The sequence below is a fragment of the Nymphaea colorata genome, chromosome 8, assembly GCF_008831285.2.
Source record: "Nymphaea colorata isolate Beijing-Zhang1983 chromosome 8, ASM883128v2, whole genome shotgun sequence".
NCBI lineage: Eukaryota > Viridiplantae > Streptophyta > Magnoliopsida > Nymphaeales > Nymphaeaceae > Nymphaea > Nymphaea colorata.
The window spans coordinates 9,306,269-9,378,357 of record NC_045145.1 but is presented as its reverse complement, the minus strand read 5'-3'; the positions used below and the strand labels follow the sequence as shown (position 1 = coordinate 9,378,357).

The window sequence follows — 72,089 nt, the reverse complement described above, 5'->3', positions numbered from 1 at the left end:
TTAAATGGTGCATGTATATATATATTCCAATGAATGATTTTTCAAGCATTGAGGTTTGAAATGACCAGCATATCTATGGTCCATCAAAGCAAAAGCCTTTGCTATGGAAACGAAAGATAAAAATGGAAAAGTAAAAACTAGTGAAATGTCTATTTCTTTATAAAATATGCTAAAATGCCTCCCATTTCTCTTTGATCCATGGGGTGGTGCAGGCAATTCCATCTAGGCCCATGTCAAACAAAAAGGAATTAATATTATTATTCTCTTGAATATTGATCGGGATGATGGCTCTTAGGTAAATCTTCAAAATTCAACTAATTTATTCCACTAATTTTGTGTCAGTGGCATATAGGTAATTGACATAGGCATAGGCTGCACACAAGCCAAGTCAACTCGAGCTAGGTCAGCTTGGGCTTGGCTCGAACTCGATCGAGCTCTATAGAACATGCTTGAACTCGACTCACTTAACTCATTTTTGTTAACCTGACTTGTTTCTTTTAACTCATTTACCTCATCAACTCGTTTAACTTGTTCATTCATTAACTAATTCAACTATGATAAACCGGTTTTATATAGTCAAGTCAAATTGAGTCGAGTTTAAATGAATCAAGTTCTTACAACTCGAACTTGACTTTAAACTCTAGTTTGACTAATTTAAATCGAGTTCTTTTTGGTGAGTTTGAGTCGAACCCGAGTTGGCTCAACCCATTGTGCAGCTCTACATATGCATTCCTACCTTTATCATAACTGACAAATCCCAGCTAGAGATGTGCATAGTTAGAACAACTTCACTTCTCCTCCTCTTTAAACCATATTTAACTACTCAGCATAGTCAAGGACTTGCACACGAGGATTCTATGTCATTGGAAAATACTTGCATTACGTTGTACTGCTGGCTCGTTTACTTAATTTTCACCTTTCTAAGTGTACTTGCATGGTTTAGTATTTGAGAAAAAAGATAGTCTGAATACATTGGTCACTTAAGTAAAAGACAGGAGTGATGGATTTGCCCATCGTCAATGGAGCAGAGTTGGAAGAACTAATCAAACTAAAATTGCCTGTCTAAAATTTCATGTTGGATTCAACCTAAGCGCAACAGCAATCTCGACAAGGCCCCAACATTAAGAAGTCTATCTACATTACATGTTAAATAAGGCTTTTAGGTATAAGAACCCAATTATGTCATTAGTATTTGAGAAAAAACTGAATGAGTCTCTATTTATCATTAGGTTTTGTAAGAAAATTATAGTTCATGACTTGCACTGATTTGTTCCGGTTTGTTGTAAACCTCAACAGTTCTATCTAGCAATTGAACTTCTTATTTTACATTCTTCTATTCCAATCTTAGGTGTATAATCGATGAGAGCAACAATTGGACTAATAAGGGTACGTATGTTTAATTTAGGTCAAGCAGTTGACAGTAATGATGAAACATGTGTAGGTCATATATATATTGGCAGTAGTAGAAAATTTTAGGTTTATTTACATCATATTAACAAAATAGATTGCACATAAAATGCCCTTTCAATGAAGAAGAAAAATAAGGCCCCAAAAAGAAAATCCAATTGACACCAAATACTAAAAACATAAGAATAATAACTTGATATGTGCTGCAGAAAATATTTTACCCTAGCTAATAAATATTTCTTCATGAGCATCATGTCATTTGAAAAGGCCGAGGGCCACAATGACCAAGCCAGATTAAATTCAAGGGCATTGACCCACCCTCGATCCAAAATTACCAAGCACCACCATCCCCCTCCCCCAACATGACACAGTGGGCCCAACATCCTCCAGGTCATGTAAGAGGAAGTGACATGTGGCCCCATAGGACCAAGGTTAGTGGATTGATGCTGCCGGACCGATACTGCATTATACTTAAGGACACCTCAAGATGGCAACAACTTTGCTTTCAAGAAATGAGCAGTAGTTAAGCAGTTTAATGGCTTTGGACTAAACCCTATTAGGTGAGTTCAATATGTTTCATAACATTATATCTCGCTTCATTTCTTCATGGTTTTATAACCCTAAACTTTCTCATCTTGTGAAAACTATAAATATCATAATCTTATTAGTCAAACATAAGCATGGTTAGAGTTATTCATAAAAGACCAATGGAGCCACACTATTTGAAATGACAAAAGAGTAGACCGAGATGTACAATACAGTCATAGTTCTAAGTATATGTAGCTTGCAATTGAGCAATCACACATTTACATTAAAAACCAGAACAAAATAAAAACTCAACAAAGAGTTTAGACCAAGTTAGTTACTCTTCTCATGTTAGCAAGTCTGACATCCCCTCCTTATTGAATTTATGTTCTTTAGTGTTATATATAAAAAAAATTTAGTACGAATCCCCCTAATTAGGGTAATGCCCTTATAACTAGGTTAATTTTATCTTAAATCAACACCAACAAGATGAAATATCGTTTGTAACCCACTTAAGGGGATCTGAATCCAACTGTTTGTAGGTAATTTATTTTATGAGTTCAAAGTTTGGTATTGATGTGGTTCAGATCCAAACCAATAAGGCAAAATATATTTGTGTAAAAAGGGGAAATTTCTTATTAGTCAATTACACACATTATCTGGTTGGAATGGGTTTATCATTATCTATCAATGACGGTTCATTAAAAATAAACTAGCTTTTAGATCATGAGATAGTACAAGGAATGCATGACTTTCGTCATATTAATTAGCATCCTAGTTGTTTAAAAATGTCTTAACCTTATGCACCAAAGTCACCTTAACTAACACTTTTGGTGTCTTAGGTAAGTATCATAGACAACTATATTTCTCAAATTTTAGCTCCTTAAGAGGGCATTTGTTAAGAAAAATAGTGTTCAGGGAAACATGTTTTTTGCAATATGTAGTTTAAAAATATCATATTTTTGTTTCAAGAAACATGAGGTGCCCTGGTTATTGCATCTAAATCCGTCAACCAAATGTGAGATATAATTGCTCTATATTTTTTGAAATAAGAATGTGATGTTTTTTAAAACATGTGAGTGAATGAACATGTGTTTGAAGAGGACCTGTTTACATTGAGCAAAATGTCTTGCTCCTTAAAGTAGTGCTGGCAGAAATGATATATAAGACAAGGGATCTTGATAACTCACAATGGAATGGGGCATTCCATGTAATTTCCATACATTCCTTGAAATACATGTGTTATATCCTTGGTTGAGAAGGAATGTGCCAATGCTATAAAATAAGTATACTTGGATTGTATGTCCACAACTACAAATATAATTGATTTACCCTTAGGTTACGGAAAGCCCTCTAGTGAAAGTTGTATTCAAATCTTTCCAAATCCACACAAAATTGGAAGGGGTTGCAGTAATCTAGTATGACTAAGCGCCTCATATTTGTGCCTTTGACATACTGTGCAAGCATTGACGTATTTTTTTCACTTTACATTCCAAACCAATAAAATATGTAGTAGAGCAATTAGTAAGTGCCCTCCATTTTAGCCATTTTTGCACCATAAAAAGGGGAAAATAGTTACAAAATGAGATCATATTTGAGGAGAACGACAATGATACAGTTACATCCATCTATCAATGTATTCTAAATTGAAGAAAACTCTTCAATTTTCTAAATTTTTGGTGAACTTTATTGCATTTCTTCCAATTCCAACCATATGTCTACTACTACTTCAATCATAGGATGGACCTATAGAAAGTCAGCTTGGTCATCTTCTTCTCCCTCAAACTTCCAAAATAATCCATCATCTATGACACTTTATGCTCTTCTTTTATGTCTAACATCAAATTCTTATCCATTAGATAACTAACTCATTTTTGTTGTATTGGGTTTAATGCCTTCTATCGTATGTGATATTTTAAACTAATGTGATCAGTTTGCAAAAAGTTTTCTTCACACCAGATTGTAATTTCATTTTTGGATTGCTAAGACCATAATTATTAGTTTCATAAGCAAATTATCTATTACAATTTTCCCCCATAGTCTGATTAAATGAAGTGATTGGATGACTATTATGGTTCAAATATGCTTCCACTCCTACCTATCTCAGTTTCAATCTAAAATAGTTAACTGAAGTCAGGAAATGTCAACACGAGAACACTAATTATGGTTGTATTGAGTAGGCTAAAAGTTTTTTCACTATCTTCACCTGATTCTTATTTAACAAATGTGTTAATGGCATTGTAATCCTGCAAAAGTACTCACAAACCATTCATAATACCTTGAAAGCCTTAAGTACGCTTGTAATTTATATACGTTTTCTTGGAAAAACTCATCCTTTCTGTTTTATCATCTTTCATCTCTATATCATTATTTATTATTGTATGCCCTAATATAATACGTGGATTGTTGAATAACACTTCAAAGCCTTTATGTACCTTTGTTCGTCTAAGTTGTAAATTAGAATATTGTCAAAGAGAATGAGTACAAATTTGTGTAAATATAAATGAAATAGTTCATTTATCGAGGCATGAAATGTTGTTGAAGCATTTGTTAGCCTCAAAAGTATGACTTTAAGTTCATAAGGTGACTGAAATATCATCTTAGGTATATCTTCAAACAATATTCTAATTTAGTGATATCCTCCTCTCAAATCAAGTTTAGAGAAGATTGATGCACCAGATAGTTCATTAAATAGCTCTTCGATTACAGAAATGAGATAATAGTTATTAACTGTTATGACTTTTAGAGGTTTGTCATCAACGCAAAATCAGCAAGTTTCATACTTCTTGTCTAGCAATGCAAAGGAAGAGTATGAGCTTCAACTAGGTTGAATCACTCGTTCACATAACATCTCTCGAACTAATTTCTCTAGTTCACCCTTTTGAATGAATCTATTCATGTATTTCTTCAAGTTAATAGATCTAGAAATGGCTCAATCTCAATTTGATGGCCAAACTATTGTGCTAGGTGAAGTCCCTTTGGAGAATTAAAAAACATCAACAAATTCATTTAAAATATGTTGAAATACATCTAATTGAACCTTTGTTAAATTTGTATAGCCAACGGATTTCTTGCACTAATTCTCACAAGTGAAAAGCAAAGGGCTTTTGAATAGCCCTTATTTTTCTATTCTGACATGTTTTTTATATTACATTAGTTTCTTAATGTTTAACATGTATATTTCCTTTCTGCTCTCCCACCTTAATCTCATTTTCATCTTTACAAAGTTCCAATTTGTACTTAGCAATTGCTTCAACCAATATGCACCTAATACAAGGTTGATCTATCCATGGCCAGTGTATGCAACTCCATCAAAAACTTTTATCATTGCAATTTTAAGACCTTTTGAGGGTACCTCCTTCTAAAAACAACAAATTATCATACCAACCATCATTCTAAATTTTGATTATTCAACCACTATACTACCACAAACTTTTATTGCTTTCTCTTATATAAAATTGTGAGTAGACCTGGTATCCATTAGTACATTGACCTTGTGCCTTTTAATTCTGCCCTTAATTCTCATTATCTGGGGCATATTGTCCCCTACCAAAGCATGAAAGAAAATCTCTAGAAGCAATTCTTTAGTAGTGTTATGTTACTTGTCATATTCTTCCTCTTTTATGTGCTCATCTGCTCCTCCTTCCACCTCATCCACTAGACACATGCAATTTCTTATACATTTCCCAACATCTATCTTTCATCACATTAGATATACGATCTCTTTCTTTTTTTCTTAATTTGTTCATGTGTTAACCTTTCAAGTAAAAGTTGTTCCACTTTTAGATTCTTCATTGATGTTGCAGACATTTCTCTAGTGCCCTTGTTAGTTGATGTAAGCTTATAGGGAGGGCCCTTAGCATTCGTTTGTTCTTTAAAATGCAATCATGATCCTCTTTCTCTTCTTTTCTATCACATGCCTAACTCCAAAGTTTCCATGAAGTTTGCAATTGTTCAGTTTGATTCATATTTCATCACATAGTCCTCTAATGAATGCTTTGATTGGAGCCTCAATTGGCCAAACACAAACTATGTTACTTGTTTATTTGAATTTTTCCTGGTATTTTGCTACCACTTCTTTTTGCTTGAATCTTTTGTAATTCTACATTAAAATGAAGATAGAGATGGACTAATCCTATTTGCGAGACCTACATATGGTGGCACTTCCAAGTATATCACTGCATATATCACTCTATGCTCCATAAAAAATGTGAGGCACTCAAAGTCTTAGTCATGTCAAAATACCAACCTACGTTGGTCTTTCCGTACAAACGTAGGGATCCTTTTTTGGCATTTCATTATAGCTTATATTTTTGTTGTTTTGTTGTTGATATCATCCTTTGTTGAAGAGCATTTGGTTCTCTTGAAGTACTTGAAGATATCATACAATGGGTCATCTATCATTTACTATTACCTCCATCCACAGCCATGATCATCTGATTTCCTATTGACATATTACTCTCAAGTCTACAACATTATACCACATGGCAAATCATATCTCTCAATAGAGCTACAAGCATTTGTAGTTCTATCAACATGGGCTGAAACGACTAAGCGCTAGACTCTGAAACTAAACCGCCCCTGAGCCTTGCGAGCCCAGGGTGGGGACCTCGTGCGGGGAACCGCCCGCACTTCGGTGTTGGGTCAAGGGCTGGTCTACGTGACCAGCCATTTGCCTAAGGTTCGAATCCTTAGGTGCCTCAAGGGTCTCAGACTGGTGCACTACAAAGAGCCTTTGGTGAAGATCTTCAAAGTTCTTTTCAATGCATTCCATGTGACCGATCATCACACATTGATTTAGCTCTGCTTGTTCATTGAAATTCTCCAACACCTATAGTGCTTCATGTGATTCTTGAGCATTCTAGTCTCTTGGGTGAGATCCTCATGTTTGGCTCATCAGAAGTATGCTCTGATACCAATGGTGGTTCCTCTTCTGGTCACTACCACTAAAAAAAACATATTTTTACTAATGAGATGAAAATAAACTGCCAGTAAAAATTGATTTCACCAACAGACTGATGTGTGTGATAGTAAAGAAAGTTTTTATCGCCGATAGGAAAATGTCATAAAAAAATATTGTTTACTGATAGTTAGTTATTGTGTGTTAGTACATATTTATGACAGAGTGTTTGTTTGTTAGTAATAATTATATTCAATATTGATGTTCGACGAAGAACCATCAGTGTTACTATCTTGACCAATGTCGTGATCTGCCATCAATAATCATGTTTCTTGGTATGAAGAGATTTAATGACGTCTCTTTGAGGCGATTAGTATTAACTTTAGTATCTACTGATGGTTTTTTTTCTAGCCTTCAGAATTTACTCTAATATTATTGATGCAATTCCTTATCCGTTAATAATAGTTTGGATATAACTAATGGCATCCTTAAGCCGTCAATGTAGGTTTGACTTTATTAATGAGTTGTTTGCATATCTATGTATAAAAACATATTTATCTGGCAAGAAGATTAACTTAAACCTGCAATGAAAGCTTTATAATTCATCAAACAGGCTTCTGGGGGCCTTCTTCTATTGTTGGTCCTCTCTTATTGAAAATATCTCCTTTTCTAATATCTACAAATAGGAACTAGAATTTTGAACGCCCTACTGTTCATTTTGTGGAACAATTTTTCATAGATTGTAGCAAATTGTAGTCTCATTCTAGTTGTTTTCCTAAAACTGGCCTAAGTAGCATGTTTCATTGTTATTATTTTTTCAAAAGGAAGTGGTCCAATTGAATATGGGTCTGATCAACGATTGTAGAGGTGTGAATGAATGGTACTGGTGGTTGGACTGTTAAAAGTTAGGTTTGAGTGAATGATATCAGACTTAGCCTAGAATGTGCAAATGGGGTTGCAATATGCAAGGTTGAACACAATTTAGAGTGTTTTTTATCCATTGTTCATGTTTAATTAGAAGTTGTTGAAGCTTGTTACCTCTCAATTTCTCTATGGCTCTCTTGCCACCAACTTTTGAAAACTAGCTCGATCTATAATCATATTCACTTGCTTGTTGAACCCTATAATTCACTATCAAAAAAAATGGATGTCATTAATTTCACTAGTTCATACATCGGCTTCAGCTAGGTCTATAAGTGAAATGATTAATTTGCCTATTCTATAGAGAAATAATTAAGTTGCCTATTATCCAAAAAAAGGAAAAATTACTTCTATGCTTATAACTACTTGTCTATTACTTGGTATCTTGTGCATTTGTGTTTGACTATTTGGATCGAAGGTCTTATAATAAGAAAGATCGAAGTTGGATCATGAAGGAAAGAAATAGTGTAGAATATTTAAATGGTGTGGACAGTTTCATTGGTTTTGCACATGTTAATAATGTTATTGTCAATTGAAGAAAGAGACTTTCATGTGTGAAATGCAACAATTTTAAGTCTCGAAAGGTACTTCGAGCATTAGATCATATTTCCTATCATGGATTCATTTAGTCATATGTTTAGTAGCATTATCATGGAGAATCGATTTTACCACCTGTGATGGAAGTTAATCAACCAAGGGACGTACAATTTGAAAACATGCATGAAATGCTAGACAATGTTTTTCACATGCATGAAGATGTTCCAGCTTCAGCTAGGCCTATTAACCATGTATTGAAGAAGATGAAGACAATGACATGTATGAAAGATTGAGTAGAGATGCAGAAGAAGAACTTTATCCAGGCTATAATAGATACACAAAAATGAGATGTTTAGTCTCCTTGTTTCATATGAAGATTTAAGTGGTGAAGCAACAAGTGCTTCAGTGTGTTACTTGATCTATTGCACAAAGCTTCCCCTAATGGACTGCAGTTACCAAGGACCATGTACAATGTGAAAAAAGATCATTACATACTTGAAGATTCATAATAAAATGATAGATATGTCTAAATAACTGCATGTTATACAAAAATGTGTAGCTATCATCGATAAAGGTTAATATTTAATGATAGTAGAAAACCTTCAGTATTAACAGTATTTATCTATCATTAATACTGACACTATTACTGACAAAAATTAATCGTCAATATAAATTGAAGTTTTTACCGATGGAAGTGGTTGTAAGTAAAAGTTTATTCTTTACTTGCGGTTCCTGCTCGTCGATGAAATGGAAATACTCTAGTGGTATATGATGCTTGTCACTGACATCATTAGTGATACCATCTTTACTGATAAAGTCTTAATTTTGTCACTGAATGTTTTACTAGCGGTTGGAGTACTATTGTGACTTCTTTTTTGTGTCAATAGATATACAGCTTTTTGTAGTGTATCTTCACCATTGAACATCTCAGTTGAGACTGACAATTTGACCTACCAACTGCTTACACACTGATAAACATAGGTTAAGGGAAAAGGCGTTCAACATCATTATTAATTCACCATTTTCTAGGGTTTACTTCGACCTGCTATACATGTATAGAAGTGATTATAAAACTTGTCTAACAAGCTTACTGACCTGACCCAATAAAACAAGATCAAGACTAATAGACCGACCCCTCAACATTTTACCACTATGATCACTGCCAAAGAGTTGTCCATTGAATGGCAAGCAGCATTTTATTTGAAGTATTAGGTCCCACAGTGTCCCATCGACTCTAATGCTGTGGAGCAAGCGTTCGATTGACATACTATTGCTTGTCCCTACTACCCTCTCTCTCTCGCGTGCGTACCTGCACACAAACAATGCAGCATTCAATTTTATTAGAGGAATAAAGATCTTGGTATCTTTTCACTAGTGCAAAATAAGCCCCCTGTACAAGTACTTCCTTTAAAAAAAATGTTAAACTATGTTTCAGAATTAAGACAAAAATATGGTCCCAGCATAAGAACGATTTTCTTTCACTTTCTGACGTTTCAGTTCGTCGACTGCACATACTCACCACAGCAGACAATGATTAGCAGGAAAAGACAAAAGACAAAGAGGGGAAAAGCAGGCGAAAGTGGAACTACCAAAAAAAGCTAAGAGCGCATAGAAAAGAAGATGGACTCATCACCACCACAAAGGACTCCAACCTTGGTTTCTTTGCTTATTTATTCGCTTCATGATAGAACTTTCTCTCTCCTCAATTATTTACTGAACCATCACATGAACCAATCACCCTTGATGAGACCTGAGATTCGGAGCAGGAATCATTAGAATATGTATTGTAACAATTCATCTTGCTATTGTTAATATGAGAGAAATAGCTCTCTCTCTCTCTCGCGGTACTTCTTTATCAATTGATTGGCAGTCTGCACCTCCTCCGAGGGCAACATGATCTCTGTCTAACTGGTTTATTGTCCAGCAGCAGCAGTATCAATGCATTGGGCTCCAAAGCATCTTAAAATTAAGAAAATGGGACCTCGATAACTTACAGCACTAGCCTACCCTTCCAAAAGGCTGATGCAATGGCCTGCCGCTGCCCACGCTACCACCAATGCATAAAGTGGATAACATCCTTTTCCATTTATCTGAAAGGGAAGTTTCAAAGGACGCTCAAAGCTTTGGGTCATCTTTAACTAAAGTTTTTTAAATGGGCCATCCTACCATTTTGCCCTTCAAAAAAACCAAAATTTTGGATTGATTGGCGTTCCACTTATTAAACACTTTGTAAGCACTCAAAATTGGACCCAACTTTCTTTACACTATTACAAAAAATGTATCTAAATACATTCAAATGTAATTAAAAGTACTTAATTAGTCCAGTATGGTTCAATATGCACTAATATAGTGCTAGCATATTAATTGAAAAGTGCCAAATATAATTTGGCACTTCCTTCTAGCTCAATTTTATGAAAAGCATTTAAATCGAATGACTTCAACAATTGCAGCTTAAGTTTTCGACAAAACTTTCAAGTGTGCCCTCGCTTGAGGAGATACAGTCTCTTATCTCTTTGTGTCCGGCACGACTTCACGTGTCTTTGGTCACATTTGAATTTAACATTTTTATTTAGACTCGGAGGAATAGGACGTGGCCTAAGTTCAACCTACTCTACCCGGCTAGCCCACCACACAGGTCTATATCCTCGACATTTTGGAAAAGAAAAGTTTCTCCAAAGCGGCGGCCATATTTCCCCTAAATTTAGGAAGCAGGTCTTGGCAACTTTTTTAATTTCTTGATTGATGCCTAACTTCTATTGACAATTTTTATTCAAAGGTTTTCTTTTGGTTTAGGGCCTGGAAATGAACTCCTGAGAAAACTTCGGGTAAACGCAAAAATTGAAAAAAACAAAATATATATTTATTTATTTATTTTTCTAAAATGCTAAAAATCGGCTTCTCCTTAGAAAAAAAAAATGTAGAATGAAGGGCTCTCTGTTAATCACCCAATATGCGTTGTCTCTACTTCTTTTAACTGTTATTTCTTACATTAAAAGCCAGTACGCCAATTTAACTGTAATTATGACTAACATTTTTTAAAAAAAATTGAATAAATATTTTTCAATTAAAAGGACAATACCTTAGGTTGCTTTTGATTTCCATAGATCTCAGATCCGCAGTGATCTCAGATCGCTGTAGATTTGAAATCTGCAGTTTTCAAATACTCTCCCCTTCCCAATCTGATTTCAAATCCACACTTTTAGCATCAAAGTGTGAATTTGAAATCCATGTTGGAGGTAAAAGCTGAAATCCAGACTACAATACAGTTGTGGATTTCAGCTATCACAGATTTGATATTCTCTTGGATGTAAGATTTGTGGGGAATCAAACGCGCCCTGTAGAAGTAGGTTCATGTTCCTTTATTGTCTAAAAAGGCGCTGCTCCAGACAAACACTGGAAAGAAATCATTCCATGGATTTGGATCTACCTGGGAAGGGTGCGATCAAAATCCATGGAACAATTATTTGTCCATTACCCTTCATGTTGAAGCAGCATACCATCTCTCGTCTTCCCTTCTTTGAGAGAAGATGCTGTTGGAAATGAGTGGATCTTGAAGAGCCAATTTGAGTTTGTGAATAATACCTTTCGGCTGGACGGCAGCCTTCTCAAATTTTTATGTATCTTTTATTTATTTTTTTCCAAACATTCAATACACATTGGATAGACATCCACGATAACAAAATCTAGGTAAAGCAAACATGCTTTGTTCCTGCAATGGGGATGCCCTTGATTCCAGGATTAAAATCCAAGGATTTTGATGTCAGGATTTTAATCTTGATGCTGCCAAACGCTACCTTATAGAAGGTATAAATTTTCTCAAATTACAAAATTATATAATTTACAGAAATTTGTAGATATATCAGGCCTTTAGGTGCTTAATCTTGATGATTCCAAGATGAATTATTGAGAAAAAAAATGAGGAAGAAAAATGGTTAACCAATGCCATATGACTAAAATACTTTATCTTCTTTTCTTTTTCTCTCTTTTTTCTTTCAAGAGATAGAACAGCCAAGATGGTTACTTGTGTGTCTAGCACTTAGAGATGTTTTGGCCCACATTCCACGTTCGGTCTTACCACCTGCTATGTGCTCACCACATAAACTAGCAGTACTAGAAATTTGAAGCGCTGAGACGCTTTTGGAATTCTGTTCAAACAGAAAGTGCTACAATTGAAATATTTCCTCGAGAACTTAAAGATCCTTAAACGGAACACCTATAAGAGCCTAAACTTAGGTGGCACCCCTTGATTTGGGTGTGAAGACGGCGAAAATTTGGATTCCACCTACGGCTGGACCGACATCAGAAGCGTGCGTTGGTAAACATGTTGGCTTTAATAAGCTGCCCAAACTGATTAGATATGGGTGAGATCCAAAATCAAATCCAAACACTAACATCAAATGCAAATTCAAATCCAGATCTTAGTCGGTAGAAAAGAAAACTAAGTCTCATGAATCGTCGCATATATATTTTAATATCAATTCAATCAAAGATAGGTTAAGAACGTAGTTTTTTGACGTTTGAACCTTATTTTAAGTCTGCCCAACTCAAAAATTGATCCTAGCACAATGTAACATTAATTTGTATTTGTTAAGTCCAAATCTGATATGAATACGCTTTCACTAATGGTGATCGGAACCCGAGAATGAATGGGAGAATGCACAAAAAAGACAAGGGCAACTTGATTTAGCTGCTTTGCCTCTTCACAAGAACAAAATAACCAAACAACTTTTTATTTTTCATCTTCCTATTTCATCTCTAACGTATTAAGGGCCCGAATATATAACCAGATTGGCACGACCACATAACCAAATTTCCACTATTCATATCTGATTGTGATTTATCAAATGTTTACATATTTTGATTTGAACTCATTTTCAAACATGAACGAAGAAAATTTATGCATATTTGAATATGAATTCACACATTTGAATCAGATTAAAATCTGATTTTTAAATTCACTGCAGAATACACATCCAACTTTAAAACCAAATCAAAACTGCATTACTGTGTATTAAGAGTCGAGTTTGAAATTGTACATAGTAATACTGGATATATGATATTTATTTTAAACTAAATTACATCAAATCTGGACTTAATTAGATATTTATTTGAATCAGAATGCCATGGATTGTCATTTCTTAAATTTGAATCTGATCAGATTTTCAATAAGTATTAAAATTTCTTCCATATCTGACATCTTTTATGGTTGAATATTAGATTCAAATATGTTGACATCCATAATTGCCCCAATGCATTCTACATAAAAGCCAATAATCCATTTATTAATGGCTGCTGATTAATTGTTAGAAACATGATTTCATTGCCCTTGTCTAAAATCCTTAAGATTTAAGATTGGACCTCGATCTTAAATTAAATGTTTTATCAATTCAAAAAGATAAAATAAAAATTTTAAATATAAGCATTGGGAGTTTGATAAAAACATATATGGTACCATAAATCTTTTGCCGCATCGAATTTCAAATCTAAATAAATATAAATAACGGAGCGAGCGCTTGAATAACAAAGCCGAATCAAGATATGTTTTGAGAGATCATTTGTTTAACAGTAGCATGAATTTAAAAATCTATGCTGTATGTTAAAAAATATGAATTTAAGATCGGATGGAGAAGAATTTAATCTTAAATCTATGGATCACAACACCACGGATCTGACGTAAGGTTGGGTAGAAGGGGTCTGACCTTAAATTCACGAATTAGAGCACGATCTGAAATCCGCCATGGAACAAAAGCAAGGAGTGAAAATTTTAGAAAAGCTGTCATCCTTTTCGGAGAACGGGCCATAAGTGGCAATTCAAATGATATCCGAGAAAGAATGAGAGAGCAACCGAGTGATGGGTGGAGTACGGTTTGGTAAAACGGAAAGCGTCCGGTTCCAACGGAATTCCGGAAGACCGTCCCTCCCCTTTTGTGCGGACACTCCAGTCTGGCGCTCTGATTCTCCTTTAAACCAGCTGACGTCATCAATCCGTCCTTTCCATCCCACACCGGCGGTAACGGTCTCTTGACCGGCTGAACCGGTCACTCCGACCCCGCGGATTGCGCCACCCGCTGCCACTGCCTTGCCGACGTGCGACTCTCTCTCTCTCTCTCTCTTTCCCCTCTTCCAGAAACCGTCAATTTTTTTTTTTTTTTTTGAAAGCAGTAAATACTGAGTAGCGGTATCCGGAGGGTTTTACCTTATCTAAATTCGGTGTAATGTCAAGAATACCCTTTTTCATGTTGGTTCTAGCAGAATTACCACCCACTAACGTAGGGCCTGGCATTACTGCGGTCGAATTTCATTCATTGGCCCCCATCGATAAGTTGGCCGTCTTCACGTGCTACTCCTGAGTGATCATAAATCACACTTACCTTTTGTATTAACGGACAACAAATGATAGTCTTTGATCGATTAAAACTTCCTATCATTAACTGATTTAATTTAAGTTGGCCAATGGTTTGGCCTTATTTTGTGTATATATTGGATTTAATTATCATAAGTACTACTTACATAAATTATATATGCACGACATCTAAGTTGAAGGATATACATAGAACCACTCAGTCTTAAAACAGCTTTAGATCTTAAGAATGGTGGGAAGTGGTAATCTTTGCCTTTGGCGTATCACCTGTTACTCGGTGTGCAATTGGCAGCACACACACACTACCTGGTTTGATTTCTTAATTTAATTTAATAATATAAAATAACTAAAACACAATTGTTGTAATTACATTTCAGATTGATTGATTGGCATTAGCCTCTTTAACAAATCCAATCGAGTTTGATGTGCATCTAAATAGTCATTCTTATTGATTAATCAAGTAAATGCTAGTAAGGTGTTCAGTGGAAATTTTAAATGTACTCATGAATTTAGAGAATATAATAATGTCTATTTTTATTTCAATAGTTAACTTAAACTTATAGATATTTTTAATTAGTCATACAAAAAACTGAGATACACTTTTAAGAATATTCAGAAGTATTTACATGTGTTTTGGTTACTGTTAAATATTTAGGTGTGTTTACAAAAACTATTTTTTCCTATTATTTTCTTAATATAAACAAGCAGAGTGAGTACCCGTGGAGAAACCATAAAAATTATTTGGAGGGACACTTGTTTAAACAAAGTCAAATCTGGTGGGACACTTATATATATATATATATAAGAATAAATATTTAAAATTTTTATTTAAAAATAAAAAAACTTTTATAAGAGGTTGATATGAGCAATTGTCCACACCAATCACAATGTGACTACGCCACTAGATTATACCAATTAAAGTGCAGCCAATACATAGAACTTTGACATCTAGAGATTTTAGTCCAATACTGGACATGACCAGGGGAAAAACTGAAAATACTAGTAAAGTTGATACATATGTTTCATTATTTATTTAAGTTGATAACTTTTAGATGGAATCCAGTTTCTCAACCATACGAGGTCGTTACTAAATTGATGGACTCAGTATAAAATATCAAATTACATACACATGAGAATAGTTTATATATATATATATATATATATATATAAAATTCCACAAACAAAGCTTAGCGAGCAACTTATTTGATTGGACAGGCTTGAATAGAAATATCAATTGAATAGCTATCAGGTTGCCAATACCAATTCAGGTCACTTTCTTCTTTTTGACTCTACCACTACAGAAATATCAATTCAATAGCTTTTTCTTATGTTTATTTACTATTCTCTCTCTCTCTCTCTCTCTCTCTCTCTCTCTAAGAGGCAAGGCAAGTACGGGAGAAACACCACTGGGTCCCCCTAGCGTCCAGCATCTTGTTGTCCCCCCAGTAAATTTTTACACGTCTGTCGTCCTACGAGATTTTGGCTACTACGATAATAAGTTCATGTTTGATTCATGGGATATTTGTTAGTTTGCATCGGGCCAGAGTACTTGATTGATGGGGTACCCGGCACTCTGCTTGATCGAGCCCGGATTCGAGCTCCAAAAAATCGGCACCGACCCCAGTAGGTTTGATTGCATAATAAAATCAAAACACGGTCTCATGATATAATCCACTTAAGTCAAATTTAATAAAGCTTAGATTCCACTGGTATATGTCCCTATCCACAGCCCGTCCCTTACACATTCCATAATTCCATTAATGCGGCAACAAAGACAAGATTAAAAATCACAAGTGTCTCTTTACACCGCTAGAATTGGCACGGAATGACTAGTTAGGATATCAACATCCATCAATGCCATTACGATAGATCCAAATCCATGTAAGATATACATGTATATATATATATATATATATATAAAGAGAGAGAGAGAGAGAGAGAGATCTATTAACATTATAATGTTGCATCCTAATAAAATGGGGCAACAGGTGCAAAGAAAGCCGTTAAATATTGGTATCTGTATCAGTCCCAATGCGTTGTATATATATATATATATATATATATTTAATTTGAGAAATAGGTTACAATATTTAAATATATTTAAAGTATAAAAGATATTATATATAAAGTTGCTTAGGCATATATCATACATATCGGTATAAAAAAATCTAACATAACTGCAAGCATGTGGGAGCAGGTGGACAGATGTGCGTGCCTTGCCGGACTCATTTTGCTTGGCCTTTTTAAGAAAAAAAAAACTGGAAATATGGTTGTTGTTTGATCTGAAAATTCCGCCGGATTCTGCGTGCTCTAGAGAGAGAAAAAAAAGAAAGTTTTTCAATTATGGGAAATTTTAGTTTTACAGAGAAGCGTGGAATATTTTCCGAGAAGGCAATTCGGTCAATAATTGGAGGTCAGGAGGGCTTCCCCGTCAGGTGGTAGGTTTTGTAGTTTTTATGTGAAATACGGCAGCCGTTCGTGGCACTTTAGACATTTGGCATGCATGAGGTCTGGGTAATAAATTTTCGATAACGACAATTTCCAACCTGTAAATGAGAAGGATTTGCAAAAATATGGAAATTTGGGATGTGCGATGAGCGGGGTTCAGTGGTTATTTAATAATGGAAGATATTTCTTATTAATTTAAGATAGATTTAACTCCAGCGACCTTCATTAGAGACAGATTCTGTCCGTCTTTCGCCTTCTTAGATGATGGTGTTTGTTGCAGGAAGAGGAGAGAGAGAGAGAGAGAGTAGTATAATAGGGTGGCAATCATGGAGGTTCTAGGCCTGGACTGGTCCATCTGAGTTTCTGCCTGCTGCAAGAGGAAAAGTAGGCCTGGTAAGACTTCCATAAAAATCTAGATCTGCACTCTCCTCCTCAACAAGAGGAAAAATGGAACTCTTTTCGGCATTTCTTTGCGGTCTTTCGTTTCCTTTCAGAGCTGGAAGAGAGAAAATTGAATACCCAGTCTCTCTGAGACGTGGGATGAAGTAATGAATACCAGAAATGAGTTATATCCACTACAATACAAGTTGGTTTTCTTTGGGTTATCGAGAAATGGTAAAACTTTTTAGCTTTTTAAAGTTGCGACGTGTGTTTTTGGATACTCCGAAGTCTGTTCAGTTTTTGGTGGGTACATGTTCTTTCCCTTTCTCTTCTTTTCCTTCTTTTAGTGGGTCTTTTTTCCTTTAAAAAAAACTCTCATGTTGCTTATATTTGTTGATTTTCCTTTGCGCGCAGGGGAAGAAAGTAGTTAGATTCTTATGGTAAAGTTTGGATGTATGTTGTTTCTCTCTTTTTTTTTTTTCTTGGGAATGGGTTGCAGACATTAATTTTCATGATGTTTTGGGAAGATATAGAAACTGTAGATCTTATGCATTTGCCCCCCAGTCTTTGTCCTCTTTCCTTTTCGTATATCTTGTTAAATACGTTTCCAATGCTGAATGCTCATCAATGATTGCATCTTCTTTGTCAAAAATCCCTTTTCACTCACTACCATCTTCTTTTTTCTTTGCATGTTGAGAAAACAAAGGCAGCTGTGGCCTTCTGTAACTATTTAGTCATATGGTTCTGTATGTGACGGTTGCAGGAAGGATTCAAATGGATGTGCACGAGGCAACAAGGATCGTATTCAGCAGAATACAGAAGCTGGAGCCAGAACTTGCTTCAAAGATCATTGGGGTCCTACTGTTACAAGACCATGGTGATAGAGAGATGATCAGACTAGCGTTCGGTCCAGACAATCTGATCCATTCTCTCATCAACAAAGCAAAACCGAATCTCAGTTCGCTCTGTGCTAAAATTCCGGCAGCATCTCATTCGCTCTTGGCCCCATTTAGTTCATCACCTGGTTCTGATCTGGCTCTTCAGTTCACCCCATATCCTCCTGCTTCACCTCGGTCCTTTTCTTCCCCAGCTAGTTTCCTGGCTTCTTCTACATTCTGGGAGCCCCCACATTTAGGCGAGCAGCAAGCCATTCTCAACCCCGATTATGTCCCCCCTGCATACCCTGAATCACTCGGAGAAGAATTTGGCCTTCGTAACCATGCGCAGTTGCTTAGTTTACAGGATCGAGTCGATCCCATCTTCTCTGCAGGAGCAGAATTTGCTAATGGCAAGTTTTACGCCGAGCCCACATTGAGCTCAAGGACAAGTAGAAGATCTCCCAGTCTTCCTGAATTCCCTTTAAAACCATGCTTGTATTTCGCCAGGGGCTATTGCAAGCATGGCAATAACTGCAGGTTTTTCCATAGCCAATCGATGCAGGACACATTATCAGAAATCCTCAATGCTAGTCAGGCAGACTTCGGAAACGAAGAGCATGTGTTCTCTCCTGGGACTCTCGAGAGGCTGGAGTTGGATCTTGCCCAGCTCCTGCGAGCAAAACATACCCCTGTTTCCATTGCCTCACTGCCTCAGCTTTACTACGAGAGATATGGAAGGACGCTTCAGGCAGAAGGCTATCTCACTGAGAGCCAGAGACACGGCAAATCTGGTCACAGTCTCACAAAGTTGCTTGCTCGGATGAAGACTATTATGGTTATTGAGCGGTAGGTTACCACTGCTTGCTTTCCTCTGCATGTTTTTATGGCCATAATTTAGAGATCAATGGCTTACTGGATGGAATTCCTATTAACAGGCCTCATGGGCAGCATGTGGTTGTTTTAGCAGAGGACGCACATAGATACTTGGACTGTAGAAGTGAAAGGAGTGACCTTGGTGGGATCGTCTCCGGATCTCGACAGATTTATCTAACTTTTCCAGCAGAAAGCACTTTCACAGAGGAAGATGTCTCTAACTATTTCAGGTATATAGATATCACCAGGCGACCAACTCCCTTCTTCTTGAGAACATGGTTTTCTAATTCCTTTTCCTTCAATTGTTTTCTACTAGAAATTATGGGCCTGTTCAGGATGTGAGGATACCCTGTCAGCAGAAAAGGATGTTTGGATTCGTCACCTTTATGTTCCCTGAGACTGTGAGGATAATCCTGACTAAAGGGAATCCTCATTTTGTTTGTGGTGCTCGAGTGCTTGTCAAGCCTTACAGGGAGAAGTCCAGACTTGTGGATAGGTAAACAACAGAAGCCTTCTAGCTTTTTCTTTCTTATACTTGATCCACTGTGAAGGTTGGAGCTCGGATTTTGAAGGCAATGGCTGCTCCTTTTCTCCCCAGGAAATACCAAGATAGGCTTGATCCATCAATGTATTACCATTCACAGCTGATAGACATGGACCCTGAATATCATTCAGGCAAGCAGCATTTCCTTTTCCCTGGTTTTAAATGCATTGAGATCAGTTTGTGCTTTGTAAACTTAAAATTTTGATTGGAGCATTTACACTCTGATGTCTTTGTTTTGCTTCAGTTGTGGGAATCTGTGAGAATTCTCGATTGCTCAGGAAGCATTTAATGGAGGAGCATGAGCAAGCACTCGAGATGGAGAGCAGGCGCCTGTCCGAGTTTCAGTTGTCTCCAAAGCCAACAACGCAGCGCTATTTTAATTATGCAATAGATGATCAGAAGCATTCTGAAGGTTGTGTTCCATGTCCATTAGCTCTTTGATATTATGTGAGCCTCTTAGACATGAGACAACCTATTCCAAATCTATCTCTGAACTTTGTCAATCTTTTCTGCCTGAAGATTGTTTCGACTATCTGTTTGATGGTGTCAACAATGGTTCAACAAGTGGAGAGAAAAACAAGCACAACAGCAGCAATTACAGTGATGAAGAAAGGTAATTCCTGTTAAGATGCACAATCTACTGAATGCTACAAAGTGAAGAACGTAAACTTTGTCACTGGCTTTTAATCTTGATTTCTTCTGCTTACAGTAGCCAAGTTCTTAATCTTCCTGAGAGTCCATTTGCATCTCCAATTGCAAGCAGCATTCCAGCAGCTATATAGGCAGATACACAACATGGATTTCAAAAGGTAGCAAAAGGGAGTTAGTTATTTTCTCTTCCTGTGGATACATAAATTTTTACACGTTACGGGAAAAGGCTCTCCCAACTTTTGCCGGCAGCTTCACCATTCAAGCAGAGGAAGCTTCTTCTCCCAGTATGGCGGCCGTGGATGCGGAAGGCCACAGAAGGTTGATAATGTAATACTTTTATACCCTTGGAGTAGTTTCAGTCCCTTAAACATACTATTACTACAGAAATCAAGAGTTTCAAAGAGGAATTATAGGAGGAAAACGAGAAAGAAGTTTGTAATATAGGTTAGCTGAAAGGGCATAACAGAATATGCAGGAAACACTAATTGGAAGGTTGTTTTGCAGGAAACACTAGTTGGAAGGCTGTTTTGTCTCTTGTTATACTCAGTGAGTCAGGACAAAGAGCAATATGACTATTGAAAAGAGTAAATATACAGCAAGGATTCAAAATTTCAAGCTCTCCCTGCATACTGCTATATATACACTTCATTTTATGTCTGAAAATTAATGAACGAGAGTTAGTTTTACTAAAGAATCTGATTCTGCAAGGCTGCATATTGACACGCAATGATCGAAAAATCAAACCAAGTTCGTTTGTGAATTCGGCGACTTATTTTACATAAGTTTTTTACGTTGAGCCGAGCACTTTCTTAAAATTGCAGAACACCTGTATATGACTATGCTATAAAATTTTAGTTTAGTTGAAAATGTTAGTTGTTATAACTTCTCTTATAAGCTATTACGAGTGTCATTGAATTCTTAAGGTCCTTAATTGTGGTGTTTTATCCTGTTAGGAGAAACAATAGATTCATTAAAAAGCTGCCTAATTCTACAACTTGAGTGCCTGGTACATAAAGTATCTCCAACCAGCCGCCCCAGGTAGGCCTCAGGTTAACGAGAGTTTAACGCTCAGTCATGAGCCAAAACTGATAATTGCACTCTCTTCGTCGAACAACCATAACCAACGTGAGAAGACCCTCTGTACTTGTCTTAAATGCGAATCAGAAAACCTATCTCAGCCTTGACCTTCAAGCTTCTCGTTTGAATGCCTCATCTTGAGTGCCGGTGGTGGACATTATAGCCTATAAAGGAAGACTTAAGTTTGTTTCATTGGCAGGAAGGACCATAATGATATGATTGCTTCTCTTATGTAGGGGTGGGCATTCGGGCCGGCCCGGTCAGACCGGAAAAAAATGCCCACATGCAAGTTCGTTATTGCCATCGGGCCGGGCCCGGTCTTGTCCGGCCGGGCTTTTTCTTCCACAGCAGAGGATATGCTATTATTCACTCGTTTTCTTCCGCAGTAGAGATAGGCGATTCTTCACTTGATCGAACCTCTCTCTTACAGTTAATAAAAATAACTCATTTCACAAATTAATTGAGTTCAAAGATGTTACAAAGTAAGGATAATGTTGAAATGAATCAATAATTCCCAAATCTGAAAAGACAAAGGTTTGAAGCGCCGTGAACCGTCAGTGTTCTTCCCATCACCCTTTCTAAAAGTCGAAGAAGCTGAATCGCTGATGGGCGATGGAAGTTGAAGAAGCTGAATCGCGACGTGGAGGACCGGAGAATTGGAGAACGACGGACGACTCAAGTCGAGAATGAAAGACTACACCGTGGCTGGGCCCTGTCCCGATGACGAGCTCCTCTCTCAGAGGCAAGCGTCTCCTCCTCCGGGACAGCGAGCCCCTTCGTCGCCGGCGCTGCCGCCCTCCCTGCAACCTAACCTCGTGAGTTCTTCTCACTTCTCTCTGTTCTTTCTCTGGAGAGTGGGGACTGAGGCATCGAAGAGTGAAGAAAACCCTAAAAATAAAAATCAAATTTTTAAGGCTCGGGCCCAAGCCGGGCAGAGTACGGTACCCGACGGCGGCCCCGACCCAGTGCAGAGGCTTACTCTTATATTCCATCCTACTATATGTCAATCCTCAAGATGGCAACATCACTTGAGCAAACTATTAATTGGCTTTTTGCACTCCTTATGTTATAAATAAGAAGCAACTGGTCAGTTTGAAAATGGTAACACCTCCCAAATCTCGTGGCGCAAATGGGCATTCTAACACTTGGAACGCCATGCGCTGCTTTCAAGATGCATTCCTCAACTACTTGATTCAGAAGATCAATGGGCCTTATTTCTGAAATGTCAATATCTGATTTCCTCATCTGATCCTTGCCACCTACTCAGCAACCTCCGCTGTCTTCACACATTTGGAAAGGTTGGACGGCATATCTAAAGGCTCTTTACAAGCTAAGCTTACCCATACAACATTTCGGCTCTTGGTGCATATTCATAAGGCAAAACCCCAAGCCCTCAAAGATATGTACGAACACTACTTCTTCGGTTGATTGGTATCCTACTGGAATTTTACGGGGTCCAGCACCTCCTCTTAGATCCAGCATGCCTGTAATGACCCTAAAATTTGAGGAATTTTTTTTTTTTTTTCAAGACAACCCATGGAAATAATTTTTTAAACATTGAAACATTTGGGAGTAATTACATACTACTAACCACAAACCACTGTCTTTAAGAAATAAACTAAAACAAGTAATCAAAGTCAAAACTTCATACACAAAAAAGTTTTCATAATTTCAAAGTTTCTAACATGACATGGATATGTCTGCATCATCAGATCATCCCAGTAGTGTAGTAGTCGCATCACCAACCATTCTATTTGCAATCAACCGAAAAGTGAAAACGAGGTGATAACTTGGGATGGTCGTTTTGAGTATGACATCTATCCTTAGTTTATGCTACCTTGTATTAAGCAATTCAAAGTCACCTTGCTATTATATGAAGTCAAAAGAATAAATGCATGGTTATGGTATCAAATATGGACATGGTTGTAACAATAACAAGTACAACAACAACAATGATCATGGATATGTGTGCACATGTATGCAATACTTATTATTTCTTAGCATGCATGTAACCGCAATTTAGTTTCAATTGTTAATTAACTGCCGACACTATGTGAGTGGTGACTTAACTGACACCTATATTTTCACATATATATATTGTTAACGTGTCTAAGAGTATAAACAAAAAATCATAGAATTATGACTCGCAGATAATAATACTATACTTATAGATGGACCACTATCATCTTCCACTTAATTAAACCCTTAAAATTACAAGTTAGAGGTTTTTTTCCTAAAATCCCAGCAAAGGAAATGAGTAAATAGTCTCAACTCGGAATTTGATCATATCCAAAATTAAGCATTACCACCAATGCATACACATGTAGGCACACGAATGATTCTAAATACATGCTCAAATCAAAGCAAACAATGCTATACAACATGGCCATCATATTCAATCTACATTCATATATGCAAAGATCTAAATTTGGATTTAAAATTTGAGTCTGATCATATTGATCATTAATTTAGTGAAGTCACAACCCCATATATGCGCACACATATCCACAATTTAAAACAAGTCTGATCCAATTTTAAATCTATCAACATTCATTAACCTACATTAAAATACAGGTTTTCGACAAATCAATTCTACCTCAGCATGCATTTACAACAACTAGCATGCATTTAAGATAAATTATATCTAGATCCAAGTGCAATCACACAATAGATAAAACATTAAAATATATAAAATCCATATCCATATGTACTAATTTTGTTCAAACATGTCTTATATTATGAGAAGTATCATTTGTTTTGAGACCATAACTCATGAGAAAAGTACAAAAAATAAGCCTAAACTCACGTGCTTAATTATACAGGCCAAACTAGGTTTGTTTAACTACAACAAACAATGCTAGTAACGATGATCATAGAACCATTCCTACTACTTAGAGGAACAACTTTGGAACAGTATCAAAACATACAATAATGAATTTTCCTCTACCATGATCTCTTTGATTTCACTCTAATATGTGATATCTTAATCAGCTTTTAGGATAAATAGAGCCAGTTAGATTTATTTTCACAACATTTAGGGTTCCCTAAACCTTTTTTTCTTTTACCTTTGTTGATTGCCGCATCTTCTTGTTTTGGGATCATCCACGAGCTGCTTCATAAGGATCTCTTCTCTCCTCTCCCCCCTTTACAAGATATATCTCTCTCGTTATACCACAAAAATTTCTTATTCTTGCGTGGGAAAATTGCTAACAGGGACATGGTAGAATTCATCTAAGGAATTTTTTCTTTCACGATGACTATGTCCTATCCTTTTGCTGATCACCCGAATTATGGATTTCAAAAATAGTTGATCTCCCCTTTGCTCATCCTATTCCTTTATTCAGTCAGATGACATTGTTTGTTTGTTGATTCTCCCTCTCTATTATTTAGTCTCAATTTTCAATTATTCTTAGATAATCAATCGACAACCTTGGGGTTTCTTGGGTTCTTTTCAAGAAAATTTTTGCTTCTATGGACCTACAAAACGTTGTTGTAACTTGGATTTTCACGTCACAGGGTTATTCATGAAAATATCTTATTGGAAAGCCCATTTGCTTCTAGATCTTTTCACTACCTATGCAATTGTGTTGAAAATAAAAATTTTGTTGGTTTCAATTCTCACCTTTCATTTTAGAACTTTTAGACACAAGTCCTTTATGCGATAATCCATAATAAAATTTTCAGAGTTACTTGTTCATGCTAGTGTTTCCTACTGATTACCGTTGACATGTCAGGTAAAGATGGGAGGAGTCGAGTTGCTCATGGCTTGGCATGTCACCACTTTCATACTCCATGAACTTTAAATATGACAAATATGCCAGACACTACCCACATTACCTACTCTATAAGATAATGCTTGTCAATATGCAAAACTGCTAGTAGGAACTATAGGTGAGCTCTTTTGTAGGTCTTTTTTAAAGGGCCTGCATATTGCCAATTCATCTTCAAGCGTGTATTGATAGTTCTACTATAGGACAACAGCCATGACTATGGACTATTCATCTACAAGTCCAGGTGTCTGTATTGCTAGGCAAACCCATGGACTCCATACAAAATGGCATGCATGTAATTTGGAAACTGTATGAGTTCCTCAACTGTCTTCAACAACGACATGATAATGAGAAGGAGAAGACCTAGCACAATAGTAGACCCAACAACATTAATTTGTTGGTTTCTTATGAATTAATTTTTCATTTATTTTTGGTTGGATGTACATACCTTTGGTTGTAGTTTTATTGGATATAAATAAATAAATCACAAAATGTCAGGTCCAATAGAACTTTTGTATATAAAGGAACTGTGCATTGTTCATTGCCATCGTATTGATCAATTGTTCAAGAATACAATACATTATATATACATGCTTCTTTTTATTCACTTTTTATTGGATGTATACACTCTTTCTATTCTTTTCTATTATGTATATAGATGAAATACTATTTGCTATCTTTAGTAGCCTTGTATTTAGATATTATCTCAAACTATAGAAGTCATAACCGTTAGATTGCATGGTAGAGCAAGCACAACACCATATCTTGGTGCATGATGTTAGTATATTCAGTGTAGCATGGTAAGGGGAAAACATTTTCTTGTTGAATGAATGACTATTCATGAAGCATTGCATCATGTTCTTGAGAAAAGAATGTAAGGATGAGGCAAGAACATGATGCAACAAACCTGACAAAAAGTTACATTGAATTTGTCGTGTTAGGAAAAGTGCTTCTCTCATTCTTCATATAAATCTCCCTCATTGTGCTCTAAGGGATAGTAGTTTGAGTGCTCCATGAAAGTGGCGTGATTGCACCACTTGGTGCACCATTCGACTATCTCATCATACTAAATAAAAGTGCCTCTCACATCCATCCAGAAAGCTCCAGTTGTTGGAGGTAGGGATGAAGGGATTTCATTGTGAACTCTGGCCATTATATCATTATGATTTTCTTGTAAATAGTCATATTATGCATAGTCAATACATCAGTTTAACATTCTCATGGACAGTCGTATCATAGGCAGTGTAACTAGAAATTTGATTTTCTTGTAAATCATTGTATCATGAATGATGGATCCATCACTTTGAGAGATTACATTGTAGAATTACGGTTCGACCAATTTAGTAGAAGTTTGTAGGATATTGTTGATGAGGGGACCAATCCATTATTTTTTGAAAAAGCACAATAAAGTAGTGAATGGGTAAATGAGTGCATTCCAAATGAAAGCATTGTGATTGCAAACGTGGCATTTCATGCTAGTTTATTGTCAAACTATGCATGCTCTGGCTGTTGGGTCACGTGTATGCACAAGCATGCCTTCCTGGCATCGAGTCTTTCTATTTCCTCAAATCAAATCAACTGAGAGTAGATATTCCAACTCCTAGCCTAATAGGACATATTAAGATCTTTCTACTTAGTTTCAGTTTTATAGAAAACCTTCATTGTGCATGAGAGAACTCTCTCATAGTTACACTAATTAATGTGGTACATAAGTCGAAATTGGATTTCATGAGAGAAACATTCAACAATTTGAAGATTACCTTCAATTTGATTTACAATTTTGTGGAAAGTAGGATATTGTGGAAAATGGGTCACTTCCATTATTTTTTTAAAGAGTGCATAAAGTGGTAAATGGTTAGTGGTTTACATCCTCTATGGAAGCAATTTGATTGCAAAACTCAGTGCACTAAACAACTATCCCATGAAACTGATGATGCCACTAAACTGTAAGATTGAGTTTCTCTCTTTCTTCAGTTCAATCAACTTAGCATCTCTCAATTTCTAGTTTGATAAGATCTATTGAGATCTCCATACTTCATTCCAATCTTATTGAAAGCCTTTCACTGTGCACAAAAGTACTAAATAAGTTCTCTATGGCTACACCGTTTGACACTGCATAAGTTCAGGTTGGATTGCAGAAGAGATAACATTTAATAGTTTAGTGATGACCTTCAATTTGATTCACAATTAAATGGAGTATATTATGGAAGTAGGCTTACTCTATGAGTTCTTTAAGGAGTATGGTAAAGTAGCAAAGAGATAGCAGTTTGCATTGTCAAGGAAAATGGTATGACTATGAGGCTTGACACATTACTTGGCTTGTCCATCAAACCAATGATGGCGTAGATGCTGGGTTAATCGTATGAGAAAGTATGCTATAATGAGATCAAGTTTGCCTTTTCCTTCAGTCAAATCCAACCAAATGTCTACCCAACCCTAGTCTAATAAGGTACATTAAGATATCCAAATTGCTTCCAAACACCTGATTGTGCAAAAAAGCACAACATGTGTTCTTTGTGGCTGCAACATTTGACACAATACATCACATAAGTTCACATGAGTATTTTTTGTTACTTTCATATGAATCCTCTGTTTGGAAATACAATGTATACTTTTCTTTCTATTCATTTTTTATCGGAATGATGAACTCTTTGTACTCATTTTTTCTATATGTACAAATGAAGTGTGATTTACTACCTCTAATACACTAATCTCTAAACATTCATATCAAACTATGAAACTCTTGGCTGCCGAATTGCTTTGGTAAGGAAACACATTATAATGAGATTGAGTTTTTCTTTTCTCGAACTGTGAGGCTACTTGTATGAGCGAGCATGCATATTGCTGCGAGATGGAGATTTTCTTTGTTAGTTTTCTGCGGATTCTGCATTTTTATTGCTTTTGTGTGAACCAGTTGTTTTGAAATACAATGCATGCACTCTTTTTTATTCAATTTTTATCACATGCATATATGTTTTATTATACAAATGAAGTTTGCTTTAATATCTTTACTAGACTTACCTCTGGATGTTCATCTCAAACCATGAAAGTCTTAGCTGCTGAATCGCTTGTCCAAGCAAGCACATTGTTGCGAAATGAAATTTTTCTTTTTCAATATGCCTAATTAAGAGTATCAATCTCCAGGATTGGCTGCATGGTCAATGTGTGCCTTTACATGCTTACTAGGATCCTCAAAATATTCAAATTTGAAAACATCAGATTACTTTGAGTATGATTTAATCCTTGACTTAAATAAGAGAATCATGCATCACCTCATTCATTATTGAACACCCATAGTATAAAGCAAGTAATTAACCATGCAACAACATTTATGTCAATTTACGACTGATGCACTAATAATTCATCAATAACTATAAACATAACAAACTAACAACATATCAAGCAACTATACAAACAATCTCCAAGTAATAAGGATTAAAATACAACATAAGGGTATGATGGGCCCATAGTAACTATTGAAAAGCCGCAATACAAGATGTTATCCTTAGGTTCTAGCAGCAAAACTAACAAGGACCAGCGGCTCTGATACCGTGTTACAAATCAAAATGAAGAAATAATTAAAGGGACACGAATTTTTAAAGTGGTTCAGCTAATATGCCTAAGTTCACTGCTCTATCATTTTTGACTTGCATTCCTTTGGTAGAGATGTTCCTTTATATAGAGGAGATATATAAGGGGTCTCTAATTCCCAAGAGACATGACTTTTTATTTTTCAAGAGACATGACTTTTAATATCCCAAAAGACATGACTTTTCATCTCCCAACAGACATGACTTTTCATTTCTCAAGAGACATGACTTTTTATCTCCCAAGTAATTGACTTTGAGAGTCTTCTTGGTACTTCTGTTAACACTATTCACCTTATTCTTGACCAGACAAGTACTTAGGCTCGTTCAAAAGAAAATTTTTTGATTTAGGTTCTCTAGTTCTGAGTCTAGGCTTGATTTGAGTCACAACAGTGGACAATCAAGCTAGGTGACAAAGTTCCAACTGGGATCGTGGTCACGGCTTAGGAGTAGAGGCACAAGTCTTTCTTCTTTCTTTTTTCTTCTTTCTGCAATTTAGTTCCTTTCTTTTCTGCTTTCTTAGATAGCATGTTCTAGACCTTTTTTGTTCCATTTAGCATGCTTAAGTTAGTTTATTTCTTGCTTTACATTGTTAGATTGATTTATTTTTGTTTTAATGACTAGGTTAGTTTAATTTCTGTTGAGCATGCTGTTGTTTAATAATTTTCTGCTTTCGAGGCAGATTTATTTCAAATGTCTCCTAGGTTAGCGGACACGGCATAGGTAATTCACTCTATCCCTTTCTTATTTCTTTAATCCTTTAAGTTTTAATTCATTTATGTTTGCTTTGCACATTATCATGTAGTTTGCTTTCTTGTTTAATGATAGCACATTAGGCTCATGCATATGCATTTTCATTTTAAAATATGCATTAGATCTAGGACCGTGTACAAGCTAGGACTGACTGATTAGTAGCATGCCATGAGACAATGGTCCCGACATGTAAAAACTCTGCATAGACTGACTTTCAAAAACATATTTTTCCAAACTCTAAACCTGTTTTCAAAATAGATTTTTAAAACCCCAGGTTCAAGCATGGTTGAGACCTAGGTTAGGATCAGACCTAATTTGAGTCTTCTAGGACCTAGCTTACAGTGGTATTAGAACCCACTACAACTTGACCTGGTTTAACTCAATACCTTAGAGTTTGACTCAATTCAGTAGGCCACCATTGAATCCACTCAGCGTTTAAGCCTAGACTGAACACTGAGCCCAATACTTGGATCACCTAGACCGTACTAGGATTGACACTACCTCAATTTAGATTTAGGTCCTGGTCAAGTTAGTCCAACCCTGATCAATCCTTGCCTCAAACTTAGAACATAGTCAAGATGTCTCTGCTTTGACCTAGGCTTGCAACTTGTTCGAATAAGAGCTCATTTTAACTGGCCCATGACTTAGTCTCCTAAGTGAAGTAGTTCCACTTTGGCCAAGTAGCTAAGTCTAGTCCAAGTCTCCAAGGCCCAAACTGTGTGAACTTCTATTGAATCAAGGTCAATTGGATCAAACCTCCATTTTTGAACAAATGTACTCAGATCTTAGAATCTAAATTTGGATTTAATCTCAGACAGAATATAGATATTGGATCAAATCTTTGAACATTGGATCTGAATTTTGAACTTGAATCTTGAATGGATCAAGAGACTTTGGATCTCAGATTTAGACTTAAACATTATTTGGATTTCAAACTGGATCTGAATCAATCCAGTTTAAATTAGGATTATGAAACATGATATTGGATGTTGATGTTTGATTTCAGATCTTGGACTTGGATCCTAAAAGTCATCCAATTTCAGATTTTAGATTTTTTAAGTCCACATCCTTAAGCCCTAGTTTATGGGTTTCACCAATGCTTGAGCTTAGTTTTGCATGCATCATTTCTAGACTTAGGTTTCGTTTGCACGGACCAGTGAGGATCTGAAACATGATGCATCCATGTATTGAATATAATATTGAGTGAAGTCAGAAAGATTCATCCTTTGTTGTTATTATAAGTTCTTTGCTAACTGTATTAAATTTTTGCATCGCCTTGTGCGTTCATCATTTATCCATAGTCCTAGTTCTATCAAGAATGTTGATGTCCCATAACCCCAGCTAGGAAGCTGAGGTTCTATATTTTTATGCTTTATAAACATAGACATACTTTTAGTGTTGCTATTTTGGTATGTTCTTGATGTTGAAAAAAAATATTTGTTGCATATTTTTGGAAATTAAAGAGTTTCGTTAGAAGTAGAATATATATATATATGTATATATATATGGTACATATATATATACTATTGATTGTGAACAAATAAATGTTGCAATGAAGTATGCGACAAAACTAATGCAGGCTTAATGATATAAATTATAATCCACTCTAACCATGAAAAAAAAATGCATCCAATGTACTAATATACATGACCAAATAAAAAGAAATAGACACTTTAGCCTAACTGAATCCTATCTAAAATAACAATAAGTACCTTATAAAACAAATTAACACATTAACACTACAGATACTGAATATAAAAAAAGATATAACTAGCATAAACTTTAATACATATTATAACTTAAACCTGCAATCTGCAGTATCCAAAACCTTGATTATAATGTAACTGATGATTGGAATCCAATAGCTTCAGATACAATTTAATTGATGGCAAAAGAATGATTATAATGCTAGAAAACAATATAATATAATCACAGTAAAAATTACAAAGTTAAAATACTTAAATGCGAACTAGTAGTTGACAACAATCACTATGATAACTGCTACTTCGGAACATATCAATACAACATTACAAGTCCTAAACAAAATAAGAGAAATAGTCAAGGAAAGTAGTCAAATGCTCTCCAACATCGCCATGTGTTATGGACCCTACGAGGTGCTGGTGGGACCCGCCTTTTCTGAACTGTGTTCTATAGGAAGAGAGAGTATTTAGGTACTCATACCTGATTTGCACCACTAAAATAAGCAGTCACTCTTTTCGATGTAAATAGTACGACTACCAATTTTGCATTTGTGTCTACAAATTTGTCAGCAATATTGAAGAAGGTAGTAATCTTCAACATGGCTTAAAGAAATATTTGCTTCAAATTGAAAATACGACAATATTACAGTAGTAGTTTATAAGAATAATTACTAATAGATAAACTTATGAAATATGCACAATATCATTTCACAATATCTCATTATACTGTATAGCTGCAACCCTTTCATATTACTAGTACAAACACCATTTAATTTGTAGTCGAATGAAATGGAAATACCATTTCCTAAGAAGGTGTTGAAAAACGACTTGTGATTATGTTGTTGTAGTGACCCCAAAATTTTCAAGGTTATGATCAGCAATTTTAAAAATATTTTATGATCAATTTGCAATGAATTTTGGGGAATTTTTGCCTCAAATGGTTCAATTTCCCCTAATTTTAATTGGTTTTCCTTCAATTTGATTATCGACTTGGTTTGGAATCCATTTAGATCTAATTCTGGAGTTTCGACCCAAACCCAGCCTAAGACTCAGGTAGAGAACCAAATTGGGGCATTATATCCAGATCTGGATCCAATTCCAGGCTCTAGATACAAATCATGTCCCTAGATCCAGATCTAGACCAAAATCCCATTTCTAGATCCAAATCAGCACCCTCTAAACAAATTTAGAACCAAATCCTAACTTTAGGTTCAAGCATGAGCCTCGGATCTGGATCCAAAATCCTACCCCTACGTGTAAAACTAAGCCTTAGATCTGAACCCGGATCCATACCCTAGCCATTGATTCAATATCAGACCTTAGATCCAAACCCTGGTCCCATAGCCACAGCTAGACCGAAAAAAATTGAGATTCAGTTCCAAAATCCAAAAAAGCGCTTTCAGATACAAGGTAGGTTCAAAAATCAAAATGTGGATCCAAAATCAAAATTCTGACCCAAAATCCCAAAACCGAGCCCGACAGTCAATTTCTAGAAACATATTTTGATTCGTGACCCCAGACAAACGTATGAGCTCTACGTCATTTTTCGATCCAATTCTGCTTCGTGAAACACCAAAACCAGATCTAAAACTCACACTCCGAGCCTAAACCTAGGTCTAAACCCAATATCCAAACCATCGGCATCAATCCAGACCTTTTCCCATTTAAGAAAATCCAATCCAGTTCCGAAATGAACCTAAAATGAAAAGACCATTTAACATTTTACCTAAAATGTTACAAGCTAGGACCTGTGTGGGACCCACCTGGGACAGGGGCACTCAGTTCCCTTTCGCCGAGCTCAGCAGCACATAGCACGTTGCAGACTGCATAGTGCCTTGACTGAGGACACTCGGTAGCAGGCCAAAAGCGGCATATACCAGTGGATATGCCGCTGATGCATTTCGGTCAATTGGCGGGAAATACAGTGATGTCAAAACCACTGGTATATGTTATCGACAATCATTTCCGCTGCTATACATCGCCCCCACAAAACTGGCTCTTTGGCCATTGGGCCCCTTTTGTCCTTGTGGCAAGGATGACGGCCAATCTCCCATCAGTCAAAAATTATTTTCTTTATAAAGGAATTTAAAAATTTGGAAAATTCACAATAATTCTTAAAAAAATTCAAAATTTGAATTTTAGCTCCATCTTCCTCTGTCGATACCCATGGATTTCCATTCGTGAGCTCTTGGAGAACCGTTTGAGCCTTTTCCCCCCTCCTCCTTGGTCGTCTTCCTTCGATTTCTTCTTCTTCTTCAACCTCAACCTCCCATTTCCAGCAACATGAGGCCTTGAAGGGGCATGAGGGAACCTTATTCAACTTGCTGGAATCCTCATTTGGAGGTCTTATTGCCCAAAGGAAGCGAAGGAACCATCTCTTCTTCGACTATGTGCACCATCACAAGGTATGTAGTCATTCTATCTTTGCTCCCTCTTTTGTTTTTTCTTGCTATGACCATGGAAAGGGGCACTTAAAATCTGTCCTTCACAGTTAAGAGCCGTCCTTGAGTGCACCAGGAGCTTGAAAAAGGAGACATAAACCCTTACTTTTCTCCTCTAAATCTAGATAGGCACAGTAAGTGTTTTCTTTTTTTATAAAAATATCATAATGCTTATTTTGCTTATATCTCTACGAAGTGGATGGTGAGCACATATGAATGACTGATTTTTCATTTTTTTTAATGATTAAATGATGATGGTGATAGTCTAGGAATGTGATTCATATTGATTTTTGATGTTGGGGCTCATCCAACCTGATAAAACCCTACAAATATGTACGCATCTACATGTCATCTTTAATAAACCATGTATCAACCATCCTATCAGTAGTCCATAAAGAATGATGGAAAGAAGACAATAGCCGATTTCCTAAAAAATATATCAAAGCACCCTATATTTATGTATGTAAATAGTGTGTGCGTGTGTGTATCAAAATTATCCCCCTCTTTGAATCTCTCTCTTTTTTAAGCCTCTCTATTTGAATCTCTCTCTCAATCTCTCACTTATTCAAAGTCTAGATTTTTTAACTCCTATTTTCCTTGGCCTAAAGTCATCCTACTTTTCTTTAAAATTTCAAATAACTTTTCTTTCAAAAGATTAATTTATGCTTAACCTAAATTTTCCATTTTGAAATCAAACGTCTCACCAAGCTAAGGTTATTTCACTCCAAATATTTTGCTTTGACCTCTTTTGCCTTCTAATGGCTTAACCTCTTTTCTCTTTACAAAGCTTTAAAATCCTTGTAAAAATATTTTAAAAGTATTTACCATGCACTGCACTGCTTATAGGTTAAGGACAATACTTAAGTGAATATGTAAGTACAACAAGAATGTACATAGTTATTGGTTTGGTTACCCCAGTTAAAGACACAAGGAATCGCTGAATCTCGTATCAATGAGTGGACCCCTTTTTCATACTTTAAAAACAAATTGTCTTTGGCAAAAACAAAAAGAAATTTTTGGATGCAAACAGATGGTGATTGTGATGGGACTCAACATTGTTTGGCTATGGGCACTATTGTTGCATTTTTAGTCACTTTAATATTGTCTTTATTACTGGCATTAACTGTACACCTCTTTTAGCTTTGCATTGTATATATTTTTAGACATGGTTAGTTGTATTTACTTGCTTTCACCTAAGATTAACTGAAGAGGATCAACCATGTTTACCTAGATCTATGGTCAAATACAACCTCCTCAATTTAGGGCTGGACTGAAAATAATGTTGCTGTCTTTCTTTATTTAATCGTCATTTTATACCCTATTACATTATTGCGCACTATTTTTGTGGCTTGTTCAGATGTTAACATACCCCTCACAAATTTGTTGTGGATATCACATTGTCGGGCTTGACCTTAGGCTGTACAACAAGACTGAACCTTACAACTAGACCAACTATAGGCCGAGATGTCCACATTAGTACAATAAATAGTAACTTGTAATATATCAACATCAGACCAAGATGAAATGAGAACCCTACCTTTAGTTACCTAATGGAGAAGTCTATGCCATTACTAAGCTTCTTTGGCTAGGCTATATAGAAATACCTTGATAGTGGACAAGCGTAACACAAACATTTTATCCCAACTAGGACCATATACCTCTCTTATATCACATCCTCTTTGGGGAGGGACCTAACTGATCTATTATGTATCCTTTAAGTCTAGACCTTTGGCTCCCAAATGAAACCAGTCTTGCCTTCCCACCTTTTCTTGGATGTGCTCTTTTTACCTCCAATAATGTTCATTGGAGTTAGTAGCAACAAAAGAATGCAAATCGTTGCAATCCAAAAACCTCCACCTTTGGTTTTTGAAGAGAAATGATATATTTCTTGATGAATTTGCTGAGATATTGGACCTTCCTACTTAGACTTACAGCTTGAATGATCCAAGGAGAAGCAGTTCCTCAAGAACCCGATTGAAGTCAAAGTAAATGACCTCATAACTCACTTCTCCAGCCACAAGACTTAGCCCCTTGTAAAAGAAAATGGGAATCAAGGTATTGTTTTGAAGGGCCTCTATGAAGAATTTGATCATATGTTGACCCATCTACCTTGTCTTAGAAGACAACTAAAAGAATCAAGCAGTCTATGATAATCTGCATAGTGAGAGTGATTCTCTTCACCAATGGTATCGACCATGAAGATGTTCATATTGCCCAACTTTTCCAAATGTGGGGCATGCTGGGATGAGACACTTGTTGATAGCAATGATAGTTTTGACTAATCTTTATTGTGGCTCAGTTGCTTTGCCATTAGAGATCTAGATCTTATAGTAAGATGCACATGTGCCCCGCAGTCATGGTTTCTCAAAAATGCAAGATCATGAGCCAGTTTGCTCATAAACACAAATAGAGCATTGACAGCCATGGAGTAGTACCACTGGTTGATTGAGCTGTTAGATGAAGAGGAGATCGTTTGACATTATTTTGATCATCATCAGGATCCCCTAGATACACTCACATCACAATGGCCAAACCATGCTTATTAGACCCCAGTTTGTTGTCGATTACCATGGCGACATATGCATCGACAATTTTCTAAAGTACAGAAGAAGGTCTTCTTGCATGCACCAATCAAAGCTACACTAGAGTTCAATCTCAGTTCTCCTCAATGAGGAGCACTGTATGCATGGCTCAACAAGAATGAGACCAGTCAGATATCTTACACATGATTTAAAGGCCGACAATTAGAAAATAATATACTAAGTGGTGAGATGCCAATCGATTACCATCTAGTCTCCCTGGATATTTCCCCTTATCACATTGTTCTTCTCCCCCTCATGTCTTAGTCCATGTCACCATTGGCCAGTCATTATTTTCTCTGTACGTAATCTTCTATTCTCAATGGAATATAAATTTTCATTTGTAGTCATTTCTTTCCAATGGATTTTTTTTTTCTCAATGTGAAATTTGAAGGCCAACAAGATGGTTGAGACAATATCCCTAGCTAAACAAATCACTTAGGCATTTCTTTAATTCCTATGCAGGACGTATAAGGTCTCCTTGAAATCAAACAAGAGAGCTATTATATGTTTAGATTGTTCATGGAACAATTCAAGAGAGAACAAGAGCAAGATAAAGTGTCGATAATTACTCTAGGGCTGTAAATGAAATGACCAGAATAAAAAATAAAAACAAGAAAAGCAACATGCCTTCCATTATAGTTGGTGATACAAACTAGAATTCTGACTTAACAAACTAGTAAGGAGAAAAACCCAAGGTGTCCCCACTTAAGAAAAAGAAACCAAAAAGAAAAATAAGAAGGGTAAAGAATATTTTTCTAGCAGCAACTTAGTCTCAACTAATAGCTTGTCCATACCAACACTAGAAACAGCCCAAAAGATAAGGTAAGGGCATCCAAAGCAAAAAAGAAGAAGACAAGATTTGGTTATAATAGCAGAAGTGTCTTCCCCAATGCAGAGTGCATGAAAAGGAACATGATGAATGATAGATTGGAAACCGAGGCAGCTCAAGATGTCCACTTGCAATTCCCATATCATTCCTTTTGCAAGATGATCAAATCTCTAGTGAAGCTAAAGAGCCATGCTTCATGGGAGAAGCTTATTCCATAGAAGAATGTTTTACTGAAGAAGTCTAGGTTCGTGCTTCAAATGATCAATCAATCAACTTCATTGGAAAGGACCTCCTGAAATGGAGATACTGTCATGCTGAAGCACTCTACGTTGTTGTAAAGATCAGCAAGATGACTATGACATGTGTACTGATCAATGGAGGTAGTAGCATGGATATCTTTCCTGAGTTACCAGCCGAGACGCTAGGGTTTTGTAAGGGAGAATATAACCTTAGCAATATCAAAATATATGTTACGATGGCTGGAGTAGGGATTGCAAGGGGGTCCTCCATATGAAAGTGATTATCCAACACACCCAACATGGTATCACTTTTCATGTTGTAGATGTGCCTCCCACCTACAATTGGCTTCTAGAGCATCCATGGATACATGAAGTACATAGGATTCCTTCTACCCTCAATCAGTGAATCAAGTGGAACTTTGGTCAATCTATTGTCACAATATGTGGGGAAGATCTAATTGAAAGGTTCCTGCAACCAATGTTTCCTAAGCCAACATTGTTTATAAATGTGCAAAGCATTGAGAAAAAAGAAGAAGCTGACTTAGAGCCACTTATAGAGCCTGGAGATAGGTGAATCATCCAAAGGTACCAATATGGTCTCCAGCAATTGCCGTGATTATAAAGAGCACTCACTATATGCTCATATCATGCAAAAACTTAAAGGGTTTCATATGCTTTTGAGGAGTGGCTAACATCAAGTCACCATTATTGGCAAAAAAGATGATGGCATTCTTGTAACAATTCCCATCCATTCCTAGAGGGCCACCAAAGGACTGGGATACTTGGAGAAGACATGAATAAGGCATTGTTGGCCACTGATGTTCACCATTTCTGTTCCTTTTTGTAATCCTTCCATTTTGTTCTGTCTTGGCTGTCATCTAGTTTCATAGGAGACCCTTCTTTTGTATTGCAAAGACATTTTACAAGCAATGAAAGTGAATTTTTTTTTCATTAATTTTTTTTTCTTGTCTTTCAATTTGCTAGTTCTCTCTTCTTAGGATGTAAACATGTCTCACTTTTGTCCTTTCCCTTGGAAGGCTCCCCAAAAATCATCTATCAGCTAAGCAGTTGATAGTATGAAGATTATAGAGACACCCGAGTCATAATTGATAGAATTCCCAAATTCACAAACAAGTGTACCTATCGGCCTCAGTTAAAGACCTGCTTGAGGAAATTTACATCAGAACTAGTGAAAACCTTAAAGTTTTATAATTAGTGCTAGTCTATTAATAGAAGAAAGAAAGAAGTTGATCGATTTCCTTGTGAGCCATTACAATGCCTTTGCATTGACATATGATGATATATTGGGCTTGAAACCCCAAATTATTTGAGTATTGCCTACCCTTTAGGCCTGACTGCAAACTTGTGAAACAAAAACTATGCAAGCTATATCCTAGACTAGAAGGACCAGTTAAAGAAGGTTTGGAATAGTTTGTTGAAGGTCAAATTCATCTGCACAATCAATTATCTTGAGTGGCTGGCTAACATCGTGGATGTCCCAAAGAAAAATGACAAAATTAGGTTATAAATTGACTTTTGCGGCAAAAACAAGGCTACACCAATAGATGATTATCATCTCCTGAATATCAATTTGGAGGACACTATAATAAGATACATAATGTTCTCATTTATGGATGGATACTCCGGATACAACCAGATTAAAGTATGTCAAAGATCAGACAAAACCTCATTCAACATGCTATGAGGCATTTTGTATTTCACAGTAATGCTATTTGGGTTAAGGGAATATTGAGGCAACATACTTGTGAACACTCAAACAATTCAGAAGTCCAAATGACAATTTAACCCTTCACCATGAGATTTTCAAAATTGATTTTTTGAAAGACCAATTTCAAGAATAAAGGGTCATTTTTGAGCCAAACAAGCACTTTTTACACCAGAATTAAACACCGAAACCCCATATCACCTAGACTGTCCAAGCTGAAAACTACCATTGTGCCCATACATCCTAGCATCTCGACCAAGATAGTATGGATTTTTCACCAAAATTCTAATAATAGCTTAAAATTTGAGTAATTAGGTCATTTCTCAACTTTACATGACCTTAGGAGTTGTCAAAATCCGCTCACTAGGGCTGTCCTAGTTTGAAGCTAGCTCTCTTCTAGCTCATAGCTCATATAACTTAAAGCTGTGATCTTTAGCTCAGTCAAGCCAAGACAAGCTTACCTTAATGGAGAGAGAGTTTTGTTTTACTTATCTTGAGTCACCCAGTAGTTCTATACTAACTTGCATATTGCCACTGGGTCTCGCTCTCTCCTATTTTGGGAATTTTATCTCAACCTGAAAGAGTGAATTAAAACTGAGGTAGAACCATGTTTATCATGTATAAAGCAAGCTTTGTTTAGCTCGGTTTGAGTTCATTTATCCCGGTTTGAGTTCAATTTAATTCCTAGTGCTTCTCTCTCTTGTTTTTAACAATTTGAGCTCAACCGGAAAGAGTGATAAACATGGTTCTACCTCAGTGGCAATACTCTATAAACCGCTATCGAGCTCAATTTTGCAAAATTGAAGCGACTTTTTTTTTCGATATTTCAGCATGTCCTTATAGGTAAGTAGCTTTTCCATGTACCCTTAGCTCTACATGTGAAAATTCAATAAAAACTAGATTTTTATGGCCTTTCTTGACATCCCTTTAAAAACATGCCGCATATGGCTGCATAAAAACTTGTTTTGTTTTTCAAAGCAATCTAGGAAGAATTCTTTAGCAAAATTTTAACCAAAGCCTATTTAGGAGCCTGGCTATAGTTTGGGTCAGTCAGATCGAGAAAATTCATCTGAAACTCTAGAAATACACACAAGGGCAAAATTCTTATTTTTTTAGAGCGATATTCTTCTACACAAACATAGGGTATAGGTGATGTATACATTTGTTTAGGATTTCTTTGATTCTAGAACCTTATTTTAAACCAATCCCCTTATTTGAACTTGTTTCAGCCTAAAATCACACACAAGGGTATTTTGACCGTTTTCCACCATGTATGAATTTTTATGAAACCTATATTAGGAGATACATGAACATAAGTTAGTGTTTGTATACATTTCTTCAATCTCGTAGGTGTAAGCTAGGCTTAGCCTACCTGAATTTCTCATTAAAACTGAATTTTCCAAAGACAACACCTTGGTTGAGCCTGTGCCCAACCTGGGTTTGAACCTAGTTTTTCAAAAGCTGAACCTAACAAAGTCCGATCCATGTCATGCAGTTTGAACCCACCTAGCCGTGCTTGAGCTAGTTCTAGGTCTATGCAATTTTTATGTCTCCATTTCATACTTCTGATGCAGACAATATATCCAAGTCTTATTTCTATGTTTGGATTTCAAAATCAAGTCTCAGATTTGATCTATCTTTATAGATCCAGATCCATTATTCTCATTTTAGATCCTAGAAATCCAATCATAATCCAAATTTTAGTCCATATTTGGGTTTATCTTCTATAACTTTACTTAGATATTGACCCAAAACTAGGTCTCAATATCAAACCCAAATCTAAGATCCACATGCAAGCTTAATGCACATTATATATAAAAGATGTATTGTTATTTTCTCAATCCATGATTAATGTCAGTTCACTCGTAAGCACTTGAAACATATAGAGTTCTTTGCTGAGAGCTCCAGAGTAGGCAAAATTGAATTCGATATCCATATGTGGCCGGAACAAACACTTTTTTGGTTTATATCAAGTTTTAGTATAATGTTTAAAAGTGTGTTTTCTCCTCATCATATTTTCACTTCAAATGTCAATCCAAATATTTTATCAAGAATTGATCAACACTACTATGTGCATGTTTAGCTTTTCATGGAATCAAATTCGGAGTTTAGATGAGATCTCAACAAGAAAAATTCGTTTGAAAATATACTTCTAATCTATGGTTTGGAGTGTTGAGGAGGAGAGAGTGAACTAAAAAGTATAGTAATGTATCACAAATCCCAAGTGGTTTTGCCTCTTCTCTCTCCTATAAATAGGGCTACTCCTTTCCTTTAAAAATTCGTTTGAAAATATACTTCTAATCTATGGTTTGGAGTGTTGAGGAGGAGAGAGTGAACTAAAAAGTATAGTAATGTATCACAAATCCCAAGTGGTTTTGCCTCTTCTCTCTCCTATAAATAGGGCTACTCCTTTCCTTTAGTGCTACGCACTTGAGTTATTGTTGGAGAAACCAAAAAAATTGGTAAAATTTCAACTGGGTACTCAAAAAAGGTCGAGCTGAAACCAAGTTAAATTTTTAAGAGTCACGGTCTAAGTTTTTATTTGAGATGCATTAGCAATAAACTTAGACACAGCTAGACTCAGTATGGGGGTCGCGGGAGTGGGCTCAGCTAGAGCACCAGCTTTAGATAATGTCTTTTTTCAACTACTTTCTTTTCTTTTTTGCAATTTAGTTCTTTTTCTTTATGCATGTTTAATATAGTTTTTGCGCTTGTCATGTAGTTTAGTTTTCTTTTCGTTTCTAGCATGTTTAGTTTAGTTTATTTATGCAGCATGTTTATTTTCTAAATTAGATTTATTTCAATGTCTTTAGGGTAGATATGCCCCTCTCTTTCTTGTCTCTTTCTCTCATGTTTTTGTTTATTTAGTTTTTACTTAAATCATGCATATAGAATATAGTTTTCCTTCTTGCTTTCTTTAGTCATGGATTGCATATCTTGTTTAACATGCACTGAACCACTTGCACCCACAAACACCCATTGTCTGAAACCAGACTAGGTCTATCAAGTAGCATACCTTATGTGCATCAACCTAGGTATTGCAAAACCCTAGTTGGCAAACCCTGAGATCCGACTCGGGAGTCACCCGAGTCAGGTCGGGATCATTCTCTTACTGGGTCACAACTTAGGACCCAAACGGTCCACACCAAGACTCGGGTGACTCAATTGACTTGGCGAAGACTTGGTTGACTCAGCCGCATCAGAGACAATATGAGTTTTGGCAACATAAAGCTAAATTAATGGTAAAGTTTGACTTTAACCTTGTGTTTTCCTAGAATCAGTATGGAAAGACCAAAAAAGGGAGGAAGGGGATATATATATATATATATATATATATATATATATATATATATATATATATATATATATATATATATATATATATATATATATATATATATATATATATATATATATATATATATATGTACACTTTTATGATGGAGGTTGGACCCTTTGTTGAGGATTTTTGTGTTTCCATCAACCCCCAAGCCCAAAACCCCAAACCAGCCTCATCCTTGATCTCTCTCACCCACTTTGATGCTCCAAAGCTGGTTGGTTGGGCTATCAGTGACCTCCCAACCTCGAAAAGAACATACTTTTTTTTTTTTTTACATTTTAATGATTTCAACAAGTCTTTAAGCATTGAGTAGTTAATTAGATCATTTGAGGAAGAAATAGAAAGAAAGAGAGAACTAGAGTATGGTAACTCAGTTACATGTCGATAGTCTGATTCTTAGTACTTGACTCGGTCGAGTCACTGAGTCAACCCATTGGCCCAGTTGACTACCAATCAGAGTCCAATTCCCGAGTTTGCAAACTATAGAGAAAACTTGAATCTAGCTTGGTCCTCATACAAGAATCATTTTAACTTGTTGTTTTCTCTAAAATTTTTTTTCAAACGCAATATCTGTAAATAATTTTAAAAATCCTAGGTCATGTAGGCATTAAGTCCAAACCTAGCTTAAATATCTAAGACCTAGTTCGGACCGGTCAGAGAGTCCACGTATGAACCTAGTCCCATAACCTAAATGTAAGACCAAAGAGGGTTGTGTTGAAACTCTCGCTCAAGCATTTGAGTGACTCTTAAAATATAAGCTTCATTTGAATCTTCAAAAGTGCATGCTTGGAATTAAATCCGTCAACCTTTTCAGCATCATGGTCAACAAAAAAGAGGATTGAAATGGATCATGGAAGGCTAAGGCAATCATTGGTATTCTGCCACCTACTAACATTAAAGAGTTAAGGAGCCTACAAGGATGAAGTCAAGCAACTAGATGGTTCATTTCCAACCTTACCATGAGATGTCAACCCTTCAATCAGTTATTGAGGAAATGAAGTCAAATTTGAGTGGTGCCCACAGTGCCAACAATCATTTGAGAGGATAAAAAAATATCTTGATTTCACCCATCCTAAATCTCAAGTGCTGGGAAAACCTTTGTTGTACATTACAATAAACAAGTCAAAATGTGGTGGATTTTGACACAATATGAGGAAACAATTGTAAATACTCCCCGATATAGAAAGCTTGCATAGCACTAGCATGGATATGTCAGACTAAGACATTACTTGCTGGCCTGTGAAGTCAAGGTGTTTTCCAAGTTGAATCCCCTTAATTATATTTTATAGCAGCCATTTCTCAATGAGAGCATTGCAAAGTAGCCTAAAAATCCATAAAGGAGCATGCATTGTCGATAAGTTATTAAACTTTCCCATAGATGAAGAAATAGAGGTTACAAGTAGTTTCCCTCATGAACAAGTAGTAATGTTAGAAGCTTCTCCATTATGAAAGATGTTGTTTGACGAATATAAGAATGTACCAAGGACAAACATATGCATCTTGCAATCTTATACTCTCTAAAGCTTCACTTTCCATGTATCAACAACATGGCAAAGTATAAAGCTCTCATTCAAGGACTTCATACCATACTAAATTTTCAAGTAAAAAAAGGACATGCCTTTGGTGATTCACAACTTATTGACAATCAGGTGAATAATGAGTGATTGGTCAAAGACTAAAAATTGATGCCTTACCAAGAGATTGCCATCTCATTAGTTTGCCATTTTGATGAAATTTAGTTAATTTATCTGGAGTGGGATAGCAATCCCATTGTTGATGGTTTAGCAAGCCTGCGGTCTACTATCTCACTCAAATCTATTGAATGAATTAATTCTTTGAAATTGGTAGATTGGAGGGCCCTACTTTTCAGACCATTGAACAATGCCACCATGTTTAAGGAGGAAAAACACCTTGGTATCTTGATATCAAGAGCTATATTGAGACATGGTTGCTCCTTGTTGAGATGTCTAAGAAAAAGTAGAAAGAAATTCAGTGCATGTCGACAAGATATTTTGTTTTTGCAAGAGTGTTGTACAAAGGGTATTAACACTGGATATTTTCAATGTTTTGATGAAGATGAAACAAAAGAGGTCATTCAAGAAGTCCATCGAGGAGACTGTAGGGGTCACCTTGAATGCCATACCCTTGTCAAGCAAATAATTTGTGTAGGATGATATATTGGCCAACTATGCAAAAAAATTGTGTTTGCTGCGTGCCCCTATTATCCATGCAACGACTTCCTACTTGCACTCAGTAACATCTCCTTAGCCTTTCACCTTATGGGCTTTTGATGTAATTGACCAAATAACCCCTTCAGCTTTAAATGGCCACAAGTACTTTCTTGTAGCAATAGACTACTTTACCAAATAAGTTGAAGCTATCACATTGAGGACAATAGAAGTGTGAAATGTAGTATTATTTATCCATAAAAATATTGTCTATCTAGATTTGAATCCCTCATAATAAAGTCTATGATAATGAAACCCACATTAAGAATGAGAAGATGATGCAACTTTGTAGCAAAGATTAAATCAAGCATAATTTCTCAACCCCTTGCTATCTACAAGCCAATGGCCAAGCAAAGGCTACCAATCAGATCTTAATCACATTCTAGAGTGAATATTAAGCACCAAACACAATTGACACAAGAAGATGTGCAATGCTATGGGCATATCGCACTACCATGTTAACCCCAATAAATGCCACACCAACAGAACTAGTGTATGGATAGAGGTGGTACCATTGCATGTGTTAAAACCTGCTCTAAAGTTTGTGCTGCAGAAGTACATAAAGCAACTGTAGCAATCACCCAGAAAAACAAGCTATATGCATTTAATTTCCACAAGTTCCTGAAAAAGGCATGATCTTTGAGCATTGGAAATAAACTAAAGGCCAAAAGTCAGTAAAACAAAAGTACAAACCTTCTTCTATCAAAGGGTTGTGCTTCAACCTCAATGAATTCAAGAAGTTGTACATTTGAACATGCCGGCTGCAATTAAAATGATGGGATTAAATCCTTAAGGATAATTCCATTGAAGAACCAAGTTGATTTTATGCCTACATGAAAATGTTAAACTAATCCAATTAAATTGAGCAACAGTTAGACATAAATACCTTCCTACAGCGACTCAAATAATGCCTACATATCTCACAGTCTCAGAGAAAAGCCCAAAGATGCCCAACCATGAACTTCCTCGAAATTTCAACAGGAACTTGGAGTACATTTGTAAGAAACCTTCCACACCACCAAACACATATAGAATAACAATTCAAGGCATAAAGATCAAACACAAGATCCTCCTAGATAAGAAGGACCAAAATCCAAGAATATGTGCATGCTCACCTTTTTTAATTTTTTGGTTCACATTTTAAATTTATTTGATGCTCAATTTACAGTTTCTTTAGCCATATTACAATGGAAAGCAGGGGTAAATATTAGCTTGGAAATGGATTTAGACAGCACGAATGCAATATACTCAGAAATTTTGCAAGGTGGTAAAACAATGACTATGTATGCTCATAGAAAGGAGCAACAAAGGGCAACTATGGACAAGAATATCACATTGTTTCTAAGAAAACAAATAACACAAATTTTCTGCAGTAGACCAGAAGGAATTTTTTTTTTTTTCTTTTGAAAATTTTAAACCACGAGGAACTTTTTGAGATATGCAGGAATTCTCCACCCATAGATCTCAATCGTCGTTATTAGATATAAAGCACAACCATATGAACTCCCTTTCATGCAGGTTTTCATAAACCAACAGTCAATGTCATGAAATAATATGGGCAATGGGTTATATGAAGTTCTCAAAGAAAATAATTATACCAGCTTCTTGCCCAAAACAGTGGTTCCAAAGTCTCATAGACCAAGTCATAGTACAACACAATGCCAAATGACATAAAAAAGCATTGATCAAGAGCAGTCCGTCATTAGATACCTAAGCTACAGTTAGGCACCATCCTCGATACAGATTAAATGACAACACTAGACTCTCAATATCAAAACAGCACTTATGATGTCAACAACTTTATCAATTATATGAATAATCTTTTGAAACAAGCAGCATATGAAGAATGAGTTACACTGAGAGCATAAAGGAAGAAGGAGACGAATTAAGAAGTTTTTATAGTAATAAAGTATTGTACCTGTAGTCTGGCTTCAAAAGAAGCAACAAATCACCATAAGAATGAAAAGTTTGAAAAACATTGACCGCACTTGCAATAGCATGACTTGTCTGCATAAGCCATAAACTAGAACCATAATTTTTTTTTCTCCAAAATCAAACTCACAGTCTAATCTCACACAAATGCTTTTTTTTTTCTAACTTATGAACATAAACTACATAAATAAATGAATTACAAAAGAAGCATTAACAAAATAAGTCATGTCATTACCTATAATTCCACGTCCATCACTTCCACTTCTAGCATCATTCCAGACTCTCCAAAATGGCTGTGCAAAGAGAATAAAAACAGAGAAAGGCTGTTCTAACAACAAGGATTGTCATTCAAAATAGCAGTAACAATAATGCATGAATTTATAGAGAAAGGTTGTTCGTATAGTAGGGAATGCCATTCAAAATAGTAGTAATCAAAGGAATCTTTAGTATTTAAAACTAATAAGTCAAATTGTTTCACATTAATAGGTCAATAACTGAGCCTTTAATAATTGTGTACAGAAAATTCTTAGGAGAAAGAAATAAAAAGAAGTCCTTTCACTTCATGTTGATGAATAAGATTGATGTCTTTCCATAAAAAGCACTTCTGTAAATCACCTTATGAGTTTCTAACAATAGAACCTAACAAAAAATAATTAGCATAACAAAATCATTATTGACTTTGTTCCAAAGAAATTCACTTGATAATGTTGTCATCGAGGTAAAATCAAGCATCTAAGAACAAACAACTACCAAACTTAGAACAATACCTGATATTTTGTTAGTTGTTACTGCATAATATGTTTGAATTGATGTTGAATCATGTCATGTTATCTCATCTTTAGTAGTACCTTACAAAAAAAACCAACAATAATTGATCAATAAGCAACTTCTATAACATATAAACACAAATAGACATGATAAACTTTGATATACATACATTTTAGTACTTACCATTAGAAATACCGGTGCAAAATTCATTGGGTTGCCATACTGTCTTATCCAATCACCTACACAAAGTAATTCTTCTATTGTCTTTGGACTCAATGAGCTCTTACATTCATCTACAATTCGACCTCCAGTACTAAAAGCGGATTCAGAGGCAACTGTACTAATAGGAATACATAATATATCTCGTGTCATATGTGATAAAATGAGGTATTTCAATTCTTTATCTTTCCACCAAATCAATATATCAAACGAATCATGAGTGGTAGCATTACATTTGAGCAATCATTCTTCTAAATACATATCAAGCTCAGCCTTGGGAGCTTGGAAATGAACATTGTTTGCTTTACTTAAAAAACTAAAAAAATCTTACACTATATCTATTGGAGTTGTTATATGATGAGTCAGTCCTTTTAATAAAAGTAGTAGCATCACATTCAACATCTCTATTTAAACCTTCAATTTTTGCAATATAGCTGTTATAAAGCTCTTGCATTGTATTTCTTACTAATGTCGTCTGGTCTTCATTTTCTTCTATTTGACTAAAAGTCTTTGAAAGACAAAGTCTGTTAAACCTAACTTTATCCGTGGATCTAGTATGGAAGAAATAGCCATCAATATATTGCAGGAGCTCTAATACTTATCAAAATTTTCTTTTATTTTAGTTGCCATTTTCTTCATAAAGATACACCCATTTACAACTTCTTCTTGTAATAGTTCTTGAACTTTTCAAATTTCTAAGAAAAAAGGGTTTGTTGTAGGATACTTGGACCTTGAAAAAAGCACAAAAACATTATAAAATGATTAAAAAAAAATACATATTTTTTGTACTCTCTCACATTCATGTACATCCAGCAACCAAGTAAAACAAGCAACTTGCATATCATATCTATCAAAAACATATTTGTACATAAGTGCAACCTCCAACATCAAATAAGTAGAATTCTGTCGAGTTGCAACATCTAGCACCAACTTCTTTTGACCACGAATTTCAAATTTATCTACTATAACTTGAAAGTTGTGAAGTCTTGATGATTAAGTTCATCTTTAATAGCAGACAAACCATCTTGCACTATTAGATTTAGAATATGTCTATGACAACGGACATGAAAAAATTTACCACCTTGGTATTGATTTACACCACTTTTCTCTAAAATTTCTTTTAATGTTCTTACAAGAACATCATTAAAAGAAGCATTGACAACTGTAATGGAGATGATCTTCTTTTTTATTTTCCATTCTTGAAGATTTTTAGTAATTACATTCACTAGATTCTTCTCAGTACGAGGCGGTTCGACTTGGTTAAAACCAATTATACACTTTTGAAGTGTCCAAGCATGATTTATGAAGTGAGCTGTAATGGAAATATACCCAATTTGTTGGTTAGACTGTTGTGTAGATATTCCTAGGGTAGGTGGTATTGTTAAATCTGCTTCTAAATTGCATATTACTTGTTTGTCTTTATTTGTAGTATTTTCTTTCGGTGAAGACATTCTTATTTTGCAAAGCAAAGGACTAATCTATAACACAATAATTACCTAAAGTAAAGTATGTATTTTTAATATACAATGCTTCTTTCGTAAAAACAAATTGTACAATTAAAAAACATCATAAAGTATAAACAAAAAACTTTCCCCGATCTCAAATGAAAATTTTCTCCAAATGCAGAATACCAAACAAAATTATAAGAACCAGAATAAATAGCAATAAATTTTAGATTGTTTATACTAGGATAAATGGAATCCATAACTACCTTTATTTGTCAAAAGAATAAACATGTGAGAAAGTGCTATACTTTTAATGGAATCCATGACTACCTTCATTTACGATAAGTTTAGTTATTCAAAGTTAATAAAATATGTATCAACAAGTAAAAAAAAGAAAAATGTAAATTAGAAATTATATCTGAAAGGTGCTTTGAATTAAACAAATCAACAACAATTTGAAGCACATTTAACAAAAAACTTGCTTGAGAAGAGGGTAGGTGGTAGTAAGAAAACATGTGCATTTTGTAGTCATGATGGTCCAAGTCAAAATTCACCTCGTAATATGAACATGCGAGCATTTAATTACTTCAGTCGTCAAGGCAAACACATAGAGGACATAGAGGATAAGTGGTAGTAAAAAAACATGCAAAGTTCAGAGCTTGTTCACAACAACCGCTTGAGATTGAAGACATCTATAGACGAAGTTCATTAGTGAACATCTTAGGCTTGTGCTTTTAGAGGCTATGATGAAAGTTCAAGTTCATTGAATCAAGGTAACATTATTGAGTCCATTAAAACTTTAACTAGTTTAATGACAAAGTTGCACAAGTTGTTTTGGATAATGATCCAAATAATGCTAAATATACATCACCAACAGTTCAACAAGAAATTTTACATGTTTTTGCAAGTAAAGTGAGAGCTAGAATTATAGAAGATATTGGTGATGCTAAATATTGTATTATTATTGATGAAACACAAGATGAGTCCAAGAGAAAGCAAATGGTTGTTGTTTTTAGTGCAAGGTCAAGTTCAAGAACGATTTTTAGATGTTGTGCATGTGAGGTGTACTATAGCAATTACTTTGAAGAATGTAATTTCCACATTGTTGTCTCAACGTAATCTTAGTATTCAAGATATACGGGGTCAAGGATATGATGGTGCTAATAATATGTGAGGTGAATGGAATGAATTGCAAGCATTAATTTGAAATGAATTCCATGTGTATTATGTTCATTGTTTTGCTCATAGATTACAACTTGCACTTGTTGCATCTTCAAAAGAAGTTCTCGATGTTCATAACTTTTTTGAACAGTTAATATATGTAATTAATGTTGTTAGTGCAAGTAGTAAACGTAATGATGAATTGCATGAAGCTCAAGCAAATGAAATTGCATTTAGAATTGCTATAGATGAACTTGAAACAGGAAGAGGACTTAATCAAATTGGATCACTACCTGGTGATGCTAGATGGAGATCTAATTTTTTGTCTGTGTGCAGTTTGATAAACATGTTCGATGCAACATGTATAGTATTGAAAAATTTAAGAGATAATGGATTCACATATCAAATACGGGGTGAAAGTAATTCAACTTACAACATGATCACATCATTTGACTTTGTATTTATTTTTCACTTGGTACAAGAAATTTTAAGACAAAGTGATATTCTTTGTCAGACATTGCAAAGGCAAAGACAAGATATTTTAAATGCAATGTCTATGGTTTATAATTCAAGTTCTTACAAGAACTTAGAGAGACTGGTTGAGATTCATTTATAGATACTGTGGGAGCATTTTCTATGACATATGATATCACTATTTTCGATATGGATGCCAAATATTTTGTCAAATGATCACGTTCTTGTTGTTAGCATAATTTTATTACATTGAGACATCATTATCATGTCAATATTTTTGTTTCTGCCATTGATTTTTAGATGGTAAAGTTGAATAGTAGATTTAATGAGAATTCTATGGAAATACTTTGTTTGATGTTGACATTCTACTCTAGACATTAACATGAGTCATTTAATGTACGAGATACATACACTCTTGCAAAGAAGTTTATACTGAAGATTTTTTAGACTCAGATTTTATGGGTTTAAATTATCAATTGAGACATTATAAGAATGATATTTGTCATCATCTAAGTTTTCAAAATTTGTGTGCTATATTAGATGTATGTCAAGCATTGACACGTAGTAGAAAAAGCGAAGGATATTCGTACGTATACATGTTGCTTAGTCTCATTAAAACGTTTCATGTCTTCACTGCAACCACAGAAAGGGCATTCTCTACTATGAAACTTATTAAAACAAGATTGTGCAACAAAATGGAGGATAAATTCTTTGTAGATTGTCTATTTTTGTATACTGAGAAAGAAATTGATCAAATGTTTGATTCGAATAATATTATTGATGTCTTTTGTAAGATAAAAAGTTGTAGAGCACAACTACAATAGGTAAAGTATTTTGTTGCATCATTTTTATGCTAATGTTTATTTGGGTCATTATTTAGTTTCAATAATAAAGGATGTATTTTTTATTTACATTTTATTGTGCAGGTGAATGAATGATGATATGTAACTATTTTCAATAAAAGCAGAGATAAAAACTGATTTTGTTACATAAAAAGAATACAAAACTGCTTGTTTTATGTAAGTGACATTTATTTTTTCTGGTTTTGGAGTTTATAGATGTATTTGTTTGCTACATTTTAGGTTGTGATATTTATATGTCCACCTTAATGTTCACACCTACGTCACTATAATAGAAATAGAGCACCTTATCTGTTTAGGACAAATCACACTTTGTGCTAATGACACAAACAATTATTAAAATATGCTGCATGATAGGTCGCGCTTCACGTTCATGATGTGGGCAATTGTATATTACATATGTTCATTACATATATATATATATATATATATATATATATATTACAGTTCGTTGGACAGTCCCTTCCCCCCCCTCGCGGGAAAAAATCATGGCTCCGCCCTTGCCTATGGAATTTTATGGTTGCTCAAGCCCAAGCATTGATGGCTGCTGGGTCAGCCAAGTGATCAAACATGACCTTTGCCTGTGAAGATTGCCTAACCGAAGAAGCCAAACATGGAAAACATGGCCAACCTCTTGTTTTTAATCCCCTTCACCTTGAACTCAGCAAAGGCCTTGGGGTCATTGGCCAAGCCGAGAGGGTCGAAAGTGGCACCAGGGTAAAGGGCATCCAACCCCTCACCGAGAGGATCAGCCCCTACTCTGTAACAAGCCCATCAGCACCACTTGGCAGGCCCATATGGCCAGGATGCTCTGAGTGTGGATGAGGTTGGCGCTGCCCAGGTAGTCAAGCCCACCCTTCGAAAAGATCTGAGCACCGACCTTGAACCAGACTGCTCGCCAAACTTGACTCTGTTCTTGGCCAGTACCTTTGGGAACATATAGCTCAACGCTCCCAGCATCACCCACTGCACGTGTATGACCTCGATCTCTCGGTTCCTAGTGAAAGTCTCCAGGTCCACAGGTAGACAAGCTATGTCCCAGCCATAGTCTCCCGGAAAATCTTTGGAACTTGGGCCTGTCAGATCCATACCTGTAAATAATTTCATGGAGAAATCATGATCGAACACTTGGGTGCAACCATAAAAGCAAAAGAGAGGGAAAAATGTTGAGAGGAAAGAAGGAATGAAAGAAAAATCATTACCACATGCTGGGTGGGGTGCTTTTCACAGTGCAACACAAAGAAATCCAGCCACCAGATATGCCGACCCTGCGGATGAGGTCGTTCTGGGGCTTGAGCACGGTCTGGCCAACAAAAGTCGAGCTCTGGAATGTAGAGGTGGCCATTGGAAGCTGAAGGGAGAATAGCGGTATTAGCTCTTTGCCCTTATTTTCTTATTGTTCTTCTTTCTTTGTGTCTGGATAGAGAGAAAGGCGCTAGATGAGGTCATGTGAGAATGGAAGGGTTGGGTTTGGTCAATTATTGGAATACAGTTACGGGAAACCTTGTGATTTTGACACCTTGTCAACAACTTGGCTGTCAAAGAGTTTTGTGTTGTTTCGTTTATGTAACAAGTATATGCTGGATGTGAACCCTACTATCAATATGCACATTTACTTTCATACCCAAATATTGCATATGCATGTGCATGAGAGAATAAATATGTATGAAATAATAAATTAGTATAAGATAATGTCTATGAGATAACATGATTTATGAGAGAATGAGATAATAGATGGACAAATATATGAAATAACACTAAACATAAGTATGAGATAATGTTTATGAGATAACAGAAGATTTATGAGATAATGAAATAACACTAAACATAAATATGTTGTAATGTTTATGAGATAATAAAATATTTATGAAATAATGAGATAATGTATGGATGTATGAGATAATGCTAAATATAAGTATGAGAAAATATTTATGAGATAATAAAACAGTTATGAGATAATGAGATAACACTTAAAAGGTTATATTGATCATAACAATATGTATATATAGACTGACAAATTTTACCTTTATCGAATCCTCAAATTTTTTTTTTGCACTTTTCTTTTTTATCCCTACAAAAGGTTTCTTTTTGTATTAATCATGAACATTTTTTGTTATTATTAAAATGGCACATGAAATTACATACACAGGGGCAGCGTATATAAACCAGCTTCGGTGGATGGCTCATCTTAGATTTAGTCATGGATGCTCCCTTCCAAACAATGAGGCCTCATGGCCAAGCACTTGCCACGTGACTGACCAAGATCTGTGGGTCCCACCCTGCTGAGGTGGTCTCTCACCAACACACTTCAAGCTTATGCACCATAAGCAAGTGTAGATTCTTCTCAAAATATCCACTTTCTATTGTCTTTTTCTTTTCATGTGATTACATTTTCTAGAGTTGTGTGTGATTATATTTTCAAAATCACATGTTAATGCCTTTTCTGTTCAGACTTTGACCTTGCAGACATAACCTACAAAGTTTAGAAACCTAAATTTTGACTCTTAGCTGGAGTTTCTTAGTTGAGCAGAGGCAAACCCAACAGCTCAGGTGAGAGGCTGAAAGCCCTTCCCTTCTTCCTACCACTAGGGTTTAGAGTTGTGTCGATACCTGAGTTAACTTAGGGTTCAGAGCAGTGTCGAGACCTGAAGTAAAAAGAACATAAATGGTATCCTCAAAACACATGTTCATAAAGTATAAGTTCAAAACCATGTGTTCTTAGTGTTTTTAAGCATCATATTTAATTGTTGGATTTAGAAAAAATATCTTCAATTACTCTATGTTTCCTGTAAAAAAACAACTGGTGCCTTTGGGAGGAACAACATGTGAGTGCACTCATTGTTCGTAATGACAAACAGCTTCTAAGGATTCATAAAGCAATCAAACCATGCCTAAACAACAAGGGTTAAAGGGTATTGGTCAAATAGACATAGGCAAAACCCAGGCGCTTGATGGGCAAGTTTGAGTATGTTTAGATCAGATTTAGCCTAAACCATGCCCTAGCTTTTTAATAGTTCTACCATTTTAATAATATCATGAGACTGCACAACGATATCTAGCACATGGAGAAGGATAATAGATCTTGCCAAATAAATCTCTTACAGGATATAACATGATAATGTTATTGGATCTTTATGGACTCAAAATGGGTTTAAGATGTGTTTGTATCAATACTTAGTCAGTTATGAAGTGGGATGGTCATAAAATGGGTAGGGTGTGCAGAAACAACTGTTGAGTGTACATTCAGGTCTTAGTCAGGCCTAATTATATATTTCATAGGCTCATATGGTCAAGTATTTGAATGGTGATCTAATTGAGTTTATTTTCAGCTTTAATTTGCAAATCAACAAACAGATTTCAACTTCTTCTGGTGCCTTTATTTGAATAAATAAAAAATCTGTACAGCAATAGTTTACTTCTGATCAGATCAAGTAAGAGTTGTACGGCAGAAACAAAAACCACAGAGCAACCAAAAGGACAGGAACAAACAGATGGAGAAGGACATTTACAAAAGTCATATAACATTAAGAAGAGAACATCTCCAGCACGTCCGGCATTCACAGTATTAATCCTGTGAGCTTGAGCTGCTAGTTGTGAGAATGTCTGCAAAACGTCTATGCCCTTCAGCTTGACTCCTTAACCATCTGGACCAGCTCTTGTGGTTAGAAGCTCGAATAATATTGGTAGGTTTCTGCCTAGCAAGGGTGAAGCCAGAAACTTTTCATTGCAGAGGCCGTCCAACTAGAGTTTCAAAATTTTAATTGGTCAAAATAGAAATTTTAAAATTCTGTATATATGTTAAACTAAAATTTTTGAAATTTATATATAAATTTTTTAAGGCGCCTCTTCCCCCTCCGCGCTTGCTGCCTAGTGTTCCACGTGAGGATATCTTGTAACAAGGCTGTTTCGGGCATCAACTCATCACCAGAGTTTGGAAATCCCTCTGCAAACCTCTTATCCAGCATGGTTGGATCTGGTGGAGGCTGAAGCCCTCTCTCCAATCCCTCTCTCCCTCAGGAAGGGGGATTGCCAATGACTCTTGTCTTCAGCAAAACCCTTCTAGAAATTAATGGATATACGTAAAATCACACTCCATGGATTTGGTTTTACCTGGATCAGGATCCTTTGCGCTGTGGATACAAAACTGGTCCAAACAAAAAAACAGAGATAGTCCAAAAGAAAGAAGGATCAGGGGACGACTCCAAGCCAACTGCATAGCTGCAATAGTATTTGGTGTAAGACTGTTAAAAAAATCTAACAAAAGCAAAATAAATAAGAAAAAACAATGAAAAACTTATTTTGATTAAACATGAATGGTTTTTCACCATGGAAGGCCATCATGAGCCTTGATTACACAATGCAAAGAAAGAGTTCATATAATGAGCCTTGATTACACAATGCAAAGAAAAAGTTCATATCATGAACCTTGATTACACAATGCAAAGAAAAAGTTCATATAAGTGATATTCCTATAATCTTGGGATCCATTTGATGATAAGTATGAGAAACTAAATCTAATTTTGTGAAAAGATTTTTCTTTTATTTTATCATTTAAGTTTGATTTACCTTGTTGGCATTCTTTTGGATCTCTTTAGAAACGGTTGCCTTTCAAACTTATCGTTAACATCCTCCTCAATCTGGGCAATGGAACTAAAAGGTCCTAGTTTGCTGCACAACTTTGTAAAAGTTGATCATTCTATCCCTTTGGCGGTGATTCGGCGAGCATATATTTGCTTCATAAAGCTTTTTTTCAGTAGGATCAAGTCCTCCCTTTGATGAAGAAGGCAGTGATCTCTCTGGATGTCTTATCTTTGGGCTACGATATTCTTCGACAAGCATCCTGCTCTGATACCATGTTCAAAAAAATATTAAAGAAGTAGAATAAATAAGAGAAAGCAATGAAAAACTTATTTTCATTAAACATGCATGATATTTTACCATGGAATGCCATCAAGAGTCTTGATTACACAATGCAAAGAAAGAGCTTAAATAGGTAACGTTCCCATAATCTTGGGAACTATTGAAACTAAATCTGATTTTGTAGAAGATTTTTCTTTTCTTTTATCATTTAATTTTGATTTATCTTGCTGGGATTCTTTCCTTGAATCTCTTTAGAAATGGTTGCCTTTCAGCCTTATCATTAACAAAGGCTGGGTTAAACACTGCTGTTCTAAATTGCAACCGTGATGAGATCATTACTTTGGTTAGAGTGCAAATTAATTTTTGTAAGGGTATTCATGTAATTTTATGTTTTATGGGTGCAGAGCCTCGTTCTTAACACCCTTATGATGCTTATATTTTCAAATTCACAATGTACACACACATGGTACTCCATGTGTGGGCCATTATTAATCACTATTTAGCCCTCAGATAAGAAGTGGTTTTGAGAAAGCAATTCAAGGTACTTTGGAAGCGACTTTTGAATAGTTATTTTTTTCTACAAAAATAAATTTTTGATTTGTTAGTTTACATTGACCTCTTCAATTATGGGCATTATATTAATGCATGTTTAACTAAGCACCAATCAGTTAGTTTTGTTAAGATCTAAGTTGGTTAATGTAAAATAAATCTAAATTAGTTAGGAAAATTTACTCTTTTATTAATACACTAGAAAACCCAAGGAAAATTCCAGTATATTTTACGAAGGTATGAATATTCTTTATGTTACTATGCAGTTGGAAAGGGTAAATTTTTGCTTCTCCAACGGTGGCTTGAAAAGAATAAACTCAGGGACCTTTTTAATTAATCACCAAATAAATAATAGTGCGTTCCACTCAAAATGTTAGGTGTTTCTTTATTATTGTAATCTTGTTTTGAAGATTACCTTAAAAATGAATTAATATTTAGGCTCAAATTCATACTGTGCATAATAACATATGTTTTTGTGATGTAATCAAAATTCATCTGATCTATTAGGAAAACAACTCACTAACTTCTTGTTTGTCTTGTTGCTCCCGAGCACCTCAATATACCTTTTTGTTATTTAATCTTTGGTTGAGTTTTTGAAACTTAATATTGTGATTTGCCTAACATACTTTTAGATGAAAAATAAGCTAAGCAAAAAGAAGGGTGTTTCGCTAATACACACACACACACACACACACACACAAAATTTTTTAGCTGTGTTTTACTCTTAAAAATAGTTTTATGCAAAGCAAACAATGACAAATATTTCTGTACAACATTGGAAGTAGGAATGTCAATGAATCTGATTAGAATCAGATATATTGTTAAACACATCAGTGTTTTGAGATGTTCATGTATTCGTATTCAAATGGGAATGAAAAAAAGTCTCTATACCATGTCCAACTCGGAATCTGAATTTAATTTTTGTTTCACATCCAAGTCCGACTTCTGACCCAAATTGAAAGCACATTAGGACACGGTACAATGCTTTCAAAATATATGTTCATTGTATTTAGGATGTTTTTTAAAAAATTAAATCCTACTCGAACCAAATTTAATCAGATATTTATTTAAATCCGATATAAATCCAAAATCTGATTAGTTTGAATCCTATATTCTTAATCGGTTCTTAATTTTTTTTTTCCTTGTATGATTTTTATTAAGAAATTTGGTCAGATATTAGATCCAAATGGGGTTTATTACATCCCTAATTAAAAGGGAGTACAGCCGTGTAAGGTTGACACAGTGCAGTTTGAACTATACCAGCGGCATCCTCAACTCACAACTTCCAGGTTGTACTAAAACCTTGGCTTGAATTGACTTGTAGTTGGCTAGCGTCACTGCAGAAAACAAGGAACAGGGTGAACCTGGAGATAGTTTTGATGGACACAATTTCTGTCCCAGTATTCTTTCGTTCTTTTTGGCTTGGCCGTAAACTTTTTCTAATAAAATTCTGAAGGAAAAACCTCCAAAAGGGTGGATTTGGAAGGAACAAAGTGAGCCATATTGCATGAAATTTTCTCCACAAAGGTGTATATTCAGTTGTTTGCATTGATATCTTTCTTCCAATGTTTCTTTGGTCCTCAAATACTAATAGTTGTACTGAAGAACCAAGAGAGGTTGTGTCTGTGTAGCACTCAAACAGGCAGCAACCGCCTCGTTTCTTGGGAAGCCAACAGTATATGAAAGAATGGGTCTGGAAAAATTCAGAGTGAAAACTGCATCAGCCCGCCTGAAGGGTGCAACAAATTCCTTGGGCAGAGGAGCACATAGAAGATGTGTCACTCGCAGGGGGCAGAGTCAAAAAATTTTCAAAATTTTGACAAGGTCTGAAATATCATTTTTTAAAATTCTTATATAGGACAAATGAAATTTTTTAAAATTTACATGTAATTTTTTTTTTTAATTTGGAGGTGGGGTGAGGGCCCATGCAGGCCTTCCCTTGGCTCTGCCCCTGGTCACTTGTTTGATTCTCGTGAGCTTTGACACTCATAGTTGATAGATACAATTTCCCTAGAAGTCACAATGTAGCACAGGATTACAGAGGAGAGGGGATGGGAGGCCTTCGAGTTGGGTCTTTTTTGGAACGGTGGATTGTTAACATCCTATTCAACGAATAAAACTGGGTCAGCCCACAGGATAGCAACTTGCAAAATGTTTCTTTGTTTTGTACAATTGGAACGATACAGAGAAGATTAGTAAGGCCGCAAGAATTCATGAACTTTGAAGTTTCTTATTTTGCTAAACATGTTAAATTTCATGGAGGAAGAGGAGGAGGAAAGGAACAACTCAAATTTAACGTGGTTCGGCATTAATAGTCTACATCCACGAAAACAGAGGAAGCTCTGTTTTTTGTCTCTCTTATTTTTCTATCTTGATATCGTAGGAATGATCTCCTTATAAAGGATTACAGCCCCTTCTTTCCTTACAGATCCCAACAGTTTAAGATCCCTAGAAATCAGGGAATTACAGAAAAAAAGGCAACAGGTATAAAAGGGAAAGATGAAATTGGCGAAATTAGATTGACAAGATTCTGGTTCTGTTGTCCTCAATCCAAAGTTAACCGCTGAGGATTTCTTTCCAAGGAAACTGCTGAGGATTTCTTTCCAAGGAAGAGACGGTGACAGAGCTTCCTTCCAAATGCGCTAACAAACTCCCCCTCAAGTTAGTAGGCAGACATCAGTCTGACCCAACTTGTCCACAATCATCCTATGTCATTCTTTCCCCAAACTTTTTTGTGAAGATGTCGGCGAGTTGGTATTCGCTTCTAACATGAGAAGTTGTAATGGTGCGATCTTGAATTTTTTCTTGATCGAAATGACAATCGACTTCGATATGTTTGGTTCGTTCTTGGAATATGGGGTTCACGCCAATATGAATAGCAGCCATGTTGTCGCACTTAAGTTCCATTGGAGTGTAAATTTCAACCTTCATATCCTTAAGGAGAAACTTAAGCCAAATCAATTCACACGTACATATGGCCATGGCTCAGTATTCAGCCGCTGCGCTGGATCGGGCTTCTATGGCTTGCTTTTTACTTCGCCAAGTGATCAAATTTCTTCCAATAAATGTGCAGAAACCTGATGTTGATCGTCTGTCATTTGGGCCTAGTCCGCATCACAATAGCCAATAAGATGAGGAGATTGATCGCGTCTCATTAAATTTCCCTTTCCTGGTGTCCTCTTTAGGTACCTTAAAATCCGGTGAGCTGCTTCAACATGATGAGATCTTGGCTGGTGATGAATTGGCTAATTACACTAACAACATACATAATGTCAGGCCGTGTAACTGTCAAATATATAAGTTTTCCAACTAGTTTTTGGAAACTTTCTTTGTTTTTGACAATATCACCATCTTCCCTCCTTAGTTTGCAGTTCATTTGAAGGGGCGTGTTTGCAGGTTTGGCACCTAGATATCCAGTATCTTTCAAGAGATCAATCGTGTATTTGTGTTGACATATAAAAACTCCTTTGTCTGAGTGAGCCACTTCTGTTCCAAGGAAGTACCGCAGTAGTCCAAGATCTTTGATTTCAAACTCGCTATTTAAATATTTTTTTATAGCCTGCATGATCTCATAATCATCTCCAGTAAGAATGATATCATCCACGTACACAAGCAAAATGGTTACCTTTGGTTTTCTGGTGAATGTGAACATAGTGTAATCGACCGAACTTTGCTGAAATCCGTACTTGATGAGTGCTGTCTTTAGACGAGCAAACCAGGCATGAGGTGATTGCTTTAATCCATAAAGAACTTTCCTTAGTTTGCAAACATGTCCAGATCAACAGTTAATTCCTTGCGGCACTTCCATGTAGACTTCTTCTTCCAATTCGCCATGGAGAAACACATTCTTTACATCAAGTTGGAGGAGGTTCCATTTTTTTGTAGATGCAACTGCAATAAGTGCTCTCACCGAGTTCATTTTTGCTACTGGGGCAAAGGTTTAATTGTAATCGATTCCTTCTGTCTGAGTGAAGCCCTTTGCAATGAGGCGAGCCTTATATCCCTCCACTTCTCTATTGCTCTTGAACTTTATTTTATAGATCCATTTACAACCTAACAATTTCTTTCCATCTGGTAGAGGAACAAGATCCCAAGTATGATTCTTTTCAAGTGCCTTGATTTCTTCTTCCATAGCTGCCCTCCACCGTATGTCTGCACTAGCTTCATTAAAGTTTCTTGGCTCTTGAAGCCCATAAGTAGCAAAGATGTATGACTTGTAATTATGAGAGAGAGCTTCAAATGAGAGATAGTTTTCTATTGAATGAAGAATTCCAATGGATAAGTATATTAATCACTTAACTTGGATGGAGGCCGAGTCACTCTAGAGGAACGTCTTAGGCCTGGTTGAGGTTCAACGTTGGTGGTTAATTTGCCCTCCTCCAAAATAGTGCTTTTAAGGCTGCTGTCGTCATTGGGAAAGTGGACAGTCCCTGGTTGGCATGTAGGCATTTGTCTTGCAAAGATGTCTACCAGTGGACGTGGAATGTCATCAGCACTATTTTTAACAGAGTTTCTATTATTTGCCTCCCCCTGTATGCAACTGTCAAAGAAATGTTCATTTTCATAGAACTTTACATCCCGAAAAACAATCATGCGTTTAGAGAGAGGGTCAAAACAGCGATACCCTCTCTTTTGTTGCTTGAGTATCCCAAGAAGATACACTTGATGGCACGTCGCTGAAATTTATTTCTAAATCTTTCTTGAACATGTACGAAACATTTTCACCCAAATATCCTGAGGTGTTTGAGTGAGAGTGACTTGGAATGAGACGACTGAGGTTCCGATCACATATGTGTCCTAATCGAGTATGCCAAATTTGATAGTCCGTCCTTTGAGTCGATTTTGTGAAAAAACTCAAATTGTTGGTGTCTACAATGTAGAGGTCACCATGGCGTCGGCCCTTACCAATCACTTTCTTCGTGCTCGGGTCCTGAAACGTTACATCCTTCTTGGAAAAAATAACAAGATAATCATGACCTTGAACGATTTTGCTAACAGACATAAGGTTGACAGCAAACTTAGGAACAAGTAAGGCAGAACTAATATGTTTCTTGAAAAATGTTGTTTTTCCAATGCCAACAACTTCTATAGGCGACCCATCAGCAGAAAAAACAGAACGATGAAGATCTTTATTTAGATCGGCAAGTCTTGTTGAGATCATTAGTCATGTGATCAGTAGTACCAGAATCAACTATCCAAGATTTATTTTTAGTGGCAATCATTAAGACATAAGGCTTTACCTTCAGAGATGTCACCCACTGGTTAGGAAGATACTAGATTTGATTTTGAGAATTTTTGAAAGAATTTTTCCAGGTCCTCTTTGGTGACAAATTTTGCAAGGTTGACGTCTTTGTCTGGGATTGAAGGAGATCCCTTTTCCTTCCCTGGTCATCCCACAAGTTCCTAGCAACGGTCGCGCGTGTGACCCAATTTCCTGCAGTGAGTACACTTAAGTTTGCTGCGATTTTTCTATGTGTTCGAGTGGTACCTTTGTATGCCTTGATTAGTGCCCGATTGTGAGAGACATGCCATTTTTTCTTGGCTGTCTCCTATGGAATCTGTTTTAGGAGGGATGTTCATGACTCTTCACCTCGACACCTCTCTTTGAATCATTTGACAAACAACATTGAATTTTGGGCAGCAGTATAGTGTTGAGGATTTGACATGACTCTTCGCCTCGACACCTCTCTTTGAATCATTTGACAAACAACATTGAATTTTGGGCAGCAGTATAGTGTTGAGGATTTGAGTCCTTAAGGATTCAAAGTCCTCACTCAATCCAGCGAGGACCTTGAAGATTTGATCTTCTTCAAATCACTGTTTATAAATGACTGGATCAGAGGTTGCTGGTCGATATTGGAGGAGCTCATCATATAGGCTCCTGAGTCTTCCAATGTACCGCTGCATGTCTTGGTCATGGGGGGTGAGATTGGCAATTTCGCATTGTATTTGGTATACTCGAGCAAGATTATTTTGCTCACTATAAAGTTCATTCAGAGCCTCCCATATTCCGTGCGCGGTATCTTGGGATGTGAAAAGATTTGCTATGGATGGTTCCATAGAGTTGAGCAGCCACGCCATAACTATGTCATCCTCTAATTCCCATTCATCATAATTGGGATCAGTAGTGGCTGGAACTTTGATTTTCTCTTAATGTATCCTGCTTTTGATCTTTCACTAAGAAACAAGTGAGCAGCCTTCGCCCAACTCAAATAGTTAGCACCATTGAGTGGGGTGGAGGTAATTTTCAGGGTGTTATGCTCAATGGACTTGGCTCCCTTGGATGCTTCGTCTCTATTAGTGTCGGCCATGATATTGCTGCTGTGGATTTCCAACTGAAGGTAGTTTGGTCGCAGGTGAGTTTCTCACTCACAGGAAACTTCAGAAAGCTGCAACACTTGTAAATTTTGTATATTTTCACACAATTGTCTACAAAATCTAAAAATTTGTCCAAAAATACTAGAATGCCCTGTCTAGCGAAGGTTGATCCTGTAGGGACACCAACTGCGGCACTTATGAAATGCCGACGTTTCAGTGAAAAGCAAGTTAAATTTCATGGAGGAGAAAGATGAGGAAAGGAACAGCTCAAATTTAACGTGGTTCAGCGTTAATAGCATACATCCACCAAAAGAGAGGAAGCTCTGTTTTTTTTCTCTCTTATTTTTCTATCTTGATACGGTAGGAATGATCTCCTTATAAAGGATTACAGCCCCTTCTTCCCTTACAGATCCCAACAGTTTAAGATCCCTGGAAATCAGGGAATTACAGAAAAAAAGGCAATAGATATAAAAGGGAAAGACGAGATTGGCGAAATTAGATTGACGAGATTGGCGAAATTAGATTGACGAGATTGTCGTTCTGTTGTCCTCAATCCAAAGTCAACTGCTGAGGATTTCTTTCCAAAGAAACTGCTCAGGATTTCTTTCCAAGGAAGAGACAGGTGACAGAGCTTCCTTCCAAATGCGCTAACAAAACATGGGAATATTGTTCCTTCGCATTTCCATGAAACAGCAGTTTTATCAATTAAAATTCCTTCAGCGTGTGTTCCGACACTTTTGTAGCTCCGCGGGAGCATATTCCTACTACTTAAAGAGATTGTTTTGACGGACACCATTTCGAACGTAGTCTCTATGCTTAAGAGGGAGAGGGAGTTGTCCAAACAAGTGGATTGCTTGCTAGAGCAACATCCCCTTGAAACGAAATCTATCTCCTGCAGTGCCTGAAGGCTCGGCTCACATCATAGCAGCAACTCTGAAGGCAGAGTATCGCGTGTGCCACGTTTAAGCCAGAGTCCGGTACGCATGTGCACAAGCAAGAGTCCAGTTTCTCCACCGGCCAAGAAGGACCTGTGGTTTTGTGGTCTGTGAAATGAGAACTGCAAATGAGGTTTAACCTATAATCAGGTGGATGCAACCAACCGGAGTTTTGATTGGAGGGTTCAAAATCGTAAATTGATGGGAATTACACTTTCCCTGTCAAATTGAATAGGATAATAACACATTTAGTTAATACCAATAGTGTTCTTTTAAACTCCTTTTCTTTTGTCTTATCAAAGTTTGATCTACGATTCTACGAAGCTGTTCATCACATTGTTTCCTGTTATAAGCATGGTTAAAGCTTTCGTTTCGTTTGCCAAATGTTCTCCATTCTGCAATTCTTTTGCCTTTTCCTTTGCTTTGGTAACCAGCTCCAATGAAAAATATGAACAATGAGGAGTTCAATTGTCACTCAATTAGGTCAAGTAGGTCTCCTAAGGGACTTAATTGTTGAGTTCCCAAACACAAGCTAGCATGAAAAGTTAGTGGGGTATGGAGATTAGGTAGGATGTATTTCTCTTTCTATATTGTTGCTAGTTGGCCGCATGTTCTTTCGTGTGCCTGTTCTAAAATTAAAAGATGTCAAATCGACAAATCTGCTAAGCACATCGATTTGATGTTAAGTCTGTGAATTATTGGTGCCATCTGCTCTGGATATGTCTGTTGTTTTCAGGCGACAGGAAGTGAGGAGACAGAACACAGAATCAAACTCTGGTTGGCTAACGCACCATTCCATTTGACACATGGATAGTGAAAGAAGGCATGAAAGTTTGCTAGAAAATCGCAAGACCTGAAGTGTCAGTGATATCTTTATGAGCCCACCTTAAGCGAGCTGGGAAGTTCTTTCAATTATGTTGTCAGCTGGAATCTGCAAGAAAAGCAAGTATTCCCATCCTATATGTGAATATTTGACATAATCCTTTCCCGTGTACTTTGGTGCCCAGACTTGCAGGAAACTCATTTTCCAGGAAAACGAAATAAGCCAGAATACCATTGCAACTTGATGATGAAAGCTGCCCAACATAGTGAGCCAGCCGTGCAGGGGGGTTTGGTCTCTGTGAATCAGTTCTGATATGAGAATTTGGCAAGCGCAGATCAACCATCAGTTCACAACGTTCCGAGAAATTAGAGTACGGATCTAGTGCAATCCTCCCTGAAAATTCTTTCCCAATTTCAGGTACACTTAACAGTTTCTCGCAAAAGCAATTCAAAACTGAAGAATTTTCCAATATAGAAACAGTTGAACTTCGTTAAACTGTGTACAGGAGAATCAAGAAATTATGTGTCATTAGTCATCAGTCACCTGGAAGATCATGGCTCCAGTAAAATTTATTCTACTGAAGAAACATATTTGTTACATTTTAACTTGGTAATAAACAATCTGCGTTGTGAATATGCTTGATGGATTCCAGGCTTCTGTGGAAGAGAAACGGCTGCTGGTTAAGAACAAGGTGCCTCTCATTCTAACGTCATTCGGGAGAGTGAGGCAAGAAATGAAATCAATATTGGGCGAGAACAGAGACAGATGGTCAAAAGCCCACATTCTACTTTCCAATGCTGGGAACCGTGCAAACCTTTTTCCAGCAAGTGGGTTTACTTTTGCTTTAGAATCATGATGCATCCCACTGTTCCCACTAAAATCTCTCTCTCTCTCTCTCTGTGTATGCCCACAAAAATATGTTCGAAACCGACTTTTTCCGAAAGCATTCTTCAGACCGTCTAGTGTCCCAAATTTACCATAAATCGCTTCATACTCCTTATTCAACAGTATCGGGTGCTCAGTTATTTCCCTTTGGTAGTAATGCAAACAAAAACAGTTGAAAAATTGAGATTCACTGGCTGCAGTAAACAATAACATCTTCTCATTCACCAGGAGCTCCCGTTAGCTAGAATCCATCGGCATCCCCATGGAAATCTTTAATTGAACAAGCATACAAAGGAGCAAGACACCTACGAAAACACAAAGAGGAAAGAGAGAGAGAGAGAGAGAAGGACAGGGAAAGCATATACATTGACAGTCTCTGGCCATACAAGCTGCATGGTAGATCATTTAAGTAACATTTCACAGTACTGGACTGGCTTCCATTTGTTCAGCAAAAAAATTGATCCTCGTAAGTGGACAAATAACAGAGACCGAAACAACAAAAACAGGATAACAAGAAGAAAATCGAAGAAGATATTTTAGAAACGACTGCACGAACATCTTCATACCAAATTCAACATCATATGTACCCATCCATTCTCCGGCATATCAAGGCTCCAACTTTAAAGAGACAACTCGAGACTGCCGATTGTGCTTTGACACCTTCACAAATACATCTGATAGGCAGGACGGAGCCCACCATGGCCGACGAACCTGTTCCTCTCCTTTCAGCAACGCGACTGCAGTTAACCTTCGTGAATGCCAGAGCACTTAACTATACGTTTTGGCGATGCTAAGAGAGAAAACTAATACCTTTAATGCGTCTGAGCTCCTTGCATAGTATGATGAAATCTCCCCACTTCATATGGCATCGCCTGATAAATCGCAGAATCTGTTCAGTGGTGAATGCGGACAAGCTATCTAAATACTGACCATTGACGCCATTCTCTCCGAAGACCTGTCTGTAAGTTCCCAAGTTAATTTCTTCCAGCCACAATCCCACATCCTGAAATCAATGCATAATCAGCGCTTCATTCGATCATAAAAACAGAGCAACCATGCCAGATAAAGTCAAATAGCAAAAACTAGAAAAGTGGTGCAAGATCGCAGGATGGAAGGTACCTCGACCGTCCATATAAAGAAATCCAATGGGTCCGGTGGTCGTTCTTTGCTCATCCTTACCAATTTAAAGCCCCTTGGCAACCAAAAGAATTGCCTCACCTCCTACAACCTATGGAACAAAGTAAAGGATAATTCATAACCAGAAACCCCTCCAGTTTTTGTCAAAAGGAAAACATCAAAAGACACCTAGCAGGACTGCTGGTGCCTTAGGGCCATGGCCACGAATGAATCCATAAGAGGAACAAAAACAAAATTCAGGCGCAGATATCATGCTTAAATAGAAAGAAAAGAAGGAAACAGAAGGTGCGCAAGGATGAAAAGGAGAAGGGATTCGTTTTCGAAAGCCTACGCCGCCGTTAGTAGACTCACCCTGAGGAATAGATGGCCGTGGAAGGAGAACCTAGCGGACCCTTTGGATTTGGAGAATTGGGGGAAGCCAGCATCCGAGCACGCCGTCCTTTTAGACGGTCGAGGACAGCTGGACAAGCATCAGAAGAGACTGGAAGCCGAAGATGGGAGATCCCTCTTTCTTTCTTTATTCTTCTTCACTTCGACCTTCTTCGTCGCTTTCGCTCTCGCCCGCGCCCTCGTTCGCGGATGATCTCACTGCGGCGGAACTGGGAAGACAAATAGGGGCGTGGACGTAAGCGCCTTTGCCGCTCCAACGATTTCATGCCGAGTGAGACGGTGGGGGGGTGGGGACCACATCACACAGACACACACTCACACACTCTCTCTCTTCCATGATGACGGGGATGACCCCATATGGGCCCCACAGCCTCATCCTAAGCGATACGAGACGACGCAAGCGGCGATGGTCGTGGTTCCCGGCAGCCCGGACCTACTTGCCGAGCAGCGTCTCCGGGTCCCTCTAGACTCCGACTCGTCCGTGCTCGATCTCGGGTCGAGTCAAGTTAGTGTTGAGTCTGATTAATTAAGATCAGGAAAACTGAACCGACTAGCTCATGTTCGATAGCCAACTTAGTTCTACGTATTAAAATGACATAGTTTTGGCGGTGGGACGGAGTTCTACACTCAAGTTGAGAGTTGAACAAATTAATTGATAAAACGAGAGAGCAAGAGTTGAGATTTTGTAACTTTTCTTTTTCCATTTTCAACTGATAAAAGGTATGATATGAGCATCAAAAGAAGGGACGAATGCCTTACGAATGTCAAAAGTTAAAGATCTTGAGATCAGATATAATCTGATGCAATCAGACACTTCGTTGACTTGTGGCTTGTAGAAAGTTGGCATGGATTTATCGCAGCACGAAATCTCTTTAATTTGTGGAATTTAGCGAATGAGGTGTGACTAAGTTGTGTTGGTTGATGCAAATCGAAAAAAGTTGCGTTTGTTCAGCTCAGTTCTTTAGGGGCATTTCTTCGCGTCGTTGAGATCTCAAGGTCCTAGGGATATGTTCAGATTTAGGAAATATTTCCCGTAAAACGCGCTGGGGTTTCATAAAAAGCTTGTCCGACCGGTTTCAGTTATACTTCAGAAAAAGATGAATTTGAATAATACATATCAAATTTCATTTTTTTTCTCAGGCTTAATGTGCATTTGACAGCTGACTAGCATAAACATCTTGCATGTACAGAATTGAAGATTTAACAAATTAAAGGTTTTAGGCGACAGTAACAATATGTTCTTATTTCATTATTTCATATATTGGCAGATTCATGAACCACTTTTTAAAGTATTCCGTGAATCTGCCTCAACTTTTACAACATATAAGAGTGTGGGCTAAGATTATTTCAGGGGCTATTATATAGTTTCAAAAAGTTTCACCAAAGACAAAAGTTCTTGTGAAATTTATATAATAAATTTCAATTTTTTCAACGATAGGGGGTCAAGGGTCTCGAATAATGGAACAAGCAGGAGAAAAAGGCAAAGTATGAAATTTTGTCATAGATATTTGGGAATAGTGTTCAGTTTAAATTGGCTAACTCATCCAGAGTTTATAAAGTACAGAACTAGTTACATTTCGTAAATGATCAGTATTCTCTTAAGACAAAATTATTTCGCAACTGTTTACTTAAAAATCTTGGCTAAAATTTATTTCGTAGAAGACTTTTTGGAAATCATCCAAGATTTTTAATCACTTTGGTAATTAGAATGTTGTCTTTAGTTCATCCGGATCAATCAGTGATTCACCCACACTGGAGAACATTTTCAGCCAAAACGAGGTTTCCTATCGATGTTAGTGAAAGGCCAAGTTCAAAGCACAAGAACATAGAACCCACCTCGCGGGTTTAGCTACGTTCATGCATGGCCCTTTTTCGCATGCTAAAAAGAACTCATCCCACCTGTAACTACTGCTCCTTCCCAAAAGCACACAAGTACATGTATCATTAAAATACAGATATGATGTTGCAGCTTTGAACAACTTGCAAGATCGTAGCAAGATGAAGCGTTGAATAAAGTCTGGTAGTAATTATTAGCCGAATTTAATTTCTTAATAAGACGAGTGAACATAGAGTTTTACGAATGAACATAGTGTTTTACAGGGTTTTAAGCAATATAGGAACCCAATTGAACATAAAAACTTTTATGAATGTCTATTTTCAAAAATTGGGGTAGATTCCTAGAATACTGCACACTTGCATATGATGAATGTGCCCCAATTTTAAGATAGATTCATGGCACAAGATTTTTACCATGTCACCAAACAATTGCGAGGCAGAGTCACCCTTTCAATTTTTTAAAATTATACGTACATTTTGCAAAATTTTATTTGTCATATACAAAAAAAGTCATGTTTTGGGCCTGTTAAAATTTTGAAAGTACAATTTGACCCCTTTTAAGAAAAATCTATGACTTCACCTTTGTTATGAAAAATTATGTTTTTTTGGCTCTGCCTTTCTCATTAGTATTTATGTCACCGAACTCATGGTACACACCACAATAATGAGATATACTACACAGTAAGGTGTCTAAAAAGTCTGTGCTGGGTCGCCTCCTCTTTCTTATGTGTAAGATGTGGTTTCCCCAAGGAAGAATTTCAATGCCCGGTCACGTGATTAATTATCTTTCAACAGGCGGAGGGAAAATAATAGCGTGCAACTTTGGAATATGATCTAAATCTAGGTCCACACTTTAGTATTGGGTCCATGTACGAAATTTCTCAGGCGTGTGCTTCATCCTACAGCCAGCCGGCCAACTTGGTCCGACTGATGTTGATGAGTCCACTTTGGTGATGCCTAAAATTAATTAAGCACCATTGACTCATTAAGTTGCATGTCCCTGTCATGAGTACACGCAAATGAACGATCACTAATTAAGCTAATTAATTACAAATCCTTTCCAAAATCTATAAATCTAGACAAGAATGGTTATCATGACAATAACATAATATTACTGATGACGATTCCAGGTGTGCAGGATGGCTATCTCATCATATCGTTTGACTGAGAAATAAAACTCTCCCTTTTTCCTATCAGCCACTGTATCAGGCCTGCTTTCCATGCTTTTTGGATGGTGATATTACTTATCTCCCATCCCTCAGGATACCAAACCTACTTTCGAAGCGTTAATATTGCTAATATTAATTGAGTGGCCATATATATAATATATGCAAAAGCATTTCATCATCACTACATAACTGGCCGAGCATTTTTCTTGTGATGATCACTGTTATTATATGGTGAAGACTAATGACATCTATATTTCCTATATATGTATATCTGATTTATATGCACTACTTCCAATAATACGAGTTCACAAACAATGGATGGCTAGCTGTAACATGGCCCCGTCCTGCTGCAGGGCACAATAAATTTCAAAAGGCATAACAGAGAGGATGGACAGAGAAAAATAGAGTTAAACAGAAAAAGGAAGACTAGACGCTCCAAAATGCATATTTCAATGTATTGCTGAATTCAGTACGCCCTTTTATAGGGCTCTCTTCACAAAATAATAATAATAATAATTTCTGTTGTAGAGTGTAACCGTTTTGATTCTCCACCTCTTGAGATATTTTCTTCTGAAGTTTCTGGAAGGTATCCACTCATTTTCACACTGCCCCTCAAACTGGAGCATGTATATCTATCACACCCAGTTTGACTGAATTGATCACGATTTAGAGACTTGGTGAATATATCTACAATCTGGTTTTTGGTTGATATGTAGGATGTTTTGATGAAACTAGAAGTAATGCAGTCGTGCACAACATGACAGTCTATTTCAATGCGTTTTGTGCATTGATGAAACATCGGATTGTTTGAAATATGTAAAGCTGCCTCATTATCGCAAAATAAGATAGCCAGCTCATGAACATCAACATGAAGATTAGTAAGTACTGATTTCAGCCATTTTAACTCACATACAATATTTGCCATGGACCGATTCAGCCTTCGAGCTACAACATGTTGCTCTTTAGTTTTCCATGAGATTAGACTGTCTCCAATGTAGATGCAATACCCAGAAGTGGAACATCTTGTCTCTTTGGTGGCTGCCCAGTCTGCATCATAAAAAACTTTAAGTTGAAGTTGATTTTCTCTCTTCAAAAGTATACCATGACCTAGATTTTTTTTAAGATAATGCACCACACGGATGACCGCTTTCATGTGTTTTGTTGTGGGTTGCTGCATATGTCTGCTCAAAACATGCACCACAAATAGGATGTCCGGCCTTGTCATGGTTAAGTAAATTAACCTTCCAATCAATCTACAGTATATAGATGGATTTTTTTAATACCTCTCCATCTGAAGCCATTGAGCTATGATGCTGCTCCATTGACGTTACAAGTGGCTTGGCATTTAAGCAACTGGTCTCTTCCAAAGTGTCCATAGTGTATGTTTTTTGGAAAGGAAAATACTATGTTTTGATCTTGCAAGTTTAATGCCCAAGAAGTACTTCAAAGTTCCTAAATCTTTCATATGAAATTGTTCCTTGAGATAATTTTTTGAACTCTACAATTTCTTTTTCATTGTTCCCTGAAATTATAAGGTCATCCACCTATACTACAACAGCCATGAAATGTGGAATTTTTGAGGAGAACAAATAATGAATAATCTAACTTAGATTGTTCAAAGCCATAATCT

The 72,089-nt window shown here is 36.4% G+C and overlaps 2 protein-coding genes and 1 pseudogene across 5 annotated transcripts; 1 reads left to right on the top strand and 2 right to left on the bottom strand.

Annotated features, from left to right (window-relative positions):
* Positions 1-17,329: 17,329 nt before the first annotated feature.
* Positions 17,330-21,089, top strand: LOC116259411 (zinc finger CCCH domain-containing protein 18-like). 4 transcript variants are annotated; one of them, XM_050079290.1, is made up of 9 exons: positions 17,709-17,783; positions 17,895-17,933; positions 18,244-19,204; positions 19,294-19,461; positions 19,548-19,727; positions 19,830-19,906; positions 20,020-20,187; positions 20,295-20,388; positions 20,485-21,089. In XM_050079290.1, exons 3-9 carry the CDS (start codon positions 18,255-18,257, stop codon positions 20,555-20,557), a joined length of 1,710 nt encoding a protein of 569 aa, XP_049935247.1. In that variant the 5' UTR covers positions 17,709-17,783; positions 17,895-17,933; positions 18,244-18,254; the 3' UTR covers positions 20,558-21,089. The 4 variants fall into 4 exon arrangements, with proteins under 4 accessions (XP_031493069.1, XP_031493070.1, XP_031493068.1 ...); XM_031637209.2 differs by lacking the exons at positions 17,709-17,783; positions 17,895-17,933 and adding an exon at positions 17,330-17,492 and having other exon boundaries at positions 18,187-19,204; XM_031637210.2 differs by lacking the exons at positions 17,709-17,783; positions 17,895-17,933 and adding an exon at positions 17,331-17,492.
* Positions 21,090-45,186: 24,097 nt separating this feature from the next.
* On the bottom strand, positions 45,187-52,902 carry LOC116259522 (chlorophyll a-b binding protein, chloroplastic-like; annotated as a pseudogene).
* A 13,372-nt stretch (positions 52,903-66,274) lies between these two features.
* On the bottom strand, positions 66,275-67,692 carry LOC116259011 (uncharacterized). Its single transcript, XM_031636593.2, has 4 exons — positions 67,416-67,692; positions 67,047-67,155; positions 66,738-66,930; positions 66,275-66,664 (listed from the first exon to the last, which is right to left on the bottom strand). The coding sequence occupies exons 2-4, from the start codon at positions 67,098-67,100 to the stop codon at positions 66,534-66,536; spliced, it is 378 nt and encodes a 125-aa protein (XP_031492453.1). The 5' UTR covers positions 67,101-67,155; positions 67,416-67,692; the 3' UTR covers positions 66,275-66,533.
* Between the last annotated feature and the right edge of the window lie 4,397 nt (positions 67,693-72,089).

Excerpts from the sequence above, each read along its gene's own strand:
- LOC116259411 (XM_031637208.2), top strand. The coding sequence starts at position 17,648 with ATGAATACCAGAAATGAGTTATATCCACTACAATACAAGTTGGTTTTC. Across the intron at positions 19,907-20,019 it reads GGACCCTGAATATCATTCAG|TTGTGGGAATCTGTGAGAAT; the intron begins GCAAGCAGCATT and ends GTTTTGCTTCAG. Across the intron at positions 20,188-20,294 it reads TGATCAGAAGCATTCTGAAG|ATTGTTTCGACTATCTGTTT; the intron begins GTTGTGTTCCAT and ends TTCTGCCTGAAG.
- LOC116259011 (XM_031636593.2), bottom strand. The coding sequence starts at position 67,100 with ATGAGCAAAGAACGACCACCGGACCCATTGGATTTCTTTATATGGACG. Across the intron at positions 66,931-67,046 it reads TCTTTATATGGACGGTCGAG|GATGTGGGATTGTGGCTGGA; the intron begins GTACCTTCCATC and ends CATTGATTTCAG. Across the intron at positions 66,665-66,737 it reads GGAGCTCAGACGCATTAAAG|TCGCGTTGCTGAAAGGAGAG; the intron begins GTATTAGTTTTC and ends GGTTAACTGCAG.